Genomic DNA, 72,089 nt, shown 5'->3' on the forward strand with positions numbered 1-72,089 from the left:
TCGACTTACATGTAACTAGCTAACCTTCAAAATAAAAGTCTCTCAAACCATGGTGGTAACCATGGTGGTAACATGGTGGTACCACATGGGATTTCATTGTGAAGTCCGGGAGGAACTGTGACCGGAAGTATCTTTCGCTTTGTAGTTGAAGTGATTTGCCAGGCTAACATCTGTCGTGACTCGTGTATGACATCCCTGCGGTACTCTATTTATAAAACGCGATTAATATTAGATGCGCAGAGAAATGTAATCCTAAACAAGTCATAAGTTAATCATAAAAAAAGGTTGTCCCAACTCCCATCTCTCCGATAAGCCTGTGTTTACAGCACCTCTTGTGGACAGTCGGGACACGGCAGGCTAAAACAGAACTCTGAACAACTATGAAAATCCATTTAAAACATCTTGATCTACGGGCTACTGCAGTGAAGTAGTTGTAATACACCCACTTATTCTCCACTAGATGACCGGGCAGTTTTAAGACGATTACTCTGCAAATGAACAACATATTCGTTAGTGAATGCGTTGTCCACCAATCGTTCCGACTGGGTGTTGTTTCCTCCGGAAGAATGTCGGGCGTACAGCTACACCATTCATGATTTTTGCTCCACTGTAAGTTTGTTTACTCAAAAGACGCATTCTGTTCAGACAAGCTAATTATGAGTATGGCATTTTAACTATCTTTGCGTTAGTGAAGTTAACAGTGCGAGTGAGGACAGTCAGTGTAACGTTAGTAATTGTGTGCACATTTCAGTAACCTTGCCACACTGTGAAACAGGCTAATTTGCGTTACTGATGGACAGACAGAGAGAGAGAGAGAGAACTCTGACACATGAGTTTAGCCTAGCATTACAAAAGAAATGCATATAAGCAAAACATTCCTGTTGTGTGGGACTGGCTTTTCTTTCAAAAACAATTGTTTGTGTGTGTGTGTGTGTGTGTGTGTGTGTGTGTGTGTGTGTGTGTGTGTGTGTGTGTGTGTGTGTCAGGAGTGACAGTTCTAGGGGACATACAATATAATGTCCAGCTGACCTCAGAGAGGACACCATGCTCCCTGCCAGGTTCAGCAGCCAGTTAGCTTTGAACGCCTTGAGGAGGATTCACCATGGGACCTGCCACTCCTACCTCTCTTCCTTCTCTAACTGCTTTGTCCACGAGAAAGGAGAGACTGGCAATTGTCCCCATTCAGACTCCAGTGTGCGGAGAAGAGTGTTTTACAACCAGAGTGCAAACTGTCCATCAGTCAGACTGTGTAAAACAGAACAATGTGGGAGAAGACCGTTCAGTGTATCAGCTGCAGCCATCGTGAATGCGGCACCGGCGCCGGTCCAGCCATACCTCAGACTGATGAGACTGGATAAACCCATTGGTTTGTACATTCATTTCATGTATAATACAAACTGTCTTTCTCTCCTTTTTTTAATCATTGTATTTGAGCATTGTGTCTTTTTTTAAACCCTACACTTTGATATTCTGTGTGTGTCACTGTTCACATAAAGCAAACTAAACATAATTATCTATCTAACATGCTCTGTCTGCAACTTGATGTGAACTGAAACCCTTAAGTCTAGGAACCCAGGAAAATCCCAGGTATTTTGTTGTTCTTAGTAAAAGAGCATCAGTTAAACACCTACAAAAAAATCTCCAAGAACTTAAAAGAGTAATATTATCGAAAACCTAGTTATCGAGAGAGCCTATCACATAACGCTGGTTAATGGTTCTGCAACAACACATTTGTTTTTAGCTTGTATTTTTTATCCTGGGAAAGCCAGTTACGCGCATGTGATCTTTTTCAGCAAACACCCTGATTCACACTTAAACACAGCTCCCCACATTCACACCATCATCTACTCTGGCAGCACTGTGTGTGGAAGCATTTTGGAGTTGAGGAAGAGTGTTTCTCATTCACCTTTCCTGCCCAGGTTTTCCCTGCCACACCACAATTTGAACGGATGACCTTCCTGTCTGACACAAGTTCATTTTCTCTGTTGTATAGCCCTTTCACGAACGTGAAAGCTTCACAGCTTTGCTCAGAAGCGTATTTCTTGTGTCACTCACTTGACTCGGTGCGTGTGTTTGCTGTAGGGACATGGCTGCTCTACCTGCCGTGTACGTGGAGCATCGGTCTGGCTGCCGACCCCGGCTGCCTCCCACATCTGGGCATGCTCACCCTGTTTGGTACGGGGGCTCTGCTGATGAGAGGAGCAGGCTGCACCATCAACGATATGTGGGATGAAGACTTTGACAAGAAGGTACTGCCAAACAGTCAGTCACATTTCCTAACTGAAATGACTCGGATCGGTCAAAGTTAACTGTGGTCTTAATAAGGAAGCATAAAGCATGCTATTTTATGTGTTGCTATGCTATAGCCTGGGTAAACCCAGCCTTGTGACTGATAGCACATAGATAGAGGTCACGTGGAGGCTGGGTTTACCCAGGCTAGCTATGCTATGCCAGCTCTTGTCTTAATTGGCCCAGGAGCTGGGTAGCAGACAGTGTTCTTTCTTCATTTTGTTGATGCTATAGAACAGCAAGACATTGTTATTGTGGTTCAGCATTGAATCTGAATTGGCTGGTGTTCTCTGAATGAGACTGACTGATGGATGCTGGTCTCTGTGCAGGTGTCCAGGACAGCCACCCGCCCCATCGCCTCAGGGGAGATCTCTCAGAGCCAGGCTCTAGTCTTCCTGGGAGGGCAGCTCTCTCTCGCACTTGGGGTTCTGCTGTGTCTCAACTATTACAGGTACCTACTGCAGTTGAGACAAACGACGCCAAAACAGATCATCTCAAAATTGGAAAATAATTCATTTGACAAATATTGTACAGTGAAATATGTATATGTATATACTCTCAAATGTGGAGATTTGACCCAGAATCCTTCAGCAACACTACTCAAAAGCCATATTATATTGGCTTAGCTACCCTTTATTTTTTGCTGGGGACACAAGTGCTAAAAAAAAGTGTGCACTTGGATGTAAATGTAGAGTTTTTTTATTGTAATATACGGTATGCAATGATATGTTCCATTTCCCCTACAAAAATGGCCATCTAAAGCCACTTCTTAACATGCAGTGGAATCCGTATTATAACCTGCTCCTAGCCGGTTGGCCTGCATGTTAAACAACAATTAGCCGGCCTACGCGCACTCCCGCGACTCCGTATCTTATCTACCTCGACCACCGGTATAAGATCCGCTTCCACGCAATCGCACCTCATGTTAAACAGTGGCAGGTCATTATCCGCAGATCTGAGTGGGCGGGTGTGACTCACTTCACTTCACTTCACGTTCACTAGTTTATTAATTAATGAATCGTTCGGGCAATCGCTTATATCAACGTGCAAACTCACGGTTTCCTCAAGTGCTGCAAAAAGGGCTTGAATTGTTTGGCCGTGTGGTCCCAACGCGCTTCAGCTGCAGCCAGGCAGCCAGGTCCATTGCATCAGGAGGGACGCTTACTGCTGCGCTGCTTGCTTGCTCCCATGTCAGAAAAAGCCTAACTTTTGTGGAGAGAAATACATTGAAAACTAGTCAGATATGACTTGAAATGCCACTTGTAAAATAAATCACCCACAGTGATTGACGACAGTCCGACCACTATTTTGACTGGGCGGCTTTATGTAACCTAGGCGAAGCGCTCATTTTTGGCACATTGCCACCCCTCGTTGGAATGGACTCCGTTAAAACGGCACGTTTTTTGAAGTCTCCAGATTTGTCGCTAACGTGATGCAGCCAATTCTATTGTGTGAGGCAGGCAGTGTTGTGTGACTGTGCGTCCACACTGCGGAGAGGATAGGAGCTGACGGACTGATAGGCTATCAAACTTTTGTGGGGAGAAATACATTTAAAACTAGCCAGATATGACTAGTTGCCACTTGTAAAATAAATCACCCACAGTGATTGACGACGGTGCGACCACTATTTTGACTGCCTCATAGCTAAAGCTGTTTCCTATCACATTTCTTGTTTTCGATCCCCCCCCCCCCCCCCCCCCGGCCGCCCACTGGCAGAAAAAACGGCTCATATCCAGTTGTTTCTTAACAAAGACCCCTCATGTTTAGAAAGGCAAAACCTGAAAATATCCTGTTCTCTCTAGCTGGACATGATCCAGAGTTCATGTTTAAAAGGCACTTAAATGTACAGTTGTTCAAGTTTTTCACCGGTTGACCTTGTTTCCTCCTCCCAGCATAGCTCTGGGTGCTGCGTCGTTGTCTCTGGTCGTCACCTATCCGCTGATGAAGAGGATCACTTACTGGCCACAGCTTGTGTTGGGTATATATGATTATGAAGAAAGACGATCCTGCAGTGTTAAGCATCTCAACTAAAGGCTTCTCTACACTACAGTCATTCACATCTTCCATCTTCTGTTTAGGCCTGGCCTTCAACTGGGGAGCACTGCTCGGCTGGTCTGCTGTCACAGGCTCCTGTGACTGGTCCGTCTGCCTCCCACTGTATTTCTCAGGAGTGATGTGGACACTGATATATGACACTATCTATGCACATCAGGTGAAGGGAGGGGTTTTGTCTTCTACTGATCTCCATAGCACTTGTCTGACAGGAATGTTGTCTGGTCTCCTTACATTCATCGTTAAGTTTAAGAGCTGGTGATTCAGGAATTTAAGTTTACAATACTCTTGCACTCACTGTGAGTCACTCTTGATAAGAACAAGCTTAAGTGCACATTCACACCATACACCAATCCCATGCTGAAGCCACACTGAAGCCACGCGATTCCGTTCACACCAGCCGCATGCCACGTCGCGCTGAAGCCACACTAAATCGAACCGATAGAGCAGCTCTGAGCCAGGCCGCGCAGAGGAAAAGAGTGTTTCTGGTGTGACCGGTTTAGCGTGAGCTCAGCTTCAGCTTGGCTTGAGCTTTGCTTCGGCGTATGGTGTGAACAAAGCGTAATACCTTAAATGCAGAAGAGAACAGAGAACTAATGTGAAAATTGTAGATGAATTGCGACTGTGCTCCTTCTTACTCTGTTCTGTTTTGATTGCCAGGACAAAGATGATGATGTCAAGATAGGGGTGAAGTCTACCGCATTGAGGTTCCAGGAGCAAACCAAACCGTGGTTGAGTGGCTTTGTGGCAGCCATGATGTCGGGACTGGTGGTGGCTGGGCTCAATGCTGAACAGACTCTTCCTTACTATGCTGTGCTGTCCACAGTGGCCATTCACCTAACACATCAGGTAGGAAATAGTGACGTTATGAGCAGAGGTTGCATTAGACTTTATCGTTGTCTGTCGTTTTGACAGATGGGGTCATAAAAAAATTATTTCATAATCTATTATTACCTGTGTTAAAATGATAGACACCCTTCAGATTTTTCTGTCATTGTAAAAAAGAAAAAGAAAAAATTGGTAAAAGATGGAAAATATTCGGTTAGTGCGACCACTGATTGTGAGGTGCAGTCTGAATGCCAAATTGTTCAATGCTAATTGATGATTATGATGAGTTTCACTCCACAATGAGATAAATCACAACTTGAAAAAAAGTGACACCTCCTCGGTGGACAAAATAACACTTTTCCAAACGGGATCCCCCAACCCTATAGAGTACCGCAGGGATGACGTATCTTTTGTAGGCTTCACCAGAAATTGCCGCCATGTTGGTTCGTCAGGGGAAAAGTCTGTGGGGTTTTAGAATGAGGATTTCACTTAAATGCATCAAATAAGGTCTGTGGTTAACAACAGTTTATGGGAGCGCGAATTTGGGTTCAATGTTAATCACTTGTATGCCCTTTGAAGCATTTTATAAAAATCATGTTTAAGAAAAACACATTTACCTTCCAAAAGTCATAAAAGTTATTGTGTGTATCGTGTGTGTGTTTAGTATATCACTCTCCCTTCCTGTTAGTGTCTCGCTCGCCCTCGCTCTCTCCATCTCTCTCTCAGTCTCTCTCTCTCATATGTGCCGTTCAGTTGAGACTGCACTGCGCAGAATCCACCTTATTATGTTAGTAGCAATTGACTGATAAATTGCATGTAAAAGGGGCTATGTAACATTTAATTTGATTTACCCATTTATATCAACTAGGCTGTCTTTCAGTGACATAAATCCTGTTATCCTAACCAAACATCCCACTGTGTCAGTCTCTTGCACGTTGTAATGTGATGTTTACTTCCTTCTCTTTTAGATTTACACATTGGACATCAACAAACCAGAGGACTGCTGGAAGAAATTTGTCTCAAACAGGAACCTTGGACTGCTGTTGTTTTTAGGCATTGTTGCTGGCAATTTGTGGAAAGAAAGAAGAGAGACTTTATTGCAAAATGAGGAACTACAAGTACCCAGATAAGTGAGATGAGCTTTTGTACAAATCTTATTTATTACACTTACACATACTACATTGTTATACAGTGTATTTATTACACTTGTGTTGGCATTTGATAAATAAATAATAAATAGAGACCAAACATTTGTGGCATAAGCTGATTTAAACCCACACAATAAAGTGATCGGATATATTAATCTTCAAAAAAATAATCAATCACGAGAAATTTCTTTCCCATTAAACAGCTCAACCCCGTTCCACATTCACTTGGATATTGGCGAGATTAAAATGTATTGCCATCCGCCTCATCAACAAGGCCAGAAATATAGGGGATTTTGCCCCCCCCCCCAATCATACGTCACTTTAAATATATACAATTTAAACCTTACATTTTTGTGATGGTCTTTCTCTATGGTTTTTGTCTTCTGATTGATTGATTCTTACAATAAGTCAAATTCCTCGTATGTAATATGATTACCTATTGTGCCAATAAAAGTGAATCAGAATCTGAATTTTTTTAAAAACTATTAATTGATTAGAACAAAATAATAATTAAAATTCATAATAATTCAGTCACTGCTAATAATAAATGTAATAATCATGATGGAAAACTGGCATGTTTTACGATTCAATTTCATATACGCTAGATGAGTTAGCGTTGTCCAAAATTGTAAGTACATTCATTCCTATAAACTCAAATATTTTTTTTGTCACAATGGCTTGAGCGAAATCACTGATGACAAGAAATCGGCTTGAGCCAGAGAAACTCCGGTGCGTGAGTCGGCATGAGGTTGGTCACACCCCCCAAAAAAGTGTGCCCATGGCACATCGTCTCCAGTCTCCACCGTGGAAATGAGCGCGTGAAGCGCACAGAAATTCTAGCACGAGTTATCATTGTGAGTGTTCAGCGTGAGTTCTTTTAGAACTCAATAAGATGAAAAGCAGAATGATAGTAATATATTAAAAAGTGGAAACAGACCTAAATACGTCACGGACAAAAGTCGCAACCCCGCCATATCTCGTAATTCGACCGCTAAAACGACACACGTAATAAGCATCTGAGTGTTTGTCCAACTGAAGCAAGTGTACAACAGTTTCCTCCACGGTGAGCTAAGCTTTGGGTGCAGGTACCTGTGTATCTGGTAGTCCGCCTTCACTGCTGCTGCCCAGCCCAAAAAGCCCACAAACTGACCTAAATGCAAACCGTGCCACCACACTGAAAACCCAAACGTCATTAACAGAGGGAAGGTTTTGCACCTCAGGAAAACCAGCCGACGCAACCAGGAAGCCGTCGTTGCATTCCATCGACGGGCAAAGTCTGACATGCGGCTCGACATCTCGACGGACAAGAGATCTCCGTCAGATAGCCCGCTCCAGTCTGAGGAGCTCCCCGAGAAACCGTCCAGAAAGCCAAACCCAGCTGCGTTGTTGAGGCATTCACTGATCCTCCAGTGAGAATAATATCGGATCCTGAAAACCGCTGCCAGAGCCCAGAGCCACAGCACGCCACGGAGAACGTCGGACTCGGAGGGATCAGACGCGTGATGCTTCATACAGTAGACAAGACAATACCTAAGCCACTCCAGCAGTAACACCTGCATCACCTTGAGGGAGACCACACCCAGAGGACTGGGTGGAGGGCCGACGCCGATTCCCTCCATTAGAGACACAAATTGGCCGTAGGAGCACAAGGGGCCGCCGAGCAGCGTGGTGAAGTTGAGGACGTAGCTGCTGAGAGGGAGAAGCTTCTTGCGGGGCGAGACGACTCGTTCCTCCTGGAGGTCCAAGGACACCGAGGTGATTCTCTGAGTCAGCAGCATCAAAGAGGAAACGGCCAAAAACAGACTGAAAGTACAGGAGATGTAGGTTAGAGTGTCAGAGTTTGAGGATCCATACACATCCATACAGTATTTGTATCCAGGGCAGAAAAAAAGCTTTGAAAACACGCATTGTTCTTGGTGGAAAATGAATTAAATTGGAACAAATTGAAATCAGGTTTGAGCTAAAACTGTTACTTAAATGTTAATAACATGTCATCCAGAGAAATGTTTGCAAAATGACGTTAAATTTGTATGTCATCGTGTACCTGTACTAAGCGTAGGTTGTGTCCGCCACCCTAATGGTGGATAATGCAATTTTAGAATGAATGAATGAAACTCTTCACATTATAGGCCTATATATCAGACACTGAAAACAAAAGTGTGAAGATACCAGGATAGCTCATGAACCATAATTATAGACAGCCAAGCTGGAAATTCACAGTTGACCTGGGATATTCTTATACAGCATGCAGGTGTTACGATGTCTGATCTTGCTGCAGAGGTTTGAGCTGAGGTGTGAGGTTGGTACCTGATGCTGACAGGCTCATGGAGGTAGTATTCCCTGTACTGTATAAGCAGGTGCCAGAAGGTCTGCCACAGCATCTGGATCCCAAACACCCAAGAGTGGAGACAGCCAGGATCCACAGAGCAGACGAGCAGCATGAAGACAGAGGTGGAGGCAAACAGAAGCACGCTGTAGACACCCATGGTGACAACTGCCAGGACGCATCCTCCAACAGAGACCAACAGGTACCTGTTGATGAGACAAGCACATTCAGGCTGGAGGCTCAGTACCATCCGGAATGAGCAGAACTTCTAAAAGCCGTTATAGCACCCCCCGTTAAAATGCTGCAGTTGAACTACTGCCTGTTTATGTTCAGATTGGACCAACATTATTTAATTCTCAAATGGAATTAGTGAGGTTTTGATAATAAAGACTCTACATGTACAAGTCAAACTGCACCTACTAAACTTAATTTAGCTGTGAAATAAATCCTGAATTTGAGTTCATTGCGAAACGTTCCCGATCTTAGACTTGGGTGTCCAGCACAACATAATGCACTGTAGTTAATTTCTTGGTAGATTGCTATTATGTATTGTATATCAAAACAAAATCCACTGATTCGCAATGAACTGTTGATCATACAGACCTGGATGTCAGGGACAGGTATCCCCGTTTAGCAAGAAAAAAGAATGCCAGTGCGAGAGGAAGTAAAAAACATTGATGCATCAGGGATCCATGGTGCTCCCACAGCCAGTTCATCAAGCCCATGTCTCAACAGAAACAAGCAAAGCCACGGACAAGATGTCTTTGACCATTTGGTGCAGAATGTCCTCTATTAAAGAGGTGAAGTATTTGTTTTCCCGACACACGGACTATCTTTGCCATTCCGCTCGTGGCTGGCATGGAAATAATTCCTTTTGTTTACTATTGTCAGGCATTTGTGATAGGGAAGCCATTTGTGAATCCATATTTGAGTAACTAGCCACCACGAGACAGATCAGTGTTTCCACATTATCATTGCAGTGTAGGAGATTATTTGTTTTAGTTTAAGAACAATCAATCAATTTAATATGTATCTAGCACAAAAGCATAAGCGCTATCTCAAGGTGTTTAACAAATAGAGCAAGTAAAGACCCAGGCTCTTGATTTTAGACCCAACAATTGAAACAATTCTCGCATGCACTGGCTATCTTTTACTGCACACAGGTCATGTAACTGTACACTCAAATCTATCGATCGATCTATCAACCTATATACTGTATATATATATGTGTGTATATATGTAGATAGATATGTGTGTGTATATATATATATGTATATGAGATGAGATACTTCATTGTGAAATGTGCTTCTGCTGTCCTGAACAAGCCTCCCTCCTAAGAGATCTTTGACCTCAGCTGGGCCAGCCTTGAAAGAGTAGAGCATGAATGCTGAATGCTCGTGTAAGTTTATAGCTCTGGTATTCAAATGAACAAACCATTGATAAGAGACTGTGGTAGTTGTATGTATCCCTTTGGCAGAATAATGTCCAGCAGCGTGTTTTGAAAACTGCCTTCACTATAAGAGGGAAGGTTCAAGGTAAAAAGGTCAGCCCTGTTGCACAATAAGTTATGTTATAGTGAACACCAAGGCATTGAGCTTGAGCAGTTTTACAATGAACATGTTTGCAATCACCTACACTCATTCAGTTTCTATAGCCTACCAAATTTATCTTGTATCATTGTTGTAATTTTGACAAAATGTTGCAAAATACACTGAATATGAATTGTATTTGTCTTTTCTTGCTTTGACTCTGGATCACTGGGATTTGACTGTGATCTGTCAATACTTCAGGCTCAAATATAACTCATACACTTTCTGACTTTCTCCTATATTAAACTCCATTCACTCTTTGAAATTGAAAACTTTCATAAATCCAAATGTACGGCTTGCACCGGCAGCAAAACTTTCTCTTAGTTCAGTGTACCAATATCAAATGTAGAAATCATAACAAAAGTAAAAACTTATTTTTTGATTGGTAACATATTGTAATGGAAATGGTAGTTTGTTGCATTCCTCATTGATAAAAGTAATACTGCAACATTATCATTAAATGCCAGTCTTATGTTCTTCATTAGTAAGGAAACGGTAATTAAAGTTAATTAATCACTCAGGCTAGTTAAAGGAGGGGAATGTCCTTCTGTCTGGTCTACAAAGGGGGTGCTGCTATCCCCTCGTCCCTGAGTTTTCCTCCTGCAAACCCAACTGCTACTGTGTATAGTGACTTGTACAGACCTGGAATATAGTTATTAAAAATGAATGAATAAATTAATAATAATAATAATAATACACACCACAACATAAATCATAGCTCTGGATGTTAACAATAGGTTTGTGTGTAAAGTCTGACATTGACATTGTAATTAATAACTTCATTTTCTACATTTAACAGCATTTCTCATCTGTAAATCTCATGCATGCTAATATTTGACACCAAAATTTACAGTTTATGTTTTGATTATTGAAAATGTTTCTGCTATTTATTTATTTATTTATTGTCGGTTGGCTGGGGTGGGCAGTGGGCACATGAGAAAGTTGAGCAGCTGTCTACCGGGGCTCGTCACTGCGTCAGCGCGCATCTCCACTCTGATTGGCCCGCTCTTGTGCAACGGGGGTAGTCGTATAAACTCAGCAGTTTGAAGGAGTTGTTGGCAGAGTCACACTATAGTCTCCTGCACGTCGGATCGCATCACATCAGTCTCGGGGGGGGTAAAAAAAAAATCTACTGAGCAACGGGGTGGGGAACTGGGAAGAGAGAGGGTTTTTCTTTCTGCAAACTTTGTCTTGCGAGTGATTTTTTAAAGATGCAGAGCTGCGCCAAGTCCTGGGGGATCCTCTTCGCCAAGTCGCTGAATCCCCATGCACCTTGCAGGCATCTGTGTGGTGGTGGCAGGAGCCGCATGGTGGGGAAACTTCAGGGCAGGATCCGAAGCAGCGGCGAGGCGGCATCCCTGGTCCGGGGTCTCCGCACCTCTCCGGCGCTCGCCTCCAGACAGATAGAGAGAATACTGCCCAGACATGATGACTTTTCTGAGAGGCACATTGGCCCAGGTGAGCGGGAGAAGAGAGAAATGCTGGATGCTCTCGGGCTTGAGGTAAGATCTGCTAGAGACATTTAGGTAGAAATGTGTGTTTTTAAATCTACTTTGTACGCAGTAGGCTACATGCAAACACTGTTTGAAATACTTGCAAAAATGTGAATATAGCAAATTTGGGGACTTTTATTGATTGTAATGCATAATGTTTCCAGTCGATCGACCAGTTGATTGAAGACACAGTTCCAGCCTCCATCCGTATTGAAAGAAGTATGAAAATGGATGATCCAGTCTGTAAGTTAACTACATTCGCCTACACTTGCTATTATTGCTCATAATGATGTGACATGCGTTATGAGTTGAAAATATTGGTAAAAAGGGCTGCATAGCCAACGTCGGTGCAAACTCAGATTTAACGGTAATAATTTGTCAAATACATAATAGGAATATGCCGTTTGACTCGTGTGTTAAGCTGTTTTGTGTGGTCAAGGTTTCCCCACATAAAAGCTGGGGGTAAATCAAGCCCAGAGAGTGGCTGAAATGTAGGTTGCACTTCTATTGTGTGCCGTGAAGCGCTCTCCGCGTTAAGTCTTCCTTTGAACATATTAGGAGTTGTTTTTGCGAAACTCGGCGAGCGGCACCAATCTCCTGTTGGGAAGCTGCTGCTCATAGGATGGCAACTGGAGTGTAAAGTTTAGCCCTGAGCTCCCGTCCCAAGTCCAGTTTAATCTGGTTACAGCGTTCACATTACATCACAGCTCAATGGACTTCCTAATAAGGTGTTTTGCCTGGATTTTTTTTTTTTATTATATTTTCATTTTTTGAAATTTACCTTTTATGAGGAATGCATGAAAATGCCAACGTTAAACACACAACCCATTTCCGTTTTGTGACGATTTTGCGAGACGTTTGAAACGTTTTGCAATCAGTGATGGGATTTTTTTCTCTCGTCTTGCCTGACAAAGGACGCTCTAGCCGGTCTGATCAGGCGGTCATCAGTTGCAGGATGCAGTGTAATGCAGGGAAGAAAGTAGAGCTGTAAAATGACTGGATATAATAACCGTTATTTAAATACAAAAGAACATTTCACTGAGTACTTTCATTACACTAGTAGGCTATAGAATTTCAAGCTATTTCAAGCTGAATGATCATTGATTGCTGACTTCAACAAAAATCAGCATTTTCGAATATGGTACAAATTCATTGTCTGTGATATTTGTCAAATTGGAGGTGTTGTCCTGGCATTACTTTTCTGACTACACAATTAAAGGAATAGACAAATAGTGCAGACTCACTAATGACACTGCTGCTGCCCCAAAATGGGGTCAGTTGAAAGTAATCCAATTAGTCGTCCAATTTTGTACAGATCAGTGCTGGGAAAAGGAGGTCCGTGGTCCCAAGTAGTGTTTTTTTGGATAAGCCACCTTGCCTGCGAGCCCCTTCCTCGCTCCCTCCTCTGCCTCCATCTGTCAGCGTTCATAAATGCAACAAGCCATGCTGAAGGAGCAAACTGGAGGCAGAGCTGCTTTTTGCTTGTTCAGCTCTGGAGGGCTTCGTTTGCAAAGCCAGCGAGGGATTCTCTCTTCAACAATAGATGTGCTGGATGCCTCTGAATCTGAATCGGGCTTTTTTTTTGTTGCTCTGAAGAACTCTGGGATCCATGGGAAAAACCAGTCCCATGGTCCCAACCTAGTGAAACAAGCACGCACACACACACACACCCACGCTGCACGCACGCACACACACACCCACAGATGGAGAGCTCTGAACCTGTTGATTATCCACTATCTTTTTTAACCCATTGATACCTGATGCAGCATTTGCGTGTATATCCCTCATTTGTGTGCATATCCCTTTAAGACCGCGAACCGCGTTAAGGCGGTTCGCGGTCTTAAAGGGATACACATACAAATGCTGCATCAGGTATCAATGGGTTTCGGTTGATTCAACAACAGTTGCAGAGTTTAATGCGCTCCACGTTGCCTGATACAAGAAGTATAAATACATTGTTTTATTATACTGTCATATATAATAGTGGCGCTACCCTCTCTGGTGTCGTTCTGTTTTGAGTCGTTTGGGCTCTTGGTTCAGACGGGCAGTATTGTCCATTCCTTGGAGTTGCCAGGCAGCTAGGGAAGGCCAGAGGAATCTGGGTGGCTGGGTGTGCGTTGGCAGCGCTCCCTCAGTGGGGAATGAGGCTAAATAACTAGCCACCGCCGGGGAAAAGCCCATTATGTGTCTAGTCATTCTCTTGATGGGAGAAGCACATACTGTAGAAGGATCGTGCCTAGGACATGGATCATGGATGGAAGTGTGTTACATTGTCTGCTGACACTGTATGGGAAATATACAGGAGGAGGCATATCCTCATTCAACAATGTAGTTTAGACAGCAATTGTATTGTTTAAACCCCCCCCCCCCCCCTTATCAGATAGGCCTACGTGGTCGTGGAGTGCCTGGCTGCTAAACATGGCTGCATGTCACGCTCATCTCTTTGACCTTATTCATGGACAGCCGCTTCCCCAGATGAGATGAGAGAGGGTGCCCCGTTCATTTGTCAAATCTTATGGCATCATCATCATCATCATCATCACTCGCTTGTCATTGGTGTCTGTCCCCGCTTGGACAAGCAATTGAACTTTAAATTCTGTATTTGTTATAATTTTCCAAAGACCCAGATCCTCAATTCCTTTTGAAATAAAACCACATCACAATTGCACACTGGTTTACTTTGCAGGTGAGAACGAGGTCCTGGAGACTCTCCAAAAGATTGCATCAAAGAACAAGCTATGGAAGTCCTACATCGGCATGGGCTACTACAGCTGCTCAGTACCGCCGCCCATCCAGAGGAATCTCCTGGAGAACTCAGGCTGGTAAGTGGCCTTAGGCCAGAGAGAGATCTTGCGTTTGGCTATGCGTCTGCATAAATAACCAACGACTGTCGTCGGCCTGCATTTCCGACACCGCTCTTGTAGTGGAATGTAACTCCACGTTAAGTTCCATTTAAAGAAATTCACAATTCTTAAAGATCCCGGTTCTGTACAGATTCCTTTGAGTCGATCAAGTTGTCTAGCAGATTAACATTTTATTGACAGAACTCTGCTAGTCATTACAAACTTTAATTGCAGCTATGCTGCAGAATAGCGTGCCTTTTTAATAGGAGATCTTATGACTGGAGGCGTGAGCTCCCACTTTGGGTTTACAGTGAATTGAGTGACTTCACTCATGTGACATCATATGAGCTTCTCTCCTGTCATGTCATGCTTTCACTCATGTGACATCATATGAGCTTCTCTCCTGTCATGTCATGCTTTTACTCATGTGACATCATATGAGCGTCTCTCCTGTCATGTCATGCTTTCACTCATGTGACATCATATGAGCTTCTCTCCTGTCATGTCATGCTTTCTGCTGTGTACTGACATCATATGAGCTTCTCTCCTGTCATGTCATGCTTTCTGCTGTGAACTGATGCTCCCCGATACAGAATCCATTAAAGTCAGAGATTCGGCTTACTTGAATATATTTAAGGTCTCATGAGAGGAAGAGATGCTACAAGCACAATGGGCAGGGATACAGAAGATAAAGAGATGGTTACAGTGTTTTAAGGTGCAATGACGCATACGGGAGAGCTGACATAAGAGACAAGTTCGTACAGACTAGTGGTGTCAAAATTAATCGCTTAATCGATGCATCGCGATGCGGATGTGTCGCGATGCATCGTTGACAGATAATCGCTGAATCGCTTGTTTAAATTTATGTTGCGATTCAGATTTTAAAGCACTTTCTAAGTAAAAAGGGGAGTTGATATTTATCTGACTGCTTGTATTAATTGATGAAAAAGTAGCCATGTGCAGTAATAATATAGAAAATTGAGGATGTGATAGGTGGAGCTGTATCGAGATGTATCGAGATGTATCGTGATGCGTCGTGGAATCGAATCGTTGACCGATGAATCGTAATCAAATCGTGAGGCCAGTGAAGACTCAAAGCCCTAATACAGACAGAGGCATAGTACACTGAGTACAGTAAGTTGTGCCACAGATTACATTATTACGTCGGGTGAAAACATCAGATAGTGTGGAGAGGCAGTGGTATTGGTTGCTGATGAGAACAGGACATGGTAAACATGATTAGGATTTCTGTGAGGTCATGTGAGATTAAATGTGTGTATGTATATGTATTTAAATTAATAATTGAACGCTTTTAAGGGTGGTAAATACTGAACTATAGTGTGTGTGAGTCTGATTTAAAAATAAAATCTTTAACAGTCTCCTTTCCACATTCTCCAAACTAAGCAGCCTTGCTCATGCATCTCCACTCTGAAAACCCTCAGGGGGAGGAGGTGAACATTTTGAGCAAATTCCTTGGAAAAGCCACAATGTAACCTCCTGTCTCGGGTCCCTGAGACTCGCTCTGTTGTTTCATTGTGTCCCTATTGTCTCCAGGGTGACTCAGTACACGCCCTATCAGCCGGAGGTCTCTCAGGGTCGCCTGGAGTCTCTGCTCAACTACCAGACCATGATCTGCGACATCACCGGCATGGCTGTGGCCAACGCCTCCCTGCTGGACGAGGGCACGGCCGCCGCTGAGGCCATGCAGCTCTGCCACAGGTAGTAGATGCACGTTGACCAGGAAGACTGCCTCAATAACAAGGAGCCACGTGGAAAAGAATCTCTCTCCTTTTTCGAATAAATTATGTTGCAAAATGTTATCTGATCTCATCAATTAGGGGTAATTACCCTGGGGTAATATTCATTGTCCATCTGTCACCCACAGGAAGAACATAAGAAACCAAAAAAGCCTTCACATTTTCAGTGCATAGACGGTTATATTTTAGTTTTAATTAATGCTCTTATCCAGAGATGTTTTTGGGCTCTATCATTACAGGTGATCTAGGTTCAGAGCTAGAGTGCACTGACAACAGATGTTAACAGAATGTTCCTGGGAGCTGGAATGAATATGATTAAGAAGTGCTATGAAAAGGAATGAGAAGAGAGGAAAGATATTTTGGATATATATATATATATATATATATATATATATATATTAGGGATGTCACAGTATATCGTCCCACAATATATCGCGATATCAAAACGTGACAATATGTATCGTTGAGATGAAATCTCATATCGTGAGAAAAAGAAGCTGAACATGGTGTCACTGATCTGCATCTGATTGCATGTTCGCTCTCCTTTTCATTCATTGCTTTGTTTGAACAGACGAGGGACGTTACAGACACGGAGGATGAAAATGGTGAAATTACTCAAATTAGCGTGGAGGATACCCCCTCAACTTACAAATCGATCGCAAAAAAATATTGTTAAAGTATCGTGAACTGAGTGTATCGTGACACCCCTAAAATATATATATATATATATATATATATATATATATATATATATATATATATATATATATATATATATATATCCCCATTTTTCTATGTGGATGAGGTCTGACAGGATGGGATGCTGTTTTCTGGTCACTAATCACGATCTGCGTCTACTCCCCACAGACAGAACAAAAGAAGGACCTTCTACATTGACCCACGTTGCCATCCCCAGACCATTGCTGTGGTGCAGACCAGAGCCAAGTATGTACTGAACATCCATGATAATACACACGCAAATCAATGAATGCATGAACTCCCTTGTGCATCCAAGTTATATGAAAAACCTTTGAGGAAAAGCAAAAGACAAAGTTGATTTACCGCATAAAACGCAGCAGAATGATACTGAAGCAATATCTTTCAGCTACATTGGGGTGAAGACGGTGCTGAAGCTGCCTCACGAGATGGACTTCAGTGGGAAGGATGTGAGCGGTGTCCTCTTCCAGTACCCAGACACTGACGGCAGGGTGGAGGACTTCACCGCTCTGGTGGACCGTGCTCACAAGGGAGGGGTAAGAGAGCTTTTCCCACCAGGCAATTTCACAAGTTGACTGCTCCAAACGGCAGGGGGAGAAATGTGACTCTCCAATACCCAGAAATCACGTGTCTGTTAGTAAACTGCACACAACACGATCATGTGTCTGTTAGTAAACTGCACACAACACGCCCAATTTTTACCAACCTGGTCAGTTTGTCATCGCTTTATTTACCTTATGTAGCCCCGCCCCCTTGACCCGGTTGTGTTACGACTTCCTGTTCAAAACGCCGGCTCTTTGACCTGGTCAGACCTAGTCTGACTCACTGGAAACCGTTGGAAATGAGAACGGGCTGCAATTTCGCATTGAGTGGCAGATGATTCTAGGCCGATAACGGAACGAGCACAATATAAGTACTGTACTGCTACAGGAAGTGTCGATGCAATCGGAAGTAATTGGCTGACCCCCGTGTTCAAACGAATACCAAAACAAACCAAAGGGGTTGAGAGGCAAAAGATTTAGAGTCCAGCTTTCTCTGGACAGAGACTTTCACAGCGAGCTATGACACTGTGCTCTGACCTCTCTGATGAACACGCACACGTTTATCAAAGGAAAAGTGAAGAAATGTAAGCAAATTAAATGAATCTAATTCCTAGTCTTTGTTTTAATGACTAATAAAGTGGGAGTATTGAGCACTGATTTGGTTCTCATCATGGCTCACCTCATCTCTCCTTCCCTGTCCAGGCGCTGGCCTGCTGTGCCACAGATCTGCTGGCCCTCTGCGTGCTGCGTCCCCCTGGGGAGTTTGGGGTCGATGTCGCCATCGGCAGCTCGCAGAGGTTCGGGGTGCCGCTGTGTTACGGCGGCCCCCACGCAGCTTTCTTCTCCGTTAAAGAGAACCTGGTCCGGATGATACCTGGCAGAATGGTCGGAGTCACCAGGTGAGAGACATTAGTCGTGGCTCAATATTGCTTAAAATGAATGTATTTTCTGTAGGGATGTCGCAATATATCGTCCCACAATATATCGCAATATCAAAACGTGACAATATGTATCGTTGAGATGAAATCTCATATCGTGAGAAAAAGAAGCTGAACATGGTGGCACTGATCTGCATCTGATTGCATGCTCGCTCTCCTTTTCATTGCTTTGTTTGAACAGACGAGGGATGTTACAGACACGGAGGATGAAAATGGTGAAATTACTCAAATTAGCGTGGAGGATGCCCCCTCAACTTACAAATCAATCACAAAAGAATATTGTTAAAATATCGTATCGTTATCCTGAACCCAATATTGTGTATCGTATCGTATTGTGAACTGAGTATCGTGACACCCCTAATTTTCTGTGTAGAAAATGCACCATGCACACCCAGTGACAGGACTTCAGATTACAGTCAGGGGGTACCTTGGAAGCTTCCTTGAGGAACCCCTTCATAAATGGTTCTTGAACTGTGACAGTACCTCCTATGAAAAAAAATCTGTATTATCTCCCTTGGATCTTATAAACACCACTGACTGTGTTGTATACCATTTGTGGGATCTCCTCCCTTCCAATAGTCCTACTGTGATAGGCTCAATTTGAGTGTAGGACCTTTCATCAACAAGTGTGCCCAAAAAGTAACGCCATGTATTTGTGTTTGTAGGGATGCAGCAGGTAAGGAAGTGTACCGGCTCGCTCTGCAGACCAGAGAGCAGCACATCCGCCGAGACAAAGCCACCAGCAACATCTGCACTGCCCAGGTACGACGATACAAACTGAAAGATTCAAAACTGTGATGAGAGACAAGGAAAACCCCAAGAGACTCATAAAGACATTTCACCCAAAAGAAATGTCTCTCATTTCATTCACAAATGGCTTCAATACTCTCTTACTCAACTCTTACTCAACTGTTCCTTCCAGGCTCTGCTGGCTAACATGGCAGCCATGTATGCAGTGTACCATGGTCCACAGGGCCTCAAACACATTGCTGTGAGGACTCACAATGCTGCTCTGATCCTGGCTGAAGGTAAATTACTCTTGACCAGCTGCGGTAATGGGGCTGGAATTGTTTTCACCTTGTGAGCCTGTGTGTGTCATCATGGCAAAATGTGGGTCTGGAGACACCTATAAAAGTGGGAACTAGCACAGAAGCAGTTTTAAGTACTTTGCCAGGTGTTTGTCTGTCTATGGATGGGCAGATTTTGTCACCACGATAGCAACAAAACAGTGCAAGATGCAGTCACGAAACTTTACAGGTGTGGAGTTGACATCAAAATAATGAAGCCCCCCCCCCACACACACACATTGCCCCCCCTAAACTGCCACCAGCCTCCCCATAAAGGCATTCTCATTCTTTCCGGTGGGTGACGAGTTGAACAAATGCGTAACCATCCCCCCCCACCCCACTGTGTGTGTCAGGGCTGAAGAGGGCAGGCCACAGGCTGCACAGCGAGATGTTCTTCGACACGCTGAAGGTCCACTGTAGTGTGGCAGTCAAGGACATCCTGGAGAGGGCTGTGCAGAGGCAGATCAACCTGCGATTCTACACCGAAGGAGTGGTGAGATCCCCACTCTTCTAAATTTTCAAAGGATCAAACGATTCATGGACTGCTATTTCTAGACTGACATAGACTTGTGGTGTTGTTTTTAATGGTTTCTCAAATTATTGGTCCAAATATCATCATAAATGTGGCTCTGTTGATGCTTAATCATAGTCTGCAGACTGCAGCAGAGAGATGAGAAACTTCCCTGCATTGTCTTTCAAAACCTTACAGACTTTTACTGTTTGACATTGTTCTTCTACCCGCCTGTTCTTCTCTCCACAGTTGGGCGTCTCTCTGGATGAGACTGTGACTGAGAGGGACCTGGATGATCTGCTTTGGGTCTTTGGCTGTGAATCTTCAGCTGTATGTTGGATGCATTTTGTACTATCCACCCCCCCCCCCCCCTTTCCTTTCATAAGTTCAATTAACATCTCATCTCTTCCTTTCATAAGTTCAATTAACATCTCATCTCTTCCTTTCATAAGTTCAATTAACATCTCATCTCGTTTGTTTGTTTTTTAATTTCCAGGAGCTGATCGCTGAGAAGATGGGTGAGCGGGTGAAGGGGATCATGGCAGGTCCTTTCAAGAGGACGAGCAAGTACCTCAGCCACCAGGTCTTCAACAGGTTGGTACAGCTCAATGAATTTGCATTCCCATAGCACAATATACTGTAGCAATGAGAACATATTATGGCACAGTTGTGATTGTTATGCCCTCTATATCGACCATCTTTTTTTTAACCATTTTTGTGTATCATATTCACACTTTCCATACTGATTGTCTGATAATAAGCCCTGCTAGACTTGCTTAGCATGCCACTATATTGCCATACTGGGCATACTGGCATAGGAGCATGTTAGCCCTCAGCTAAACCTGCCTGGTTGTTCCCTCTCTCCAGCTACCACTCGGAGACCAACATTGTGCGATACATGAAGCGCCTGGAGAACAAGGACATCTCCCTGGTGCACAGCATGATCCCCCTGGTTAGTCTTCACCTGAAGTCAGAGACACAAAGCACAGCGTCCCACTTTGATATGGTTTCATGTCATGTGCCTCGAGTTCTGTGGTGGTGATGTTCTTTTCCTCCTCAGGGCTCCTGCACCATGAAGCTGAATAGTTCTTCGGAACTCATGGTGAGTTGATCAGCCTGTCTCACTAGTGCTCACAGATTACTTTCGTTATCGATTGATCTGTTGATTGTTTTCTCAATTCATCGATTAGCTGGTCTATAAAATGTCACACAATGGTGAAAAATGGCAATCACTTTTTTCCCCAAGGCCCAGGATGACATCCTCAAATGTCTTATTTTGTGCTGACAATCAGTCCACAACCCAAAGATAATCTATTTAGTGTCATAGAAGACTAAAGACACCAGAAAATATTCACATTTAAGAAGCTGGAACAAGATCAGATTGTAAAAATGTCGATCGACTAATTGTTGGAGCTCTAAAATCAGATACTGTCAGTTAGGTTTTTTTTTAAATAAAGTTGCCTACTGTATTTTTTTTTTTTTAATCCATAGTGTTATGTTCTCATCTCCTTTTAGCCCATCACCTGGAAGGAGTTTGCCAACATCCACCCCTTTGTACCTCTGGACCAGGCGGAGGGCTACCAGCAGCTGTTCAGGCAGCTGGAGAGGGACCTGTGTGAGGTGACAGGCTACGACAAGATCTCCTTCCAGCCCAACAGGTAAGGCCCATCTTTGTCACATCTTCATTATCTGCCTGGTGGTATTGATGGAACTGGTTCATCTGGTGGCTCTCGTCCTGCATGTGTGGTTTTAAGCTTTTCTTGCTCTTAGTTCCAGGCCATTACCATCCTGTTCCAAGCTGTTTATAGAAGCAGCAAATGTTAATTATTTCACAAATAAGACATTTCTGACCAAGCATTTGTATTTGTATTTGTATTTATTTAGCACATATTAAAATAATCGGCATACAAAGACACCATCAAATGCAATTTAAATAAAAGAAAACATGCAAGGAGATTCCAAAAAGCCCTCAAGGGGCTTGACAAAGCGGCATCCCCCAAAATATCTTAAAGGCACAAAAAAGCATAGCTTAAAAAACATAAATAAGAACACGCGCACACACACACACACACACACACACACCCACACACACCCACACACACCCACACGCATGAAGACATAATAATAAATTGTGGGTTAGAAATGTAGTTTTGCACATTCCATGAATAATTTTACGTTTATCCCACAAATTAAAATCACTACTCTAGAGAGTAATGATTATTTCAATGGAGGACGCCTGTTAAACATTTATTTCAGTGTAGGTGTACCTGTGTGTGGACCACATAACAGGGCCCAAGACACGTTTGTCAAAGTTTACAACATTTTTATGTAATTTTCTGTTCATATTCAGTGGTAAAAAATAGATCGTATCATCTGTTTTTGTGAATCCATGCTTGTCTTCTGCAGTTTAGTAAAAAGAGGAAAATATTTCAAATCAGGTGCCAACCGTTGGAGTAATGACGAGGCAAAATATATTAAACAGAAAAGATTGAAACTTGAAACCTGGTCAGAGCACCTGGCATCATCAAACATTTTAACTTTCCTTCCTGTGTCCAAAACTTAAATCAGGCCGTCGTAGGCAAACATAAGGAATTGAATCTGATACTTTTATTTTGGTAATCTCTTTGGATTTCAGCTGATGGCGCAGGCCACTTCTGCTGATTATCGCCACTTAGCTTTATCAGCAGCCACGTGCTTATGAATAGCATAAGTGTGTGTGTGTGTGTGTGTGTGTGGGTGGTACATGACCCTCTGTTTGCCTTGCTTTACAGTGGTGCTCAGGGAGAATACGCCGGCCTGGCAGCTATTAAAGCCTACCTGAACTCAAAGGGAGAGAGCCAGAGAACAGTAAGTGCGCTGCTGCTCAGAGAGAACAGTGTGCTGCTGCTCAGAGAGAGGATTATCTCTTTTGACAACTCAGGCTTTTGGCTGATTTTCTCGCCAAAGCGATTTTAAAGTGAGTGCAGCCATAGAATAAGCTTCAATCCCCCAGATTAACGACATAAGAAAATTATACAGAGGAAAATGAGTCAGAGCCCTAGTGCCACATTCACTGATCCTCTGCAACTCACAGAGGCTATTTACACCTGGCATTTTCTGTCATCAGATTGCAATCAGATTGTGCTTGACCACTTGAAAGTACAGGTGTAAACACCCCCCAAGACACATTGAAGACGGATTGCAAATCTGATCGGCCAAACCACCTGTGGAGCTGGTCCTGTGGAGCTGGTCAGGGACACATTGTGTACACATTGAACACGAGTGCAATGTGTCCTCTCAATCTGGATACAGCAACTGTATGCGGATTTGAGAGGACACCCATTTTGGGTGATCAGATTGCAATCAGATTGAAATCTGATCACCCAAAACGCATGTTAACGCCAGGTGTAAATTAAATCAGGCTATAATGTGGTCAAGCACTATCTAATTGCAATCTGATGACAGAAAATACATGTTAATGCCAGGTGTAAATGGCCTCACAGTAAGTGCAACAGGGTGTAAATAAGCTTTAAATGCCTGGAAGTGAGGGATGAAAGAGTCAGTCATAATTCCCTACAATCCCCCCAATATTTCCATAAGTAAACCTGATGCCCTGATGCCCGCGCTCTGTCCAGAAACTTCTCAAGTACATTTTGACTTGGGTTTGTGAGAAAACCCCAAAAGTAAGCATGGCTTCATGGTCAGACTCTTTGTTTAACTTGCCCCTCAGTCGCTTGAAAATATAAAATTGGGGGAAGCAAAAATTAGAGTTTCTTTTTCAGAAATCTACAAGCTCTCTGTCGTTACGACCACAGCTACAGGACTGATATCTCAGTGTGATTTATCACCAGTCATTTCTTTGCCTGATAGCGCTAACTGAAGACCTGCTGGCATAGGGTTAATGAACACTATCATTAGCACATAAGCCGCAGACAGAGCATGAGCTGTATCAGACAGCCTTCCTGACAGTTCATTTTATTATTCTTAGGCCGGAACAGGTCGTTTTGATATGACAGATTAATAGCGCGTCAAGAATCCTGCTTAGAAGTTCCTCCAGTGTCTCAATGTGCTGATTGGCAGGAGTTTAAGGGCAAGGTAACCTAGGAGGACAGCCCCCTGAGATAACACCCGCTGCCTCAAGTATTTTTTAATGACTCCCTCATAAGCACATCTCAGATAGTGGCCTGATACCTTGAAACAGTCAAGGTCCAAACTGACAGTCCTTTGTACAAATAAGGGACGGAAAACACTGTGTTCTCACTACGGGGTTACCTGCTTTCAAGATTCCATATTTGGTGGTTTTAAGACTTTGAGAACTGCAAGTCACTGGTGTGTCACACTGTTTTCCCAGTCAGTCATTAGTCAAAGTTACCCAATCCACAGGTCTTACTGCCCCAGTGTCCTTGTGTGACTAAAGTTGCAAAATGCCAGTAGGGGTCACCCTAATAAGGGATAAAATCAATTTGATGACCTGCGTTTAGGTTACATCGAGGTCTGTGGAGGCACAGATCAGAAGTGAACCTAAAGGGTTCTGTCCCCACACAGACGAAGCCGTTTTGAAACTGAAAAGCACAGATGGTCATTATTTATTCTTTAAATGTGGTTGTGAGTGATTTAGGCTCAAATAGCATTTAATCACACCTTTCTAACACCAGAAAGGCCTCATGACCAGGGTTGTGGATTTGCAAAATCAGCCAAGGAAAGTTCAAATTATATTGACCACCTTCACTTGACAGCTTTGGTCTTCTCTTAGACACCTACGCCATTGGCTTTTCTGGTGTTAATGCAATGATGTTGTGCTATTGTTTAATAGTAAGCGGTTACTTACTGGTATGTAAATATATTTTCTTTTACTTAATATATAAAAAGCCAGCAGAAGACATTTATTTTAGAAGTGTGCTCCCAACTTCTCTTTTTGTTACTCAACAGGCCAGGTTAGGGTCACACAACTTTGTCTACTTCTGATCTGGTGACATGTCTCTCTGCTCCTCCAGGTCTGTTTGATCCCAAAGTCGGCCCACGGCACAAACCCAGCCAGCGCTCAGATGGCCGGCATGAAGGTGCAGGTGGTGGAGGTGGACAAGGATGGCAACATCGACCTGCCTCACCTTAAGACCCTGGTGAGAGCTGGCCTGTGTTCAGAGAGGCGTGTAAAGAGAGAGATATGCCAATGTTCATGCTAGGTGCTGCTGGGTGAGAGTCAGCTGAAAGTCAAAGACCTGCACCGTCAGCTGCTTTTTCATGATCCGAGTCCCTTCTGTCATGCTCGGGCCCACGGAACCTACTCCAACCCTACAATATTATTCTACCAAATATCCATCAAAATATCATTGGAAATATCAGAGATCTTGGAACCTCAAATTGACGTACGAGTATTTGTGAAACCAGTGTCGGATAGATCAACAAAGTTGAAAGCCTCACTGTGGTTTTTGCCTGTTCACAAACTTTGTCCCAGCTGCTAACCGCCTGAAGCCCAATGTCCACCAGATGCGGAACGCCCGGAGCACAGGATTATAAAGGAAGCGATGCGTTTGATTGAGTTGCATGCCGTCAATAAAGTGCATTTTCACGCTTGTCAGCTGCAATCAGATCCGGAAAAAATAGACCATGTACGGAAAAAGCACCCAGTGGACATCGCAGCGAGGATTCACATGAGTCTTCTTCGGCATTAGACTCTCCGACAGTGAGCAAATCAAAGAAAAACATTGGCTGTGTATCTACCCAGGCTGCTGATTGGCTGCCTGTTACCGTACGCTGGCTTTACACAAATTGATCAAATCCATGTGATATTGTTATTGTCTCCAAACCATCTGTCCTCTCATCCATGTCCTCCTCCCGTAGGTGGAGAAGCACAAGGCCAGCCTGGCGGCCATGATGATCACCTACCCCTCTACCTTTGGTGTGTTTGAGGAGAACATCAGAGACGTGTGTGATCTGATCCACGAGAACGGTGGCCAGGTCTACCTGGACGGTGCCAACATGAACGCCCAGGTGAGAGAAACCGCTGTACTGCTGGGTTGGTTGATTTATAAAGGCAAGTCAGGTATATTTTTTTGAAACTTGTGGAAGAGTTTTAGTTTCCACAGCGGGGAATTGCCTGTAATTACTTGTGGAACTAATGACTAATAGAATTAGTGTTTATTCTGCAGTGGAAGCCAAAAGAGATCGACCTTTGAATGTCTGTGATTCAAGATTAACTTTATTGTCCCATGAAGTGGAAAAGTTCACCCATGCTGCAGCCATAAGACAAAGCAGTTCCACATACAACTAACATACAGTACAAAGATGTTGGTCAATAAAAGCACACCGCAAAGTTCCTAGAAGCACCTATAGACATTAAAGGCAAGGCGAGTAAGGAAAAGTTTTTTGAAACTTACAAAGGACTTGACTTCCCACACGGGGACTCGCTTAAAATGACTCGTCAAACTACAGGCTAATAGGATGAATAAGGGTTAAAAATAGATATGCATTATTCTGCAGTGTAAGCCAAAAGAGATTGACCTTTGTCTGTAATATGCAGATGACGGTCTTTACGTCAGCGCTGCCTCCACCAATTAGCAGGCAGCCTGTGGACCCCACCCCCCTCTGCCTTCCTTAAGATGCAAACCCCTTTCTCAAGCCCCGCCCTCTACTGATAGTAGCCACTAATGTGCCTCTTGCCTCTATAGTTCAATTAGATGGATCAAAGTAAAGGGGAGTTCACTGAAATCAACATTACTTGTTTTTACTAAAATCATTTTTACTAAAATCTCCCAGAGTTATTTCCTCAATATACCACACACACACACACACACACACACAGACACACAGAACTATATTCTCAAAAGTATTGATTGACATGCATGCATTATCCCCATACATTAAACCAGAAACTAAATCTGAACTACTCTGTAAAGTGGGAAGTTTAGTAGTTTATATCTCCAGGTCATAATATCTACTCATGCTTCAATTACCTTTTTTCCTCTCCATGGTAGTTACCGTAATTACAACAGCTATATTTCCACCAGGTAAATGTTGCCGGTTAGTTTGTCTCCTCCTCCACTCTGGTAGATGAGCTGACGTCATCGTCTCACTCTGTCCTTAGGTGGGTCTGTGTCGACCTGGAGATTACGGCTCTGACGTGTCTCACCTCAACCTCCACAAGACCTTCTGCATCCCTCATGGTGGAGGAGGACCAGGCATGGGGCCCATCGGAGTGTAAGTCCGTGTATAGACTATGGCCAAGTGCATCACAGGAGAAAATAAAAGCAAATGTGTAGGGCTGCAACTAACGATTGTTTTCAGTATTGATAATTCTTTCGATTAATCGTTTAGTGGTGTTTAGTCTATAAAATAATGACAAATGCATCAATCTCATATTTCCAGAGGTCAGAGTGATTCATAGAATTGCTTACTTACATGTGTGTGTGACGTGTGTGTGTATTCACACACCTGCACGTTTCTACAGGCAGATCAAGTCCAATGTGTCCGATTTGCTTTGAGACTAAACGTAGTGTTCTCCCTTCATCAGGAAGGCCCACCTGGCCCCGTTCCTGCCCAACCACCCGGTGGTTCCCATGCAGTCGGTGGACAGCGGCAGCTCCCTGGGCACCATCAGCGCCGCACCCTGGGGCTCCAGCGCCATCCTGCCCATCTCCTGGGCCTACATCAAGGTCAGCAGATCTCTGTGGTATTGGTGGCTGCTGATGTCTTGGTGTCAAGAGAAGGCGTCATAGTCAGGATCTTTCTGAAGATGCGCTCATGTTCCCTCCGTGACGCCTTCGACATAATATTGAACTCCTCTAGTACGATTCCAAAACAAAATAACACCAAGAAATGGGTGAATGAATGACAATCCTGGAAGTTGATTTGCCATCTGAGGACGCATTGGATGGTGACTTGGCTGATAAGTGAATGGGGAAGCCCCAAGGTTCATTGCGAGTGACACATCGCATGCAAAAAGTGTTAGTCTGTTCACCTTATGCAGCCCCGCCCACTTGACCCATTATATCATGACTTCCTGTTCAAAACGCCGGCTGTTTTACCTGCTCAAACTAGTCTGACTCACCTGGTCAAACCTAGTTTGACTCACATTATGAGTCAGACTAGGTTTAGGAGTCACAGGAAGTGTAATCGTAAGTCCTGATTTGTATTTACACTTCCTGTTAGTTTCTCGAGCCAGACGGTCTCTTCTGAATAAGGTGGATACTAGACTAGGGAATCAGTTGGGAAAATCAACAGCTTTGCATCTTAATTGATTGCTTTTTTTTTAAAGCTTAAGATGACTCCTGCAATAATAAACATCAGTCAATATTAACATGCTTGACACTTAACATCCCCCCTGTTCATGTGTGGCGTTGTGTAGATGATGGGATCCAAAGGACTGGTTCATGCTACAGAGGTCGCCATCCTCAATGCCAACTACATGGCCAAGAGGCTGGAGGGACACTACAAGGTCCTCTTCAGGGGCAGGAAAGGTGAGGCATTGAAAGCAGCCGTGTGTCCTCCAGATTGATTGAATCAATCAACTCCTGTCGGAACTAAAATGTTGTCCCCAATGTTTGTTTGGGTCTCAGGTTTTGTGGCACACGAGTTTATTCTGGATGTGAGGCCGTTCAAGAAGACGGCTAATATTGAGGCAGTTGACGTGGCGAAGAGGCTGCAGGACTATGGTGAGCTGAATATCCACATTACTCTTGAATTATAATACAGAATATACTGGGCGTCGCCTTGATAGGAGGCATATATGAGGGGCATATATAGTACTGTGAGATAATATCTTTGTGGGTTTGTGGGTGGGTGGGCTCTGTGGGGAGGGGGATTATGTTTTGAGTGAATCTGCTTGTGTATGCGTTTGTATATGTTTTCTTTTTTGTAGATGTTTGTGGTTTTGTGTGTTTTTCTTTCTTTATCTAATTTCTATTTAATTAATAAAAAAAATTATAAAAAGAAGAATGTACCGCATGTCACCCTCATTACTCTAATTATAATACAGAATACCGTACTGTGTGTTAAGGGCTTGGAGCCAGAGGGGCGCAAGTAGATTTTGGCAGACTTTACAGGAGAGCCACAACAAAAATGGTTGTAAACATCTTTTGTTGATGAGGAGGATGTCATCACATGAATGACCAAAGAGATACTTGCACTACTAAATAAATATCCTCAAGAGCTTTTATTTAATATACACATCTCTTTCATTCAAAATTCCAATTATGTTCTTCTGGCTGCTAGTCATCCCTCACAGTACCAAGAGTGTATAGGATTTTAGCGTGGTTGGATCCCAGTGTGATTGAGACCCATAACTCTGGCAGTGTTAGTACCATGCTCTTAATACTGAGCTATATGGGACCATGCAGGTTTAATGTCCACAACAAAAGAAAGTTGACTGGGACTTCTGTCCTGGGCCTCCAGGTTTCCACGCCCCCACCATGTCGTGGCCCGTGTCCGGAACCCTGATGATTGAACCCACCGAATCGGAGGACAAGGCCGAAATGGACCGGTTCTGTGACGCGCTAATGGCAATCAGACAGGAGATTGCAGACATCGAGGAGGGCAGGATGGACTCGCGCATCAACCCGCTCAAGGTACACCGCTGGCTCCGTTCATGTTTTATTGTGTGGGGTAATAACTGATAAAGAGATGTGACATGTGCTACCATCTAAGGTTCTCGTGTGTGTGTGTGTGTGTGTGTGTGTGTGTGTGTGTGTAGATGTCCCCTCACTCCCTGGCATGCATCTCCTCCTCCACCTGGGACAGACCCTACTCCAGAGAGTACGCTGCGTTCCCCTTGGTGAGTGTCCTCATCTGATTTCACCACACTCCACCCTACAAAAGCAACTTCTCTGCAGGTCATCTTATGGTCTTCATGGACCTCTAGTGGTGAGCAGTGGGAATTGCAACATCAATGGATTTTAATTCCTCTACTACCCTGACTAGGCGGGGGAATCAGTTGTCTGACGTCACACAACAATGGCCGCAACCATGGCTAACGTCGGGCTATGCTAGGCTAGGCTGGTGGATGGAATGTTTAGATACATTTCCAAAGTATGAAGTGCCATAAAATAAAATGTTTGCAGTTTGCCTTTGTGCACTGGAATGCTTTGAAGGTGTGGGGTGGGACTTTTCCACTGGGAAACGTCCACGTCCCACTTGTTGGGAATGCAGCATTAGAGAAGGAGTTTTAAGACAATTGAGAAGATTATTACTATTTATTTGAAGGTTGTTCTCACTCTGTTCCTCCCTTTCCGACTTGCAGCCCTTCATAAGGCCCGAGACCAAATTCTGGCCGAGCATCTCCAGGATCGATGACATCTACGGCGACCAGCACCTGGTGTGCACCTGCCCCCCCATGGAGGTCTACGAGTCTCCATACGAGGAGAGCAGAGCCTCCTCATAGGCTCCGTCTGTCTAGCACTTAAGGGGGTTTTCCCCTTCTCGAACTATTCCATTGAGCCCAAAAGGTGCAGCTTTTGCTCTCCCGGGTAGCAAAATAAACGCACCCTGTGACACGGAGGTCTTTCCATTATATTATATTACCGGTATATCAACCACATCACCGCACCTCCGAATTACTCTGAAAATCCTTCAAAGAGCTGAGCGTTGTTAAGTTCTCACCTCCATCTCCTCATGAATGCCCTCGGTGCCTCTATTCCATGTTGTATAAAATAACTGCCTTGACTTTCCCCCCTTCTTTTCTCTTGCATACCAGAATGGACTGACAAAAACGTAGGTGTCAAGTTGTCTTGTAGGCTTTTGTTAATATTTGCATCCAGTGTTTTAATGTGTGTTGTGACATTCATCAGCCAAATAGATGAGGCTAGTCTTCATGTAATTTTTTTTAATGAATTGTTTTCTAATCTTGTCTGTTTAGGAAAAAAATGGCTGGATTAAACATTTTTGTCTTTAAGTCTTTTGAGTGCTTTGTGTGAAGGCAGGTAAGATGCACTACTGGGAAACGGTAGGAGGGGAAGATTCTTCATATGTATATATATTGTACATACTGTATACATACAAATTGACAGAATGCTCTACTGGGGACGGGGAACAGTCTGACCTATAAGATCAGTATCCTTGAAGATTCACTCAGTATTTTATCTCTAGTAATACTGCAGTGGAATACTGTAAGAAGGCAAAGTTGGAAGTATGTCTAACCCTAACCACATTTAAAATGTTAGAGAAATTAGGGTATTTTAAGAAAAACTATTATGGGAGATGTGACCGGTAATCACAGTGACGGGTGCTGAAAACACTGCAATGGCTGAAGATGGGGTTTTAACACTTGTGGGTCAACATAAAAAATCACCTAAACCTGTATCATATCTCACACCCTCCAACCATCAGGTAGTGTGTGCATTAACAGATTGAACAAGATTGTATCTTATCTTTCTGTCCCTTCACATCAGGTGCTGCCGGGCTTGGAAGGTCCAAGAAGCTCATGTTAAAAAAAACAAGCGAATAGTAAACATGTTGTCCCCCACCACTGATGCAGATCCACCCTTGGGTCAGTCCCCGATCATTGTCAATTCCGACCCCTAGTGGCACAAAGTCAACATTACAGTGTGACTAACGGATGGCCGGACGGGCGGATACTGATCCATAGTCCCCCCTTTGGTGGGGGACAGAAATAAATCCGGTCTCACTTGGAAAGACAGAACTTGCCGTTGTCTCTGTCTCAACCTTTGGTTTGTCGACTTTCGGCTGAACGTTGGGGTCCGATGCAGCTTCCATGGCATCGCTGGCTTTCCTGCTCTCAACAAGACGGTCAACGATGACGACAAACAGTCCTGATAAGATGACGCAGGCGCCTGACAGGTAGAAGGCAGCGCTGTAGCCGTGTGTCTGGTCCACCAGCCAGCCTGCATCAAGGAGACAATATAAACATATAGCAGCTGCAGACGTAACCATTCATTCAGTGAACTCGCAGTGAGACATTTCTGCTGTTTCAATGTAACTTTCACTCATTCTGTGATGAAAAAACACAACACCCTTAAGTTCATCATTAGCCTACATCATTCTAAAATATAAAAACCAGCCTGTAAAAATGGCAACCAAGGATTGAAGTTGCCAATTATCCTTAAAAAAAGAAAGAAGCACTTTTGTACATTTTTGTACTTTGATATTCTGTACTGTCAATCACTTGTGAGAGAATAGGTGTTAATTTTTCAAATGCTGGCATCTCATTTTGGAACAAAACAGATTTGAGTTCACACCATTTCTAATGAGAAGAAACTGAAAAAGATGCATGAAAACAATGCAGTGTGGATCATCTAATGACTGCCAGAGATGATTGACTAGTGTATGGTTGACCAACTAAAATTGACCCCCCCCCCCCAGCCTTTAGGGCGAAACGTTTGCCAACCGCATTTTTGTTTTTGTGCAAGAATAGAGAGCCAAGGCCATATCAGTGAGTGTGGATCTCATTTTGCGCAACCTAAAGTAAAGGTAAAGTCCCAACGATTGTCACACACCTGAGTGTGCAAAATTTGTTCTCCGCATTTGACCCATCCTCTGGGGGAGCGGTGAGCAGCAGCAGCGCCGCGCTCAGGAATCATTTGGTGATCTAACCCCCCAATTCCAACCCTTTGATGCTGAGTGCCAAGCAGGGAGGCAATGGGTCCCATTTTCTTTATAGTCTTTGGTATGACTCGGCCGGGGATCGAACTCACAACCTCCCAGTCTCAGGGCGGACACTCAAACCACAAGGCCACTGAGCTGGTGGCCACCTCTGTCCCCCCCCCCCCCCCCCCCCATCATATAGGCTAGCTTTCTCACCAGCGGACGGCACTCCCACAAAACTGCCAGCGCTCCTGAAGAGCATGAAGAGCCCCAGGCCGCTGTCGAACCCCTCGAGGCCGACGATGTCCACGATGGCGGTGATGTGGACGGCCGCCACGCAGCCCACCAGGAGGCCGTAGAGCGAAGAGAAGACCAGCAGGGGGCAGTAGGTTTGGCTGATGGGCAGTAGGAGGAGCACCACCCCCAGCAAGGTCACGACCATGCTCAGCAGCTGGAGGTTCCTCAACAGCCTCATGTTGGCCAGCCAGCCGCACATCAGCCTTCCCACCAGGTCGGCCATAGCCAGGACAGAGAGGATGGAGGCTGCCCAGTACTCCTCCTCCATACCCAGGCTTTTGGCCAAGGGCACTATAAAGAGAGGCGGGATGAAAACCCCTGTCACTGTGAAGATGGCGAACAGGACGTAGAATACAAATTCAGGTTTTCTCAGCAACGAGCACTGGAAGATCACCTTCCTTTTTGGTGCTTCTTTGCTGTCCAGACTGTCTTTGGTTTCTCGGATTGTGCTTTGGGCCGTCTGGAGGGGTCGCATGAGCTGAAGGCCTCCGATGATGAGCAAGGCACCCTGCCAGGTGTAGGAGTCAATAAGCCACTGGAAGAAGGGGCTAAACGCCATGGAGAAGACACACTCCCCTGAGCTGGCCACGGAATAGGCGATGGGACGCCACCGGAGGAAGTAGTGGCTGACCATGCTGTTTGCAGCGATCCAGGAGAATGAAATGCCTATTCCTGCAAACAGAAGAGGGAGACCTTCAAAGTTGCGTCACTAAAAATGATTTCTGAGCGTGGCTTCCTGAGGTTCTGAGGAGTAGCCCAAAACTGTTGGAGCTACCTGGCAGGAGGCCCATCCCGAGGTACAGCCAGGGCAGACTGAGGTCCAGAGATGCCAGCACCATTCCCGACGTGGTCAGGAGGCCTCCGACCACGATGACCGCTCTCTGAGAAAAGCGCAAGCTCAACGCACTAGCCACTGGAGCTGGGGCGAAAACCAAACATGGCACTGTGAAACAAACGTTTCATTACAAAAAAGCATTTTGAATTTCATGCGAACACATCTCTTACCTCCCAAGTGAAACACGGCTATAACGATGGAGGCGACCCAGGAGGTCGTGCTGACGAGGACGCCAAAGTGACTTTGGATCTCCAGCAAGAAGAGGCCGTAGTTCTTGACGACAGCGGTGGTCAGGCCCATGATGAGGAAGGCGGAGGCGACCACCACCCAACCATACCCCCCGTCAGGGGGACCCGCCTTGCTGGACCTCATCTTCAGCTGCTCCGTTGGCTCTTCCCCAGCCTGCATCCAACAGCTGTTAGGTGTGCAGTGCAAGATGGACACACACCACTCTGGCAATACACCTCCTCCAGGGGAATATAATTGATATAGATAAATGCAGACACACAGGCAGACACATCAAGGATTTCTACCCTTTGCTCTGGCCTTCAGAGAACTCAGCATGACAATGACCCTGAGACAGGAATGCCTTGCTGATAAGCACGGGCAGCCTCTCAGTTTGACTGCACCATATTCACCCCTCCTCTCTCCCTCCTCCTTTCATGCCTTACAGTATAAGAATCCATGTCAACTGTCAGACTTCACTGAATATTTGGACTCTGTACATATTTATGATGGTACATTGAGATTTCAGTCCTTTGGCAAAGTAATGTATGGCTTTAAATATACTTTCATAAGACATCTTTCTGGCTCATGGGTTCATTCAATTTAGTTTATATTAGCTGCTATAATCATCATATAGTGGGATGAAGAGTGGTGAAATTCCATTCATAATGGTCATGGAAATGAGCATGCAAAACACATGGAGAGGCATGGACTATGGAAAATAGCCTACTAGTGCACTTTTGATAGCAGCTGTGAGAAAATGTTGTCCAACAGGGTGCACAGCACTGGATCGAGGAAACATTCTTTGTATTTTTCTACAAAAAAAGGTACAGGAGTTGTACCTTTTGTCAATGGGGCTTCACACATGAAACTATTCGATTGAAGAAGGCCTTTATCTGGGTAGAGGGCAGCTCTGAGATAATACAGCATCAGACATTTGACATAATAGCTGGTAAAACTGGTTTTATAGCAGGTTATGTAGCCTACTTGATTTTTTTTTAACATATTTACTCCCAAAAGATTCCTTTGAAAACTACAAGCGAATAGTAAACATGTCCCTCACCGGTGATGTAGTTCCACCCTTGGGTCAGGCCCATTCATTGTCAATGCCGCCCCCTAGCGGCACAAAGTCAACATTACAGGGTGACTAACTGGCCCTGAATGTGGTTAATTCAATTATCATGTAAAAGAAAAGGTCAGATATAACCTATTTACTCATTAAGAATTTGACATCTTGCGGTGTTACTTCCTGTACCTGCTCTGAAATCGCTTTTCCTTGCTCTCCTGTCACTTAGTTCTTCTCTGAGGCAGAAGCTCCTTTGCTTTCACCTGCTGATGGCTGACCTTTTCCTGCAGCTGTCCTGTCAGCTTCAGGAAACCTCTATATATAGGCGCAGTTGGACGGCCACGCCCACAAATACAGTAGCCTATCATGTAAAACACCGACTGACTCCCAAACTGTGGTCTGGGGTCCACAGTCATACCCAGCTGTCAGTGCGACTGCTTCTGAAGAAGACGAGAGTTGACTCGTCGAAACTGTCAAGGTAAATAAATAACATCTATAAACCTATGTCTGAACACAAGAAAACAAAAAACGTCTATGTAAAAATGAAGACATGATGAACATCATTGAACTATGTGGTCTGGGGTCCTCGACAAATAAATGGAATAGTCTCATGTCACTCCAAAGAAATGTGGACCATGAGAAAGTGTGAGGAGTGTTGTTTTGAACATGCATACTTGACAAGTTTCACTCTCTCCACTGCCATCATCCCTCGACACTAAATCATGTCAAAAAAGGACCAAATGCATTTGTAAAAGATAAAATATATATTCTGAGGTGCTAAAATGTTTTAGATATAGGCTACTTGCAGATATTGTTCTTAGAGAAAATGTATTTCCAGTGTACAAAATACATTTTTGAATGAATGCGATTTACATGTATTTATTAGCACATCTAAAATAATAACTGCAAAGAATATATATGTACTGTATGTATATGGTATGTGTGTATATATGTATATATATATATATATTTAATTAAACTTGTTAGTCTTGAAATTATATTTTTTGCCTGCACCCCTTCAGGGAGGTCAGAAACAGGATCAGGGAAATAGCAACTTGCTCAGTGACACTTCAGCAGAGTGGAATGACACCACCTTGAGGCCTGAACAGAACATTGCTTGTCTTTGTTGTTTTTAGTCATTAAATAAAAGTGTTGGCTCAAAATCTTTGGACAGATAAGCTACAGAAGTGTTGAATAAAATCGATCCTTTTAATTTCCCACACGACTGTTCTCACAATGAAAAAAATGAAAAAACAATACTGGATTCTTAAATCACCTCTGTATGTACTTCATTTACACTGACTGCATGCTGGCAGCTCAAATATAGTTTGTACTATATTTTAATTTTATAAAATTATAAAATCTTCTGGACATTATGTACACAAACATATGTATATACACATACATAAAAAAAAAAAACTCAGCAGTATTAGTCCATTATGACGATGGCGAGAGCTAGCCCTGCTAGCTGTTTGTATGGACACACACACACTCTCACACATACACACGGAGACCTTGTTTGACACAAACGGTTTGTATGGAGAGACACACACACACACACACACACACACACACACACACACACACACACACACACAGTTTGACACAAACGGTTTGTATGGACACACACACACACACACCTTGTTTGACACAAACGGTTTGTATGGACACACACACACACAGTTTGTATGGACAAACACACACACACACACACCTTGTTTGACACAAACGGTGTGTATGGACACACACACACACACACACACCTTGTTTGACACAAACGGTTTGTATGGACACACACACACACACACCTTGTTTGACACAAACGGTTTGTATGGACACACATACACACACACACACACACACAGTTTGTATGGACAAACACAAACACACACACACACACGGAGACATTGCTGACACAGTTGTCTCTAGCTTTAGCCCTGGCAGTAGACAGTTCAGAGTCTCTACAAACTCTTGAAGCCTTTTTTTTCTTTTCTTAATTGATCCAGGAAGTTTGACTGAGCACCTACGCTCTTTGTCAGCAACGCCCGGATTCACACAATTACACGCATCCAAACCAATGTCTTCTACTATTGGCCACGGAGCAGCTCCACTACTAGTAAAAGTGGGCATTGAATGCCTTGCTCAAAGGCACCTCGGCGGTAGTTGTTTAGCCGGTTCCCGGATCGGAACCGCCACTCTTCCGGTCACAAGCCGCTTGCTTGTCTGAGCTGGGGGACTGTTGCCACAGCCACAGGCACACAGAGAAGAACCCTTGATTTGGTTTGTGTCCCTTTGCCACAAACAGCCAAGTGAACGCAGGCTATAAAAGTGTGTCTGTGGAAGAGGAGGGGGGCACTTTGGCTGCGTTCTCTTCACAGCTCCTTGCTGTCCCTGAACAGGTCCACGCGCAGGTCTTCACAGCTCCTTGCTGTCCCTGAACAGGTCCACGCGCAGGTCTTCACAGCTCCTTGCTGTCCCTGAACAGGTCCACGCGCAGGTCTTCACAGCTCCTTGCTGTCCCTGAACAGGTCCACGCGCAGGTCTTCACAGCTCCTTGCTGTCCCTGAACAGGTCCACGCGCAGGTCTTCACAGCTCCTTGCTGTCCCTGAACAGGTCCACGCGCAGGGCCAGCTCGTTGAAAGAGGGACGTGAGCCGGGGTCGTCGTCCCAACACTCCTGCATGATCTCGTGCATCTGGGAGGAAAACTGTGGTTACTAACATGACTGTAGTATTGGGCTGGTAAAGTATTCACACTAAAGGGCTTTTCACACTACACTTAGCCGGGGTTAAGTGAGTATCTTTAGCCTGGTCCCGTACCTCTGTAGGACAGCCCAGGGGCTGAGGCAGCCTGCTGCCTGACTTGAGGAGCTCAATGAGATGGTAGACGATCAGCTGGCCCTGCTTGTCATTCCCCATCATGGCCATGAAAACCTGGAGGAGGAGGAGAGAGGAAAGCTGGTCATGTGTGACATACTGTTAGCATGAACTAGTATCCATTCTATGTGGGAAGTACAATGAAAATTGCTTGGATCAAAGTTGCTAATATTGTCCGATAATAAAAATGGCTTCCAACTAAGCAGGTAAATGTGCTTGGTGTCTAAACTACTTAACGATATGATGTGATATAATTATGATATGACGATCAAGGCGCAAAAACAATGTAACATGTACCAACTCGACACAGAAATGTAATTCTCAGCAAATCAAAAACTGTCCGAAATATGTCATTAATTACGCATTTGTTGTAGTCTTCCTCTTTGCTAATAAATCCATTATTTTCGCACATTAAGAAAACGCTATTTTCTTAATACTCAAAACACCTAGTCTTAGCGAACAACAATGAACTTAAACGGACAAAAGAAGGAAAGAGAATGACGTGTGTGTGTGTGTGTGTGTGACTCACAGCAGGGGGGCTGCAGTTCTTGTCGCTGTGAGTGAACAGCTCATAGAGGACCACTCCAAAGCTCCAGACGTCTGACGCCACAGAGAACTTGCTCTCAGTCAACGACTCGGGGGCATACCTACACAACAACAACAACGACGACGACAACAGCAAACAAACATACTCAATTCAGTACCAGGGCAGGTATCACGGATTTGATTTCACAATTAAAGCAAAAACAAACGAAAACAACACTAGGTATCCACCCAGTGATTGCTGGGCCTTTCTGCTGTATGGTTAATGTTAATGTTTTTTTTGTTTTTTTTTACAGCAGGCACAGTTTAGCGGGCATGAAGCCACACCTCCAGACATGAAGCCACACCTCCAGGCATGAAGCCACACCTCCAGGCATCCACACTAACTGTTAAACATCAGGGCAATGCATGGCACTGTGCCAACTGCCCAGAGACGAGAGAGAAAGTGACATGATGAAACATTTTCAGCACTGTGCTACATTTACTACAGAGAGAGAAAAGGCCTCATCGAAAAATGCAGAGGTCTGAAAAAGTGACTAAAGGAGATATGAATTTGCCCATTCAATTCTGGCCGTCGGGCGTAAGAGCACATAAGTGGGACGTCTCACCAGAATATGGGGCTCTCTCCTGGCTCCTTGACCATGTAGTACTCCTTGTCCTGAGGGAGAACTTTGGTGAGGCCAAAGTCCCCGATCTTCACCCTCAGCTCACTCTCCACAAGGACGTTTCTCGTTGCCAGGTCTCTGTGGATGTACCGCTTGCTCGACAGGTACTCCATTCCCTGTAGAAACACAGGAAATGAAGATACTGTTATTAAACTTTGCTCCAGCGGTTTTTCATCAGTAACACAACTTGATGATTGTGGCGGCACATTCCTAGGGTGACTTGGATGAACTTCAGACACCACTCAAAGCTACCAAACCTGCCAACGGAACAAACGAGCACATAGAGCACATTGTACCTTGCAGATCTGAGCGGTGTAGTGCCCAAGCTTCTTGTGGTCGATCCTGTCCTTGTTTTTCATCAGATAGTCTCGCAGGCTTCCAAAGGGCAGATACTCCATGATCAGACGGAGATTACGTCGGCCTGAAAGGAATGCAAAAAACAAGCGAGTCACGCTCTGGACCCAGGAACTTCTCTCACTGATTACATCACAGTCACACCACTCATTTAATTTGTATTTATTTGAATGGGGACAGATAACAGATACACGTACATGTAACGTTTACCGAAACATCAAACAACAAAGAACTTAAAAAAAACTTTTTATTTTATTTTATTTAAACCCGCATTTGTTTTAACCTTTTGGTCCGAGTGAAATGTTATCCCATCTCTCCCGTTTCTAAATATATCTGAACCGTTTGGTTTGAACAAGTAAAACTATTTTTATAAGCATTTTCCTAAAATGTCTATGGGAAAATAAATGGCGGATGAAAATCTCTGGTACAGTGCTGAAGCAGGAAGTGACGTTCCACTTTGGCTCTCTATAATAGTGGTCAACTACACAGTACCTGCGCTGTAGCACACGCCTTTGTACTTGACGATGTTCTCGTGCTGCAGAGACCTGAGGATGTCAATCTCCCGCTCAAAGTCGCGGATGTGCTCGGCGGTGCTGTGCTGGAGCTTCTTCACCGCCACCACCTCGCCCGTGTTGTCCTGCAGAGGGTCGTACCGACACATCTCCACACTGCCAAAGTTTCCCTGATGGACGAGAGCAACAGAATGAGACGATGTTACGCTCAATGTTGTTTGATTCTTTTTTTAAATGTCTGTAAGTAAATCGCCAGCAAATAGCTGCCAAGATGACTAGATAGATTGACAAAATAACATTTTGGGCCAAGGCCGCCGCTGAGTTATGAGGAGCAATGTTGAGCAAACAGGCTGGATTGAAAATTTGAGAATGATTCTCAAGACTTACCTCCGTCTTTCAAATTAACAATGATAACGTTATGGGACAGACACTTCGCATAGTTACTAAACACCACAAAACCACTGCCTCAAAAATGACCAGAGGACGAAGTTGAAGGCAAATGAGTGGTCCTACTCCTTGTTAGGTGATTGAACACTTTCTGTATTTTTCCCTACTGGTCTGTTACCTACTGGTCTGTTACCTTGCCCAACTGCTGCAGGAATATGAGGTGCCTCTCTTCAAACTGGGCCGGCTCTTGGCTCTCCAGGCCCCCGGTCACACAGCCGGAGCCCACCATTCTGTTCGGCACGATGTCACTCTCCACGATCAACTCGTAGTCTGAGGACACAAAAAGACTGTTGTGACAGCTCAGAATGTGACAGCTCAGAAACTAAAATGAACTAAAACGACACCAATCGATGAAGAGATTTAAAGCCACTTTTTTTGGTTGTTTAAACTTTTGAGACAAGCTGAAAAAAGGTTCCCTCAAGTCATTCTGGCCTCGGTCATAAAAACCTAAAATGCTCGTTTCTCTCCTGTTCCGTTTTGAAAGCAACTGTAGGTTTGGTGATGATTGTTTGTTGCTGTATTGTACATTCCTAAACCTAAGTCAAATCACAAAAAGGCAAACGGATTCACGCAACACCACTAAACTTGATAGAAAGTTTGGCGGAGGTATGAACTTGACCAGGTTCCCTCTCATTTTTGACATGTTTTTGGAGATGGATATCATGACGAATAGGCTGAAAACATTTCAGATTCCACCCTGGTGTGACTAGATCCCCCCCCCCGTCTGTCACAGTGGCTAGTTAGCTAGCTGCTTGTCTCACTGAGTGAGAGGTGTACACACTAACCTGGTGTGAAGAGGCTGTGGAGGTCAGGTGAGAGGTGTACACACTAACCTGGTGTGAAGAGGCTGTGGAGGTCAGGTGAGAGGTGTACACACTAACCTGGTGTGAAGAGGCTGTGGAGGTCAGGTGAGAGGTGTACACACTAACCTGGTGTGAAGAGGCTGTGGAGGTCAGGTGAGAGGTGGACACACTAACCTGGTGTGAAGAGGCTGTGGAGGTCAGGTGAGAGGTGTACACACTAACCTGGTGTGAAGAGGCTGTGGAGGTCAGGTGAGAGGTGTACACACTAACCTGGTGTGAAGAGGCTGTGGAGGTCAGGTGAGAGGTGTACACACTAACCTGGTGTGAAGAGGCTGTGGAGGTCAGGTGAGAGGTGGACACACTAACCTGGTGTGAAGAGGCTGTGGAGGTCAGGTGAGAGGTGGACACACTAACCTGGTGTGAAGAGGCTGTGGAGGTCAGGTGAGAGGTGTACACACTAACCTGGTGTGAAGAGGCTGTGGAGGTCACGGATCACGGCGCGAAATGTGGGCCTGAATGTCGGCTCGTAGTCCATGCAGCTGGTAATCAGATTGGCGAGTTCGGTCCATTTTGGGGCGGGCAGCTGATGGCGGTCCACGTAAAACATACATTTCTGTGACACAGGGAAAAAAAGACAAAGTGTTGGACGAGGTCGCTGAGGAACAAGAGTGTATTTTCTCTTTCACTTTCCTTGTCCATCTAAGCCTCTCTAGGGATTCAAACTAGCAACTTTCCGGTTAGAAGCCCGCCTCTCAAACCTCTAGGCTGCCTCACCTTAGAGTTGTCCAGCATCGCTAAGGGTTTCTCCCCTCCGCTGCAGATCTCCCACAGTGTGGTGCCAAAGCTCCACTTGTCTCCAGCCAGGCTCAGGTTGGCGGGGTCCTCGATGCACTCGGGGGGCACCCAGGGGATCCGCTCGATCAGGACTGATTACAAACAAAACAAGGCAACCCGCTGTGATTGGAGTGATTTGGTGATTTATGGCAAAATTAGGGTTTTGTATTCACTACATCGTCACCCAACTACAATCTTTGCTGCACTATACCTTGTATGTTTATTTTGCATTTAGCAATAACATTCACTCACTGAGACCTACACCCCCCGAAACCTGTGTATTCATCCTCTGTATTCAACCGAACTACACAATAAAAAGCCATACCATGGCCATACCATGGATACATTAATGACAAAGATAATACAGTGTACCTTTGTTAAATGGGCAACTATTGCCCCCTTCTGACGAAAGATGGGTATTGCTGCCATGCTGTTGAGCAGAGGCAGGACGGTAACTCACTCTCTTTGGGCAGCACGGTGATGCTGATGCCAGGGTCGCTGAGTTTAATGAAGGGCGGGTTCCCGGTCGTCCGATCCTCCTCCCTGATCAGGAGGATGTTTTTGGCACAGACGTTCCCATGGGCAAGGTTCTTCTCCTCCTACAGATACAGAAAGGGAGAGGATCAGTCTGTAATGCACGCATGTGGCTGAAAACGATGTGCAGTGTTCTAGGGAAGGATCCTGTTCACAGCACTGCTCAGTTATACAAGAAGTCGTACCAGGAAGTTCATGGCCCAGGCCAGCTGCTTAGCCACCTCCAGCTTCCACAGGATGTTTATGGAGTTCTTCTTCTTCTTCAGGTAGGTGTCCAGCGAGCCGAACTTCACGTACTCCTGCACCATGATGTCTGAAAGCATTGTTCAGTTGGGGTTCAACACAATCCGTGGAGCTAGGGATTACAACCAAAGTCTTCACTGACAAATGCAGTGACATCACTGGTCCACAACTTCACTCAAATCAACTATCAATAACTGTCAAGCTAAATTAATGACCTTCAGAACGGTTTAGTTTTCGGATGTGTGAGATCATGTGCAAAATAAATCAGCATTGTTTTTTTTGGGTGAAATTCCCCTTTAAGTAACATATCAACTTCACATACTCCTGCACCATCATGTCTGCCACATAATCTAAGGCAGAGGTTCCCAAACTTTTCCGTCCAAGTACCACTACGTACCGAACCAAATTTCCCAGGGACCACTTCCACTGCGTATACCGACCCCCACCACCCGCCATGAAATAAAATAAGCTGATTTAACCATGCAATAGCAGCAGAAGGGGGTTGTGTGTGCTGTGTGACAGTGGAGAAGGGGGTTGTGTGTGCTGTGTGACAGCGACATCAAAGTACGTTTTTTCCAGTTGAGAGAGTAGCCTGTTAAGCCTAAATTAGCCTATCGACATTAATAATAGGTCCAACTGAGCATGACTCATTGCAGGAAATTGAGTACGCTGGAGATGAATTGATGTCCTCGATTTGCTGACCGGTGACGTTTGTTGCCATTTTTATGGCCTTTTGGTCTGTATACAGTAGCTAATTTCTCCATTCATGACAACGTATGGGGGGGGGGGGGGGGGGGATTTTTATATAACTCACCCATACAAGAACAGGCCGATGTATGGAAGTCTATGGGAAAATGACCCTACTTCTCACTTGATTTATTATTACCTCAGTAAAAATGTTCCTAATGAGTTTATCGCTAGTTTCAAGTCTTCTTCAATACAGCTTGATGTTCATTTTGTAAAATAAAAGATGATTAAAAAAACACTATGCTTTGGGGCGAGACCGACAGAGTGCTTGTCCAGTGATCGTGCAGCTCGACGATCACAGACCAAATAGCAGGTCTGGTGCGCTGCTAAAAAAAGACAATGGGCCCTTTCTCAATATGGGTTCTTCTGTTCTTGCGTCCCTGTGAAACATCATCAGTCACGGCCAAAGTACTGTTCCAATTCCAATACAGAGTTCACTTGTGAACTTTGTACTGCAACAGTATTTGGGCTGCGACTGATGACGTTGCACAGGAACACTAGAACCCATATTGAGAAAGGGCCCAAAAGAAGATGGCGATGTCAAAATGCCAAATTCCAGCCTTCAAAAATGGGAGACCACAAAACAATGGGTGACATCACGGTGGCTACGTCCATATTTTCATAGTCTATTTTGAAATGTTAAAACCTTTTTTTATTTGGTGTTCAGGCTACTTTTTTTTTTTTTACAATACATTCAGGTGGTGTCTCATCATAGACGCGTGGTCAATGGGTCAGCATGAGGGAAATCCTCCTGTTCTCCCCATTCAGCAGAGTTAGCATATAGCTGCTAGCCCAGCCCAGGCAGACAGGATCGGGGATTCAACCCCCGCAGTAAACGCACATTTGAACAGACCTTTATGTACCTGCTCTTGAATCCCCAATCCTGTAGTGTAGAGCTGCAGCACCTTCCGCTGGTGAGTCAGCCCATTGATATATATATATGAAGGGGGGTTTCCCCCACCGTCCTACTGACACAACGATACCAGAAGTAAGGTTTTGTGGGCGTTCCTACACAGACCGACTGTATCTATTGGAGAATGTAAGAATCACTTTAGTTCTACAACAATAAGTAAAAAAAAAAATTCATTTCCATCTAATTTTTTGTCAAAGCCATAATTGAGGCACTGGAGACGGGCTCGGAGCCACAGGTGGCCTCCTGCTGTTCTACAAAACCCATCAGTTAAAAATAACCGCTATTCATTTCCATCTCATTTTTTGTCAAAGCCACATGGAGCCAGTGGAGCGGGGCACTGCAGGGTGCCCACCCCTGTTAATAAGCTTTTGTCATGATGGTGTCATGATGTCAGGAGTCGACTGTGCTTCCTAACAATCTGAAGCAGCCTCTGCCCCCCTGCGGCTCAGAGCACTGATTAAAGCATGGGCCATGGTGGGCTATTCTTAGCAGGATTACAATAGCCTGCTGAAGAAACCCTATTACCTGCCATGCTCTCGCATCACCTCATAAGACTTTCCCTATTCACCTTATGTTCAGACCTTACAGTGTCTCTATTCACCTTATGTTTCAGATCTTACAGTGGGCCAAATTCTTCCGGAATTCCGGAATTCTTCCTTAACACTTCCGGCGGTCACGGCGCAAAATAAGAGTTGTTTTTGGAGCGGACAGTGAAGGGGATAAAATAAAGAACGTAGCCTACTACTTTGAGCCGGTACACAGCAAGCAAGCGAGTATCCACTGTTAGCCAGGTCAGATAACGTTATCGTCGACAATGACGAGCACTTTCTTGTAAAACATACCTGGACTCCAACAAAGAAAGCTTCAGATAGTTTTCTCTCCTCCGAGTTGCGCTCGAGCCACTAACGTCAATAAGACCGCAGACGTTAACGTAATTCGCTGGAATGCGAGACTTAACGAGCCATTTGCCATTTGCTTTTATTTGGTATGTTACAATACAATTGGCTAAATTATTAGTTAATTCAGAGTTAGATGATATTGGAGCAGCCGCCATTTTATTTTATTTTATTTTTAGCCGGAAGTTTTGATACGGCCACACAACCGGGTCAAATGGGCGTGGCTACATAAGGTGAATAGAACATGGTGACTGGAGTATGTGTGTGTGTGTGTGTGTGCGCACACACATCTGAAGGGCTAGTTCTCACCATCCCCTCTTCCCCTGTCACTATGAGGAAATGCACGTGGACTGTGTGTATTACTGGTATGTGTTTGTGTCTCTAAGGCCATGTTTAGGTTCACTTACTCTCTTCTCCGCAGACACACACACCGTAGGTAAGCACCAGATGCTTATGGGACAACTGGCTCATCATGCTGGCAGCTTCAAAGAAAGACTGTAGGGAAGGAGAGAAGATTAATTATAATTATTAAATTTGTATATATATATATATATATAATTTTTAAGAATTATTTATTATTTTTTGATGGCATGAATGATTGGGAAACCTCACCCCAAAACTGACACAGCAATCAAACACTATTTCTCCCCCCCCCCCCCCCCCCCCCCCCATTTTCTCCCCAATTGTACTTGGCCAATTTTCCCCCCACTGCTGCCCTGGTCGCTGCTCCACCCTCTGCCGATCTGGGGAGAGCCGTAGACTAGCACCATGCTTCCTCCAAGACATGTGCAGTTCAAACACTATTTGAGGAGGACTAACAGCTACAGGTGCACAGAAAAACACCATCAAACTTCACATAAAACAAGTCATGACCCCAACCACAATTTGCTCCAGTGGAGGCAGGAAAAACAGGAAGTGTGTCCATTTTGGGGGGGAAATAGTTGGTGGAAATGTATTGACATCCAATCACGACACCCAAAATAAATCCAAAACAAACATTGACTTGGCGGGCTGTTAATTTACCTGGGCAGCCCGCCCAAATATGATCACCGTATGTGAACCCTAAAAATACTTCTACACAATGGCTGGTTAGTTGCCAACGTGGCTGCTGGTAAAGTAGCAAAGCACAGAAGCATCACTGGTAAAGTAGCAAAGCACAGAAGCATCACTGCCTGAATTTAAACGCATTTGGCTGTTGTTCATTTCTCAGTCTGATAACAGTGTCAGCAGTAAAGCCCAGTTTACACGACAACGCTCCCTGCATAAAATGGCACATTTTTGTTGCATTTTGTCTTTCCGTTTCCATGACAACGGTGTTATTGGGGCCTGAAATGGCAAAGAAGGGATACCAGGCTCCAGATTATTTGATAATGCCACCCTTACTGTCGCCATGAAACGTGGCAAAATTCTTGTGAAGACTACGACGACATGGCCCCACTTCACACAGGAACTGAAGAGAACTAAGAACTGAAAGCAAAGGGGATCCAACTAGCCTATCAATATAGCCTTAATGGCACAATGGTGCATTCAACAAACTATCGTGACATCAGAGTTGCTCAAAATACATAATGGGCGATAAGTGCCCACTATTAACGTTAGTTCGTGCATAATATTAATTGTTTCCGTGGTGTTGAGTTGCAAAGTTACACCGTCCACCTGCTGGCTTGGCATGCATACTACAGCGTTTTCAATCGTAGCTCGTATAAACGCGGGAACCAAAGGCCAGAACGCAACGGCAGTTTAATGCAGAGACCGCTGTCGTCTCAACGTGGCCTAAATCAGACATTTATTGTATGATGAAGATGTTGTTCTTTACTTCCTTTAACCAACAATGTCTTTTATTTGGTGCATTTGATTAATATCCAATTCTTTGCAGATGCAATGTCCCCTTTAGGAAAGAATAAAGTTGAACTTGTCCAATGATAAAGCAACAGATTTTTTTTTACAGACCTCAGAATAATTCCTGTGGGCCTGGTCCAGGACCTTCATGACGACGTCCGTTTGGTGCAGGAGCCCATAGTCTCCCAGCTCCTTGCGGACTCCTTTGAAGAGCTTGGTAAATGTCCCCTGACCTAGACTCTCCATCTGAAAGGACAACAAAAACACATGTCAACTTCTGTGTTGGCAGAATAAACACCATGGATCATACCTGTCAACATTTGGGCTTTGAAAATAAGGGAGATGTTCTTAAGGGAGATTTTCCATGACCCCCACCTGACCATCATTATTATCGGTTCCAGAGATCTACCAACTAGCATGGAACCTTGAAAAATACATGGTTGTTGCCCAACCTACTTCTGGTCAGGAATGGATAAATATTCTCTCCAGTGTCTAAATATAGATATTCAGCTTCTCCCCCCCCCCCCCCCCCCTCCCCTCTTTTTTTGTTGGCGTCTGATCAGGCACAGACCAGGACAACAAAATGGCCCTGGACTTATTTTTTCCGGTGAAGTTTAAGAATCCATTTGCTCGGGACCGCTTGCAACCCTCTAAAGGAGCCCTGGTGTTACCCAGATCCCACGTTCAGAACCACTGGTCTTGAGCATGCAACGCTTACAAATTCCAGATCTTCTTTCCTGATCTTGTGGAACACCATTTGGCTGACGTTGTGTCGATGTAACGATGGAGACAGAGGCACTTCGGAGGCCTTGTTGCTCCTGCACACCAGAAGGCAGGACTTTTCTGTTGGTGAAAACAAAATGATACAATTGATACAGTCTCAAAGCAAAAATCAGTTTTTGGAAACTGCCATTTAAGTCAGCAGGATATTAGCAAGAAAATAAATTCATACTGTGATTTATTTTGTCGCATACTGCTGCAATAGTGACATGAATTGTAAAACATGTAAAGACGATTGTTCTATAATCATGTGTGTGTGTCTGTTTCATTATGTGGAAAATATGCTGATGTACTTTCGACTTCATTTGTTAGCCTTTTTTTTTTTTTATGGATTTTCATTTCACACAATCTGTGCCAACATCTACTCAGCTCAGAAAATCATGCAGGATCAGTCTAAATTCTGGTAGTTTTACCTTTGGATTTGGGTGGGCAGCACTTGTGGAATTGGAAAGTGACACCATCAGAACGTACGGTTTCCTTCTGGTAGCAGCTGAGCAGTTCCTGTAGACTGCTGAAGTTCCTTTTGGTTCCACTGAGGTTGAATTCCCCGCTGGACGACCTGGTTATCTGGCAGTGCTTGTACTCCACAGCATCGTACACCTAGCAGACACACAGTGAAAATGGAGTCAAGTCTCAGTCATGTGGAGTAATATATCAATGCCAACACTTTGACTTTGACCCTGACACCAGTCCAGGCGGTATCGATTCTACGAAGATACCACTAAACAATAAGACAGCATGAAATCCCACATAAATCCACTAATTATACAAGCAGTCATTGATAGTACTTCTGCAGCAGGAGCAGAAACTTTGAAGCGTAGAGTAGGATGCACCCCTACCCTCTCATGCTACAAACTGACACCTCGTGCTACACTGACAGACACACGTGTCATGTATAGAAGTGGCTGCACCGCTTAAAAACACAGGGGTAGGGTACAGAGCACATGCCTGTGCCATCATGGATCACGATATTCTGGTAAAATGTAAGTCAGCCTTAATCTGTATGTAATGTAAATTAAGCTTTTCCAAGGATTTGCATGAAGATAATCGAGGTTTAAAAGAAATTTCAGGGTGACTAACTTTCTCTTCTTTACTCCATATAGTCAGATCACATGTGTGCAACAGGGAAAATCAGAAAATACAGGTGTGCACATTACATACCCCAACAGGGAAAGTGAGAAAATACTTGTTGAAGTCCTTGGGGCTACATCGCAAAATGTACAATCCCGGTTTGTTCCCAGACTTATGTAGTCGGTTGATGGCAAACTCCATTCTACAAAATAAAACACACAGCACAAAACACATGAGTGCTTTACAGCCAATGCTGCTTATCTGATCTGTAATAATACTCATCTCACTGGTTACTCAGCAGCAACATTTACAGCAAACAAGAGGTGTGGTAAAGATAATATATTTAAAGTGCACCACATTAACATATTGACTCCCTGTCCATATAATATATGTTGCGATTGTTTTTATGTGCTTTCATTGTGTTTGAATGCCATGCATATTCATTGGGGTGTATTCTGTGTTTTTTATTGTGTTTTTATGATGCATTTCAATTGTAAGCCCCGTCTGTAAACCACATTTCAAGACAATAAAGTTTTAAAGATTTGAACCGAGTTGACTTTGGCAGATGGCGAGCAACGAGGGGCCTGTCTCACAATGTTTGGAGAGTTGCTACCAACAGTTACAGAGGACATACACACATTGGAAGAGTGACAACAAATAAAATCAATAATTGCAATATTACCGCCTCCGTGCTTGGCAATCAATGAAATTACCCCCCACCTTTATAGTGTAACTTGAGGACCCCCACCACCACACAAAAAATAGATTTTCTTTTGTCTTGTTGCAGAGGAAGAAGCAATAACTTTAAAGCTTGAATTAAACATTACATGTGTTGTCGCTCTTCCAACATGTTGGTTTGTCCCTAGCAAACATTGTTATCCACACACCAGACCTTCTGGGACAGGCTTCTTATTAATCGGGGGCCCTGTTCTAACATTTATAACTTGCAGGAAAGAATCAAAAGAAGGAGGAGGGGAACTGGAATCCATCAGCCACACACACAAAAAAGTTAATTTCCTGCCTTGACACCAACCTCATCAATATAAAAACCAGAAGCTTCATGACTACTTTTGAGCCCGTGGTCATAGCAATTCATACGAATAACCCCCCCAAAAAAATGGCCGTATTTCTTCTGGACTGTACTCACGAGATGGGGCCGTGGCAATGAGACGTGATGGCCTCCACCAGCCTGGGAGATGCCACCTCCTTACAGAGGTAATGGTGGGCGTCTGTAGTGAGCCGGTAGTAGCCATCGATGAGGGACACAAAGGACAGGGCTTCAGCCAGGCTGGGGAACTCCAGCTCCTGAGATGGAAGAAGAACAACAGAACACGGGATTCAGTCGCACATAAACATAGTGCCAACTTCCACCGTTCTCCACCTATCTCCCAATTGTGAACGTAAACAAACACCATATTAAATTCCTCTTGTTGCATAAGCCAACAGGTTGGGAAGTTACCTTAAGTTGACGTTAAGTTTCTTTTCCTAAGTTACAACAGTACAGATTGAGATTCACATTAAGCTAAGTATTACCAGATTCTTGCCATCTTGCTTGTTGATGGTGACCACCCGGCTCTCCACAGCGCCCTCCTTGCTGGCCTGTTTGATGCTAACGTCGGTAACATCGTGGAAGTCACACAAGGACTGCAGATCCTGGTGCAAACATCATCATTGATACAAGAATTGAGTTGCAAGACTTTACATTCTGCTTGATCCAAATCTCGTGAAAATCACTTGTGACAAGCTTTGCAGTGATTTTACTGAAGAATCTCTCCACCATTTCTCTCTCTATATGTGTGTGTGTGTGTGTGTGTGTGTGTGTGTGTGTGTGTGTGTGTGTGTGTGTGTGTGTGTGTGTGTGTGTGTGTGTATGCGGTGCGCTCAGCCAGCGCTGCAACATGTGAGTGTGTGTGTGTGTGAGAGAGAGAGCTGCCCCACCCCGCACAGCGCACACACACCAGTACCGATAGCAGAACAGCTAACATTGGAGCTTATTTATACATATATTTGACCCGGGGGCCCGTTTGTTGACGGGTTTGGGTCCACCATCCCTAATCCTGATACTGACCTGCTCATTGTCTTTGTGCCGATCGCGGCACCACTGGATGCCGGAGTCTGCCGCCACCAGGATGGTGAGCTGCCCGCTGGCGGGCTCCCTGACCTGGAAGGTCTCTGTGTAGAAGGCCTTCTCCAGGGTCTCCATGCTGATGAGGTACTTGAGCTTGAGGTCGCGCGCCGTGGCCCGGCACTGACTGAACTGCTGGATGAAGCGCTTGAAGCGGAATCGGATGCGCTTGCGCGTCAAGAAGTTGCAGTCCTGGATCTGAGCCCGCATGTCCTTCGGCAAGAAGGACTTGTAGCTGGAGGTGAGCGAGAGAGAACCGTCATTGAGTTTGGTTAGGAAACATCTGTTTTGTGTGTGGTCAAATATCTGTGAGGCCAATAAAGGAATACCTTACTCATAACATTGCAAAATAGAATTCTGCGTCAGATCGCTGCCGTAGCTATGCCGTAGCTATGCCGTAGCTACACCGTAGCGTGAGTATTTGTGATTCTGCATTGGTGACTATAGCCACTTCTTAACATGCAGTGGAATCCGTATTATAACCAGCTCCTAGCCGGTTGGCCTGCATGTTAAACAACAATTAGCCGGCCTACGCGCACTCCCGCGAGTCCGTATCATATTCATCTCGGTCGCCGGTGTAACATCCGCATAATAGGAAAAGCGGCTGCTGTTAAACACTGGCAGCTCATAATCCCGATCATGTCTGAGTGGGCGGGTGGTGGCACTTCATGTTCACTAGTTTATTAATTAATTGTTTGGTAGAGCATATAGGGATCCCAACGCGCTTCAGCTATGCAGGCAGGCAGGTCCGTGCATCACACCGAGGAGAGGAGAGAGCTTACTGCTGCGCTGCTGATCCATGTCAGAAAAAGTGAGACATAGGCCTAGCCTAACTTTTGTGGGGAGAAATACATTGAAAACTAGTCAGATATGACTTTAATGCCACTTGTAAAATAAATCACCCACAGTGATTGACGACGGTCCGACCACTATTTTGACTGGGCGGCTTTATGTAACAAAGGCGGAAGCGCTCATTTTTGGCAAACTGCCACCCCTCGCGGTCGGAATGGACCCTCGAGTTAAAACGGCACTGAAACACTAGACGCCAGCGTTTTGTCAACACGGAAGTAATAACAGAACTGGGTGGGTGGCCGCCGGTTGGAGAGATGTGCGATAAACGATCCGTTTCCCGTTTCGCCACGTGTGTCGCACAGGGTTTCCCATCGGTCCGAGCACTACCCCACCATGTACTGTTATCGTTTGACTATTGGGGTGTCATATAATGCCATATGGGATGGCATGACACGGAAATAAAAAAATATTCATTCAATCACATTATTATTCAACAGAAGATGTCGTAGTTTTGATGTTCTCTGAAGCTCATGTTCTTGTTAAGGGTCAGAAGGATTACACGGTGGCCATCAGGGACAAAGACCAAAGTATGCATGCAGTATAACCAAGGCATTAAACAGTCGCCGTTTATGTCAGCCCTTACTTACAACTTTAGAAAGAGCGAGGAATCAGATGAAACTTGGCCATTGCTTTTTTTAGTAGTACCTCATAGTGTGATAGATGTCCAACGGCGACATGTGACTCTCTTTGGCTGTCCTCGTCATGTCCAACACGGCCATGCCGAGGCATTCCTCCTGGGCCTCGTGGGAGTTGGAGATCTTCACCAAGCCGTTTACAAAGTCACTCCTCCACTGCACAGAGACAACAGTGACAAAGAAGTTATTATCATCATTGTAGACCAACTCCCTGATCAGGTGTCAAGATTTGCCTGTGGGTTCACTTGTTTGTGTGTTTTTGTGTATACTAACTTGCGTTCACGTGTGTGAATATATGCCTTCCGATGTGTGCTGTCTCTCTGTGTGTGTACATGTTACTCTGTGTATATATTATACATGCGATGCATAATAGTTTAGGCACAAACATGTAACGTGCTCTCAATTAAATTAAGGCAACGTTGTGTTTTTGATTCTGTGTTAGATCAGTTATACTCCAGCTGGTGAATGCAGGAACGTTTTCAGAGAAGTGTTTCTCTTTGCCGGTCACGATAAACTCTCTCTATCACAAACAACCGAAGCATAGCCCTGGATTCGCCTGAGAAGAAGTCAACGTGTCCTTAACAAAGAAAAACAACTGAGCTGTTGATGGGTTAGAGCACTTTGTAATTTCTGAAAACACCCTCCCAGGGCTGGAGGGGCTGGAGGCCAAACATTCTAACACAGTGGTTCTCAAACTTTTTTGGCTTCAGTACCCCATTTCCCTGATTTCTGAATCCAGGTACCCCCTGTACCTGACTCCAACATTATGCTTAGACAATTGCAAGAGAAAACTATAGTATATAATGCAATGAATGATAACCCACCTTTTGAAGCATATAACATTACAAAATACGGTAAGAAATTGAGTTGTAATTAGTGCCTCCTGAGCGGATTTATTTTCATGATTTATTCTTACATTTTTCCATTTTCCCCTTTCTCTCAAGTACCCCCTGTAGTACCTTAATGTACCCCTAGGCCTAGGGGTATGCGTACCCCAGTTTGGGAACCACTGTTCTAGTAAAACTAAATGACATGTGAGTTCACGTGACCGGCTGGTTTACCAAGCTAGTTTGTCGGGTGAAGGCAAGGAGAACGAATCCGGCACAATGATTGGTCAAACTCTGCTTTTCGGCAGGCTAGGCACTGCTGCCTATAGCTGCTACCTCTTGCTGTTAAGACTTGAGTACTACACGTACACAAGTGAACTCAAAGGCGTCACCAGCTTTTTACATGATACCACGCTGTGAATGATACCGCCACACTTTTTTCTGACGCCCAATTTTTCTGTTTTCCGATGTCCAATCCACAAAGCTATTACAAAATGCATTTTTGTTAAACCGTGAGTCAGTATATTTAATATAGGGACATAGGTATATACCGGTATGCCGAAGTCTTTACCTGAGAGAAGAGGTATGCCATGACAAAGTCATCGAGGACAGGACTTTCTGACCCCTTGGTGACCCCATATCGATAAGCCCGGGACGCCCCACCACTGTACCAGCCAGGGAAGTAATACCTGTGGTATCCAGTAAGAAAGGAAATGCAGTGATGAGTTGAGGACATTTCATTGTCTCCTCCAGAGATGTGATATGGGAGAAAAATACCCAGAGAAACAGTGTAGATGTAGAATAATATGGGCTACCTTATTCTAAAAAAGACATCTTCAGAGGCCACTTCATCAAGCTGGAACATGTGGTTGGGTGAGAACCACAGGCCGTCTCGCTCTCGGAAAAGACCAAAGAGGCTGTAGTAGAGAGGCGATATGCCTAAGGCAGACAAGAGGATGAAAGGACATTAAAGCTTCTTTCTGTTGCATGCTTTCTGTTGCAAAATTAAGTGATAAAAAATCAATGTGATAAATGATGAAAATGTTTGTAAATTGGAAAGACAAGACTGAAAATGTATGGTGTGAATATAAAAACAGTGATCTCATCACAGTGTTTTTTCAATTCACATTCATTTTCATCACCTCTAAATGTATCCTTTATTTTGTGACTTACACCTTCTTATAAATGATAAATGGCATTGTTGAATGTGATAAATGATGGATTCACAGCGTTATCATCGCATTGAATTTGATCATTTATCACAGCGATTTTTTACCATTTGATTTTTTTAAACTGTCACCCATCATACCTTCTAAACAGAACAGAATGATATGTTATTAGCTTGTTCCAAACCCATTTCTCTTATAATGAAGTACAGCATTCCTACAGGTAGAATGATCATTTAGGCACAACTAAGAGGAAGACATACGGTACACAGTAATAAACCATGCCTCAGGACACACATTAGAAATCTATTTGTTTCCAGTACTGACACAGTTGAACAAAAGGTCAATAAAGATTGGCTAAAATGTCAAGTCGTGTTTTGTTTATCATCAAACAAACATGCCGGCTGGTCTAGTCCCCCCCCCCCCCCCCCCCATTGGCCTTCTCTGTGTAATAGTAGCATTACAGTGTGTGCTTTTATTGACTCTTAAAATGTGCTAAATCCACCAAGCAAAGCAAGGCAACCGTATTTTTTGCTTATCCTTAGGAAGAATAAATGAAAGGTAGACAGACTGGAAATAAAGCGTGATGTTATGCTCGCTTTTTACAATGAGCGACCCAACGATTTTTCTGCAGATGGGTTTCACTGTGGCCTCTTGATAATCTTATCTTGGGACCTATGCAAGACAAGTTACAGCAAAAACTGATGAAATGGGGGGGGGGGGTGCGGGTGCTTTCCACAGTGTTGAAGAGCTCCTGTACTCACTGCACGCCATGGCTGCCTTCATACACAGCTCCTCGGCAACATAGTTCCCAGGCGCGTAGCTGAGAGGGCTGCAGTCGGCTGCTCCCTGGCTGCTGCTGGAGTAGAAATGAAGCCGGAGGACACTGCCGGCTGGCCTGGACTCCCGATGGGCAGTCCCATTCTGGTGCACCGGGGGGCAGGTGGGACTCGTAGTGTCCATGGCAGGCATACAGGCCATCAACAATGTAGTGCCTTTAATCAATTCAAAACACGTCGTCAGCAGGACAAAACGATAATTTGTTTTTAGTCAACTGTGGTCAATTCAATGTTATGATCAGCATTAGGGTAGACACTTATTTGATGTCACAGTGTGATGTTCGGTCTAACGACCTTCATCAGATTCTTCTTGTTAAGAAGGATCTGATGAAGGTCATTGGACCGAAACGTTATTCTTTCCGTTAAATAAACCTCTACTTGCAAGTGGAGACAGTGTGCGGGAGTTCTCTTTTCTTTGGATTGTGGTAAAATAGATTAAAATAGATTAAGTATAATGGAGGAGTTTTAGAGTAAACTCCACTTTATTTCATTAATATTCGAACTCGACCTTGGTTCCTCCCCCTTGCTGTTTAAATACTGTGTTCTGTTCACCGTTTGCTCTGGGAGTCTGCTGTAAACAAGAAATGCTTAACAGAGCTCCCACGTGTGATTCAGAATAAATCAGAAACAAGAGAAGCAATAGTGTTATTTATTTAGTAGGTTACCTAATTTAGGTAAGATATTATATTGCTCCTACATTTACCATCTACCTTTTCCCCCTCTTGTCTGCCATTTTATTTTTACTGTCTTGTTTAATGCTTGTAACGAAGGTCCAGAAGGAAGCATTTCATTGCCATTTCTGTGCTGTGCACATAATGACAAATACATACTGTATAGCCTCCACATGAAATTACTGCTATCTAGTAGGGCTGTGAATCTTCACTGGCCTCACGATTCGATTACGATTCATCATCTGTCAACGATTCGATTCGATTCCACGATGCATCACGATGCATCTCGATACAGCTCCAACAGTATTGCAGCTCCAAGTATCAAATCCTCAATTTTCTGTATTATTACTGCACATGACTACTTTTTCATCAATTAATACAAGCAGTCAGATAAATATCAAGTCCCTTTTTTTACTTAGAAAGTGCTTTAAAATCTGAATGTCAACAGAAATGTAAACAAACGATTCAACGATTCATCTGTCAACGATTCGATTCACACGTCCGCATCGCGATGCATGGATTATACGATTAATTTTGACACCCCTACTATCTAGCTTAAATGAAAGTCTTGCATAAAGCTGCCGTACAGAGGAGACCACTGTCTGGACACAAGTTATAAAATCTGAAAATAGAACTCCCAAATTGTGCTCCTCTCCGTGGGGAGTTGTGCGGTACAGTCTGGAAGCACTGGGGGCAATCTATCACTTATCACTGTCAGCCATGGCTTGACAGTGATAAGTGATAGAAGATTGCCCTGCTGTAGCATTTTTAAAAACATATTTTTAATTGGAAAGAATAGAAAAACCCCATTTAGAACACTAAATGAGCAAGACATATTTTTATTCAGTGTTCATAAATAGAAATCCCTTAGCCCAGACAGGAGCTATTCTGTCCTAATCTCTTTGTTTAGGAGTGGCATGTGAAACTGCAGTGCTGACATTAGTCAGTGTAATGCTTCCTTTAATATTTCCTTTCTCACGAGCAAATATGCTGACTTTGTGCCAAATTCCTAGGGTCTACTTCACCTTTTTGACATTTTGACAAACAGTCCACCAAGCACAATTTCAACTTTTTTAAATTTGCTTGTACTGATCATTAAAGCCAAGACTTTATTTTTATTTTTATGAGACGCTAAAAGATGACATTTATTGGAGTAAGTCCAGCTTGGTGAAATGACGAGTGAAGCTAAACAATTGGTAGATCATACGTATTGTAAGTCTTGTATTTTGGACCTGGCCAGTGAGCAAAGAAAGATTAAACTCACAAATTCTGGGGTGCAGTTCGGTGTAACGCAGGGGTTTTCAAAGTCTGAGACTGTGAGCCTCCCCTCAGACGCTGACACTTGGACAAAGCCCCCCTCCCTCCATCATGATTATGTTATTTGATCCCATTGCCCTCAACAATTGAGCCAAGATAGCCTGAGATTGCTGTTGACATACTCAACATGACATCAAATACAGAAAAAAGGTCTGTCTGAAGGCATGCATTTGTTTCTGACTCTGGGAATGTGGGAAAAACAGTAAAATCCCCCCCCTGCCTGTATCTCTGAACTATCTCTTTAACCAAATCACATACATTTAGGCTATTCTATGCCATGGGACCTCCTTTTGAAAACGTATGTCATATTTTTTCCACTACCATTCACTGAGCTGAAACTGTTTCAAGCCCCGCCCTGGGGAGGCCTGCCTCCCACTTTGAAAACCCCCGGTGTAACGTCTTCTCCCACATAAAGTGAAAAAGAGGAAATGGCAACTATTGTCACTAGAGGGTTGAATCAATTCTGCTTCTGCAATATTAAAAATAAGAACAATTGTCTACCCTTACTTTGAATATCTGGTTGCACATTAGGCCTGCACGATATGAGGAAAATCTGCAATGTGCGATAACATTGTTCAATATAGCGATGACGATACGACTTGCGATAAATAAACTAATATTAAAGTACCGGTATGCATTTTAGCTATACAGCTCCTATGTCTTTCTGCTTTAATAATGCTAACATAGACCCCAAACATAGCCTATGCCCACTGAATAAAGAAATGAAATACACACTGACTCGCACTGTTGCAAGGGAAAGGTGTACGCTGGATTTACAACACCATACAAAATGATCAGATGCTGAGTGGGAATGCCTGACGCATGTAAATAAAACCACTTTGGTTATTCATTGCGTTTCAGGCAATCTTTGCGATGTGTTTATTGCGCATGTTCATATTGTGATGACGATGAAAATACAATTAATTGTGCAGCCCTATGCACATGGACAACTTTTTCAGATTTTAAGTATTATAGGAGCATGCAGATACAGTAAAAAGGTAGTACTGCCAAGTTACAGGGGGGGGAATCCTACATTTTCAACTTCGTATGCACTCATCCTCACACAGTAGCATAGCCATGGATGCATTTTCTGCCTCTAGAACATTTACTATCAGACGAACATTAGACCACTTTTATGTTTTGTTGAAACACTCATCAGAAAAAGTACATCGTAAACCAGGAGTTCATATGAGTAAGTTCATATGAGAGTCGTGGGTTTAACAACTTTAGCACAATCTAACCTCACTATGGACCATTCAAAAAAATATAGCTGCATGTGAAGCAATTAACGTTACAATTGAATTGTGCGTGTGTGACGTTAATACATTGCTTTGCTGTTTATGTGACCCTAAACTGGACATTTTATAGAAGACCGTTTTAGAATTGACGAAATTAAGTTACAGACACAGTAGGAAAAGTAATCATCACCGGACCTCTGAGGAAAAGTATGACATGACTGTCTATCTTCCAAAATATTGTAATATTGTAAACTAACCGCTATGCAAAAAGATGACAGACACGTCATGGAAAGATGAGTGGCCACTGGCCACAAAGAGCCTCGTTGTCATTTCAAGTTGCATGTTCTCGAATAGATCCAGTCAAACAATCAGCAACTAAGCCAGCAGTAACGTTACAAACTTTACCAAGGCCGAGATCTTGCTGGCTAATGTTAGCCCTCACACACACACACCATATATGACCGTTATGCAAAGACATTTAGCTTCTTCGCTAACTAACAGTGTATGTTGTTACATGTACGTGTTAAAACATTAACTGGATAAAGCTGTCAAGAAATTAATTCAGTGAAAACAACTTACTTTTGGTCGACTAGCCAAACCTGCAGCTAGCTTCTGCAAGCTTGCTAGGCCAGCGCTGCAGCCAGGACGACCAAGGCGTTTGACAGCTACGGCCAGGTAACGTTAACGTTACTCCTGCGTCAATCCACTTTTATTGGCAACTTATCTCTTAGTGTTTTTATTTCCATTCAACACTCAGCTTGCTAACCTGCTACATGTCGATGCTACATACCTCTGGCTAGACTACCAATCTCTCAGTCCGTAGCATACTTTGCTATTCCCTGCAGCAACTTGCTAGACGTCTCGTCTGTCTTATCAATCTCTAGCTAGTAGCTAGTAACTTGCTATTGCTTGCTAGCTAAAAACACATTGTGCGCGGTTGGAACTTTTTTCAAAAGACAAACCATTGATGATCAGATGACGTCTAGCTGTACAGCATTGTTTAGCCGTGATTGCACGACGAGAGTAACGCAAATGACAACTTGCCAGCTGTAACGCAACTCTGACAGGGCTAGTGTCTAGTCTGCCAACAGCAACTGCTGTGCTACTGCTACACATAACACCCTGCCTCCCCTGTGCCTCGCCCACCATGCAAATGCTGCATTCAGGTGCTGGTCGAAACCTCGTAATTATGACCACAGTGCGCATGACCGACCCAATTATTTGATATCTAAATTTTTCTAGATAGCCGAGTTGCTGAGATGATGGAAAGCTTCATAGAAGCTGTATCAACAACTGAGGTGGGTGCATATTATGATGTATTTTTTCCGTGATATGTTATTGTTTGCCTTTATTATAGTATACCTCTTGATTTCTAAAAACAAAACAAGAGTAGGCTATTCAAAAAAGACGAGAAAATGCAATCCTTATGTTCACAGTATTTTATGGTGTTACTTAAGGTCAACCTCATTTAGCATAACCATATCTAGTATATAACTATAACCCCTGTTTTTGTATCTGTCGTTATATCGCTTTATGCTTATTTTATCAGCACCTCCAGTCTTTTTAATGTGTTCTTCCTTGCATTTGTTCCTCGTTGTGAAGCACTTTGTAACTTTGGTTTGCTCTACAATCCGTGTATGGATTTCTATAAATAAAGATTATTATTACGATTATAGGCAATTATTATATAGCCTAACCAATAGCCTGACAAGTTAAAAGGTAGGTTACTTCTTATGGATCATATAAAGCAAAAATAGCAGAAATAACATGATGAAGTTACTTGAACGTGTTAACATAAATGAGAAAACCCGAACAGACGGCAAAAGGTCCGGATTTTTGAATTAGGTAATTAGGGACATTAAATGGGCAAAATGGCTAATTAGTGGACAAAATGAGTGAACACAGAATCAGCACCATGGAGAGCTCCGTTCATGAGCTACTGATGGAGCTCACCTCAGCGGAGTCAGAATCACCCCAGGCAATAAAAGTCCAGTGGAGGGAGGAGAGGCTGCATGCCAACTCTGTGAGAGAGGCCTGACTAAACGGCCAGTGATTGTGTGCTCCAACGGGTGTCAGAACTATACGATTAGTCTTAAATCACTATTCATTTCACAATAGACTAAAGGGGCGGTATCTGGAGTCACACTTGAGAGGAAAATACCAAACAAGTTCTATTTACAACCCCGGTCGTGGAAATAATAATTTATTAGGAGCACTTGAAGGCAGCATCTGCACAGTCAGTCAGCAGTTGTCAAATCCCTCAGTCAACAAACAGCCGCTCCCACCAAACTACAGCCAATCACCTAGCTGCAGACAGTGGTTGCAGGACAGTCATTTTTGCGGAGTTGTTAAATTTAAACCACCCAACTCCATTCATATGCAACCAGGAAATATTAACATACTAGTTTATATTAATTTCCATAGCTCTTACTCTCTTTACCTGGCATTTAGCTTTTACGTGGTCACAAATGCAAACATTATTTTTGGTTGCACAAGATGCATCGGTGAGGAGGGATAGAGACTGAATGGTCTGAAAGTCTTCTTAAGCCCAGAGTGCACCGGGCAGGAGGTTTGATGTTTTATTACAGAAAGTGTATCAAAGCCATGAGCAAAATACAGTCATACAATCTGTCATCGTGATACTTATTGTTGAAAATGCAGTGAAAATAAATGATTGCCATTTTTGCTGGGGACCCCCTGGAACCTCCTTACAGAAGACCCCCGGGGGTCGCCGGACCCCATGGTTAGAACCACCGGTGTAGATGATAGACAGGCAGACAGATGGAGAAAGAAAGAAAGAAAGAAAGAAAGAAAGAAAGAAAGAAAGAAAGAAAGAAAGAAAGAAAGAAAGAAAGAAAGAAAGAAAGAAAGAAAGAAAGAAAGAAAGAACATGTCCCTCTGGTTGTCAATAGCAACAACTGCTCCAAGGCAAACAATCATCCCCCCCCTCCCCCCCCCCCCCCCACACACACACACACTGACACACACACACACACACACACACACACACACACACACACACACACACACACACACACACACACACACACACACACACACACACACACACACACACACACACACACACACACACACACTTTAATCAGTCCATGGATGAGAAAGAACCTTGCAGCATTCATGATGCACACACACACACACACACACGCACGCACACACACACACACACACACACACACACACACACACACACACCCACACACACATACACACAGAGACACAAAAATACAAACACACGCACGCTCGCGCACGTGCGCACACATACACACACACACACACACACACACACACACACACACACACACACACACACACACACACACACACACACACACACACACACACACACACACACAGAAAAACAAAACAAGCAAGGCGTGGGAACTGTATTTTGTTTATGCAGGTGCCCCTTTGATGTCCGTGTGGCAGGTTTGTGTTGTCGTGGAAGAAAATGAGCTGAACCAATCATATCGATCATGTCATGTGACTTGCGACAAGTCAAGACCTTCCCGCCAGGGCAGAATTCACCCTCCACAACGAGGCGCGCGCACACAGTCTCTTTTGTTTTCGGGGCAGCTCACGGTAAACTCAGCTCGCCGCTCACCAAACCTTTGGAAACCGAGACTACAATGAAGGAGAAGTCTCGGCGAACAGGTTGAATTAGGAGCTTGATTTAGTGGGAGAGTATTACCCCGTACTGAGCACTCACCTCACCTCGCCACAGCAACGGTGTTTATTGGGACTTCATCAAAGATACAAAACTACCTGATCAGCGCCATTGCCAGTGTCATGACAGACGGAGCATGAAGCAAGAGGTGAGGAAAACAGGTTGGAGTGAGGACTCCCCCTAACTTCAGGTATTTATCACTTAAATAATTTCTCACCCAATCCAGTGCGATTCCCCTGATGCCATATCGTTCCAGTTTAGTGAGTAGAATATCGTGGTTGATGGTATCAAATGCCTTTTTGAGGTCAATAAATATCCCTATAAAGTGCAGTTTCTGGTCAATGGAGTTTGTTATATCTTCTATTGATTCCATCAATGCGTGTGAAGTTGATCTGCTTCTGAATCCATATTGGCTGTCACTAAGTAAATTGTATTTATTGATACATTTGTCTATTGTTGAGTTTTTCAAGAACTTTGGAGAATTGTGGAAGTAGTGAAACAGGTCTATAATTTGTGAAGTTGTGTCTGTCTCCAGTCTTTTATACAGCGGTATTAGGCTACTTTAGCGATTTTCATTTTGTTAATTTGCCAGTTTGAAGGGAAAGGTTGCAGATGTATGATAGTGGCTTAGAAATAACCTTAATGGTCTTTTTTACTAGTGTCATATCTATGTCATCACAGTTGGTAGACACTGTTATTACATTTATTAACAATATCTATAATCTCTTCCTCATCTACAGCTCCAACAAACATAGAATTTGGATTTCTGTCAATAAGACACCCATCATTTTCAATTCTTGTCCCTGTATCACATATTTCTTTAGCCAGATTAGGCCCAATATTTACAAAAAAATGAATAAACTTATTTGCCACATCATCCATGTTATAATATACTCCATAGCCTATTCCTTTAATATTATTTTTGCTATTATTTAATACTTTACTATAATATTGCCTCCTACATTTCCTTATTATATTAGGTTATTTTTATATTTTTTATATTTATTTTCAGCCTCAATTGTTCGCATGGTCTTCGGGTCAATCTGACCCGTTTTAGAATTTCAACATCAAGGAAAAGTATGTTAAAATATTTTTTTCTCTATGAAACTTCTTCTGCTTGGCTCATTTACTGTACTAAACATGTGATATGAAAATGGTACATTTCATGCATTTGCTACCCCCCCCCTGCATCAACATATAACACCCATGGTCTTCGGGTCAATTTGACCCGGCCATTGAAAGTGGAGGCTAAAAGGGGTCAGAAGTGAAATTTAGACAATTTCTTTCTTTGAAAATGTTAGACATATTGGTATTTTCTAGTAAACATTGCATCCTGACACACACACACACACACACACACACACACACACACACACACACACACACACACACACACACACACACACCACACACACACAATGAAAGTTCACTCAGAGTTGACAGTATGTTTTGATACTATTTTGCTATTTTTAGCTACAGGTCACCTCTCTTGCACCTGTGTGGGGTGTCCACCCGCTATGCCGACCACCCGCAATGCCGACCTTAGGTTTAGGCGTGGGGGGTGGGAGAGGTTAGGTTTTGGGTTAGGGTCTGGGGGAGGTTAGGTTTAGGCATGGGGGGAGGTTAGGTTTGGCGTGGGGGCTGGGAGAGGTTAGCTCCAGCCGGTCCACCGACACGCTGCACGCCGCCTCGCTCATGAGCTGGTTCTGCTTGTGGGCTATCGGCATTGCGGCCTGTCGGCACTGCGGCCTGTCGGCACATAGACCCTGTGTGGGCGGAATTTTCTCTGAGAAACCCCAGGAAAGAGTTGTTGAGATAAGCATTTTTTGTTGCAAGTAAGTGGTGCTAAGGCGAATTGCAAGAAGTTTTATTTGTTGCCAGTAGGTGGTGCTATGCCAAATTGCCTGGAATTCAGCTCCCTGCACTGGCGCCGGAACAAGGGGGACATGGGGACATTTTGTCCCCCTTAAAATTTGGTCCCCCTAAAAAAAAAAAAAAAAAAAATTTTTTTTTTTTTTTTTTTTTTTTTTTAAATCTGAGGGGGCAACTGCCCCTGACGCTTAGAGCCCACTTTACACTGTTTACACAGCCTGTGATGCTTGTTAAAGCCGTGATCATTGTGGGATTATTACACCTGAGACAGACAGACCCAGGGATCAAGTTACAGAGAGCCCACTTTACACTGTTTACACAGCCTGTGACACTTGTTAAAGCCATGATCATTGTGGGATTATTACACCTGAGAGACAGACAGACCTGGACTCTGTACTGCACTCACTGTCATTGGCTGCTGCTATAATCGTATACGGTTATTGTTATTTTATTTTTGTGTTGAGATGACAAGTTTTGCACTGTGTTTCGAAGTGATAATAATAATAATAATAATAATAATAAGTTCAGTGTTTCTGCCTGTGTTGCTGTCTGTTGTAGTGTAATTATAAAATTACCTAAAGGGAGAGCAGGTCACCAAGTGAGTGAGAAAAGGAAAAATACTGAATAATTACATTACTACAGTATAATCCTAATGTTAATTTAAAATGAGATATTCATCTAAATATGGCTAAAAATCATCCAAACGTCCATAAAAACGTAAATTTTTCGTCGTTTTCGCCGGAAAAAAAAAAAAAAAAAAAAAAAAAAAAATTGTGTCCCCCTTATTGCAAACTCGTTCCGGCGCCACTGGCTCCCTGCACTCCGTTGGGTCCCCCTAAGCGCACTCCCCGAGTTTGAAGTTGATCGGACGAGGGGTTCTCAAGATAAAACACTTGTTGTGTTGCCAGTAGGTGGCGCTATGCCGAATTGCACGAAAACAGGTCATTGTTCTCCGTCACGTACTCCTTAGTACACTCCTAAAGTTTGAAGTAGATCCGACCAACGGTTCTGGAGATCCGGGAGGAACACACAAGGAACACACGCACTGTGTTGCCAGTAGGTGGCGCTATACCGAATTGCATGAAAACAGGTCACTGTACTCCATCACGTACTCCTTAGTACACTCAAAGAGCATGGAAGGAAAGAGACGACACTCCGGCCATTTTTGGAAACAGAATGCGCCTCGCAGTGGTCAGCTGCGGTAGCGCGGGCCCCTATAATCAGCCTCTCTAAACAGTAACTCAACGGGAGAACACTCTAAATTTCGTGGATTCACATCTTTTCTGGGCGTACTGTAAATCTTGATTGAAGTGGTGTAGTGCAGGGATGTAAAACAACAACCATATTGTGGAAACTAAGCAAAATTTTTCGTTTTTTTCTTTTAGTTTTTTCAAGATAAATAGTAAATGCAAAGGACCCAAGGTTAAAACCACGGCAACGCACTTCTGACGGAGTGGACGACAGCCGCATTAGATCCGACCAACGGTTCTCGAGATCCGGGAGGAACACACAAGGAACACACGCACGCACAGGAACACACGTACGCACAGACGCACAGACAGACGCACTGACAGCGACAATCTCATAATCTCCTCGCGGAGATAATAAATAAACTTGAGTAGCTCTTTATTAAAATGAAGAACAAACTATGATTAGTAGGATTTTTGGGGTTTATAACGACTTTAGAATGGTTGAACATGAGCCGGGTCAAATTGACCCGAACGCCATCGGTGTGACTAAAAGACGAAGACCACACGAGGGTTAAAGGAACACTCCGCCCATTTTCAACCAGCTTTGTATCATTAGAACATCAGTAGTATATCAGAAAACTGTAAACGGTTTTGAAGTCTGTCATTTCATTTTACAGTTATTGAGTGTTAAAGTGTGGACCAGTGACATCACTGGTCCACACTAACTCAAATTAATAACTCATTAACTCAAATCAACTCTCAATAACTGTCAAACTATTCATCATTCATCTAGTTTGACAGTTATTGAGAGTTGATTTGAGTTAATGAGTTATTAATTTGAGTTAGTGTGGACCAGTGATGTCACTGGTCCACACTTTAACCCTCAATAACTGTCAAATTAAATGACAGACTTCAAAACCGTTTACAGTTTTCTCATATACTACTGATGTTCTAATGATACAACGCTGGTTGAAAATGGGCGGAGTGTTCCTTTAATAAAATCTCTGTACAGAGTATTTTTCTTTTTGCAGGCATTCTCTAACCCTTTAGTGATCCAAGGTTGATCTATATTTTTTGTTTTCTATTATACTGTAATATAGGACAATTTTTTTATCATATAATAGTTTGTATTTAAAAATGCTTCATAAGCACAGTCAAATATCATTCTCTTTATATAACAGTTCCCAATTTTGTACTAGCAGATCATTCCTAAATGAGTTCATGGATTCCTCCGTCCTTACTCTTCTGTATTGTATGTTGTTGGTGTCATGCAACTGATGTCATAAACTGCAAAAACAGGAAGGTGGTCGCTGATATCATTGATTAATAAACCACTCACTGTTTTGTTTTCTATGTCATTGGTGTATATGTTGTCAATTAAGGTGGCGCAATAGGATGTAATCCTACTTGGTTTGGTGATTGTCGGATGTAAGGCCATGCTGTATATTGCATTTATGAATTAATCAGTTGCTCTGTGCTTGTTCGGATTCAGCAGATCAATATTCATATCCCCACAAATGCACAAAGCAGATTTCTAAAGTTAAGCATTCTAATAAGTTGTCAACCACAGTTGTCATGCATTCAATAATATAATTCAGATTAGTGTCCACATACACAGCCACTCCACCTCCGCCCTTATGACGCCTGCATATGTAATTAAATTCATATCCAGGTGGTTCAAAGTCCATTCCTTTGTCTGGGTGGATCCAGGTTTCCGATATGGCAATGATGTCAAATGGTTTTGTAAAGTGACCTAAATATTCCTTGATGCCGTTGAAGTTTGCATACAGACTTCTACTATTGAAATGGATTATTGATGGTTTGTTATCAGCCTTGATGGTATGGTTGTACTGAACGTCTGTGTAATAACAGCAGTTATCACTTATACTGGAAAATAAATTATTGTCCGGGTCAATATCATTTTCCATGTCCTGAGAATTATGGTCAGTATATTGAAATGTTTTCAGTTATCATTATAATAATGATAATAATAATAAAACTTCAATTAATAACCCCGGATTTTATTTGCTTCGGCCTATAGGCTGTTTAGGAACTGCATCTATTGGGTGTTCAGTGTTTCCCTGAAAATCTTTCAGGCCTGGAGGGATTTAACGTACCCCGACCGCAACGGTGGGGGCCGTCGCTGGTGACGCTAAACTTTTAGCTAACCTGTTCGCATCTATGTTGGCAATGGCATCCCAAGTATCATCATACTATTATGGGATGCAATAGGAACAGTTGTATTATGGGATGTGCGTTTCCCAGGCAACGACAAACTTTGACAGACACGTTTTGGCACAATGCTCCTAAAAGCAAAATGCTTATTGTTTTGAATGATTTGGCTTTTTATTCAAGCCAGTGTAAATGCAGACACATCAAATACACACAAACTTTCACACAAACAACAGACACACATGTAAATGCAGACACATCAAATACACACAAACTCTCACACACACAACAACAGACACACATGTAAATGCAGACACATCAAATACACACAAACTCTCTCTCTCACACACACAACAGACACACATGTAAATGCAGACACATTAAATACACACAAACTCTCACACACACAACAACAGACACACATGTAAATGCAGACACATCAAATACACACAAACTCTCTCTCTCACACACACACACACACACACACACACAACAACAGACACACATGTAAATGCAGACACATCAAATACACACAAACTCTCACACACACACAACAGACACACATGTAAATGTAGACACATCAAATACACAAACTCTCACACACACAACAACAGACACACATGTAAATGCAGACACATCAAATACACACAAACTCTCACACACAACAATAGACACACATGTAAATGCAGACACATCAAATACACACAAACTCTCACACACACAACAGACACACATGTAAATGCAGACACATCAAATACACACAAACTCTAACACACACAACAACAGACACACAGGTAAATGCAGACACATCAAATACACACAAACTCTCTCACACTCACACACATTTTAAATACTTTATTTGGTTCCACAAATTACATTTCATAAGCAGGGAAACAAATATATCAGGGTCAATTAGTACTGAGCACTTATGGATACACATAGCACCTCCTTCTCCACACTGCTAGACTGCCAATAATTGCTGAGACAGAGCAATATTTGACAGTTTGTTTGGCTCTTGCCCTTGTCACCTCAGCAATCTGCAGGCCTCTCATGGTGCATTTATGTACATGTCCCAGGCTTCCAAATATAAGCACACTGTATCTACAGGTATAACCTAGGCTCGTGATGGTCTCGAGTAGTGGTTGGTATTTTATATATTTTTCTTGGAATGCCTGGTCCATGTACAGGTCAAAGACACAGCCTACCTCTAGCATCAGCACCTGCTTATGGCTGGTGTCAACAAAAACAGCGTCGGGTGTATTGGGGATATTAGCAAAGACATCACAGGCAGACCCAAACCACTCTGGTACCACTCTACTGTGCTTATACAGTACTGCACTAGCAGGCATGATGTTATGGACTGCATCAGACACAATATTTACAATACGGTCATGGCGAGCTATGTACAGTTGTTTGTATGCATGACATCCATTCGTTATGTGTGCTGTGGATTCTAGATGGTGCTGTGAATCTGGATGGTTCAAACAACAGACACACATGTAAATGCAGACACATCAAATACACACAAACTCTCACACACACAACAACAGACACACATGTAAATGCACACACATCAAATACACACAAACTCTCTCTCACACACACAACAACAGACACACATGTAAATGCACACACATCAAATACACACAAACTCTCTCACACACACAACAACAGACACACATGTAAATGCAGACACATCAAATACACAAACTCTCACACACACACAACAACAGACACATGTAAATGCAGACACATCAAATACACACAAACTCTCTCACACACACAACAACAGACACACATGTAAATGCAGACACATCAAATACACAAACTCTCACACACACACAACAGACACACATGTAAATGCAGACACATCAAATACACACAAACTCTCACACACAACAACAGACACACATGTAAATGCAGACACATCAAATACACACAAACTCTCACACACAACAACAGACACACATGTAAATGCAGACACATCAAATACACAAACTCTCACACACACACAACAACAGACACATGTAAATGCAGACACATCAAATACACACAAACTCTCACACACACAACAACAGACACACATGTAAATGCAGACACATCAAATACACACAAACTCTCTTACTTTTACACACACACACACACACACACACACGCACGCACGCACGCACGCACGCACACACACACACACAACAGACACACATGTAAATGCAGGCACATCAAATACACACAAACTCTCACACACAACAACAGACACACATGTAAATGCAGACCATTGACCTATATATAAATGGACCAACATAGCTCATTGACTTTGACACAGCAAAATGAAGCTCACTTCCGGATATTGTTTGATTTCGTTTGATTGGTTGAATGAATGAATGCTACACGGAAGTACGAGGAGAGGGGGCGGCTGCCCCTAGCAGCTGCCGGGGGAGTTTCCGAATTTGCTCTGTCTCCCTTATCGCCGTAATGCATTATGGGTAGTCAGCTACTTTGGCTAATGTAGCCGCTAACGCTACTTACTTTACATTGCAGTAAAACGGCACTGAATGACCAAATTGATTTAACTTTTAACCATTTCGAGTAACACTGTTTCCATACGGACCCCCAGCGTTGGTTAGTTGTTTATAACGTGACTCTATTTAAAACCTTATAACTTACTCCGGTTTCTGTGCTGAATCCAATGGTCTAAATTCTTACTACTACTACTACTACTCCAACCTTCATCGCGTCATTGTTCTCCTCCCGCCCCAGCTTCATGCGTCCCTGAACACGCATATCTTTGACATCATGTAGTTTGTAGTCTATAGCAAATTATTTATTTAATTATTTATTGTGCAAGTTAGTAGCCTACTTAATTAACCTGTATACAGTGTGGCATAATTGTGCTTTAAGTAAAACAGTTGTCTAATGGTAAAGTAAAGTCGAAATGAATTATGCAAAGGACAAATAATATGAAAACGAATAAGCAAGAATATGAAAATGGATTAAAAAATGCACATTTTAAATTGCATTTTGCAAATCAGCATCAGTATTTCATTTGTCAATTTAATTAATTTAATTTAAATGGCTCATTTATAAGCATTTTTATTAATAAGGTTTATAAATAGTTTTATCAAACAGCTCATTTAAAAGCATTTTTTTCTTCTAGAAGCCGTCTGGAAGGTGAATATGTAGCCTACAGTAACCTAAGTAAATTACTGAGAATTAGCCTACTGCTTGGATTTATAAAGCTTTTCATAATGCAGGAGACAGAGGGAAAAAGCACATTAGATTGTGCACAGAAGAAATCCATGCAGTCAGCAGAGAAATCCTTATCCAAAGCAAAAGATTCCCACCAGGAATCAAAGAACAGACACCGATTTGGGCACTGGGTGGGCAGACAAGACAATCAAATGCCATCTTGAAAACATCCCTGAATGAACGATGAAGGACTTTTACGCATCGGAGGCGCCATGAAACCATGCGTAAAAGCTCTCTCTCTCTCTCTCTCTCTCTCTCTCTCTCTCTCTCTGCTTCCTTCTGCTGTCCTCTTCCCCCGTTACGTCTAGCTTGACACAACACAGCCCGTCCAATGTACCCGTCTGTAAACGGTGCAGCTGAGCTGATAAATGCCGACTTGTTCAACGAGCAACAGGTTAGCGGATGTGATAGATAACTTCATTAGGCTACATTCCCAAAACGAGTGTTATTTTGTGACGAGCAAACTTTTAACGTCGGAGTTCGACAAGGAAATGCGATGCGAGGAGGGACGCGCTGCGCTGCAGTCATGCAGTGGAGAGTACTATCCAGGCAGCGTCAAGCCAGCGTAAACACAGCTGCTCACGTTCTAGACCGGATATTGCTCCCAGAATTATTTTACAGCGGGAGCCTCACAAAAATAAGGTGGATAGACGGCACGATTAAAACCTCTGCATTGGAACAATTTAGAAGCAATTTATGAGACAGACTACTGTTGTTTATGCGACATAACGTCAGCCATGTGTTTCCTTGGAAATTATGCGATCGTGCACTCTGCAGCAATCGGCTTTTGATTGACAGGCAGCTGCATGTCTTCCCCCAACGGCGTTCAGGCACAGAAAGTCTTAAAGGAACTGCACACCGGAGGGTTCCGGCCCACTTTCACCAGTGACTAACATTATTATCATAAAGTAACGCTATTTTCTGATAATTTGCTCAACTATTACTTGTACCTGATGCCTTGCGGCACATTGCTGCCTCTACCGGTCGGAAGTATTACTGTTCTTATTATCCGATGTTTGTCGTCAATTTTCCTCGAAATGGGGCTATCATTTGGAAAACGGAGCACGTTAGAGCATGAAAAAGACTTGAAATTGTTTTTTCAGACCATACACTAATTTGGAAAGTGTTTATTTAAGACGTAGACCGAGAGACAACAACAGA

General features: G+C 43.5%; 5 protein-coding genes across 6 annotated transcripts; 2 read left to right on the top strand and 3 right to left on the bottom strand.

Annotated features, from left to right (window-relative positions):
* Positions 1 to 996: 996 nt before the first annotated feature.
* On the top strand, positions 997 to 6,299 carry coq2 (coenzyme Q2 4-hydroxybenzoate polyprenyltransferase; the record flags this gene model as incomplete). The annotated part of the gene is made up of 7 exons (XM_083644684.1): positions 997 to 1,366; positions 2,083 to 2,249; positions 2,619 to 2,740; positions 4,182 to 4,267; positions 4,368 to 4,501; positions 5,002 to 5,190; positions 6,138 to 6,299. The coding sequence occupies exons 1-7, from the start codon at positions 1,045 to 1,047 to the stop codon at positions 6,297 to 6,299; spliced, it is 1,182 nt and encodes a 393-aa protein (XP_083500810.1). The 5' UTR covers positions 997 to 1,044.
* Positions 6,300 to 7,070: 771 nt separating this feature from the next.
* On the bottom strand, positions 7,071 to 8,893 carry mboat4 (membrane bound O-acyltransferase domain containing 4; the record flags this gene model as incomplete). The annotated part of the gene is made up of 3 exons (XM_083644685.1): positions 7,071 to 7,153; positions 7,255 to 8,120; positions 8,625 to 8,893. 3 exons carry the CDS (start codon positions 8,891 to 8,893, stop codon positions 7,071 to 7,073), a joined length of 1,218 nt encoding a protein of 405 aa, XP_083500811.1.
* Positions 8,894 to 11,443: 2,550 nt separating this feature from the next.
* On the top strand, positions 11,444 to 30,454 carry gldc (glycine dehydrogenase (decarboxylating); the record flags this gene model as incomplete). The annotated part of the gene is made up of 24 exons (XM_083644686.1): positions 11,444 to 11,690; positions 14,412 to 14,547; positions 16,123 to 16,287; positions 17,193 to 17,270; positions 17,431 to 17,578; positions 18,287 to 18,483; positions 19,188 to 19,284; positions 19,445 to 19,550; positions 19,943 to 20,082; positions 20,350 to 20,430; positions 20,597 to 20,694; positions 20,968 to 21,052; positions 21,161 to 21,202; positions 21,616 to 21,758; positions 22,872 to 22,947; positions 25,074 to 25,199; positions 25,921 to 26,070; positions 27,164 to 27,276; positions 27,590 to 27,731; positions 28,424 to 28,535; positions 28,635 to 28,730; positions 29,470 to 29,642; positions 29,768 to 29,848; positions 30,314 to 30,454. 24 exons carry the CDS (start codon positions 11,444 to 11,446, stop codon positions 30,452 to 30,454), a joined length of 2,973 nt encoding a protein of 990 aa, XP_083500812.1.
* A 1,105-nt stretch (positions 30,455 to 31,559) lies between these two features.
* LOC310783782 (monocarboxylate transporter 13) lies at positions 31,560 to 34,117 on the bottom strand (the record flags this gene model as incomplete). Its single annotated transcript, XM_083644687.1, has 5 exons — positions 31,560 to 31,589; positions 31,717 to 31,913; positions 32,830 to 33,582; positions 33,686 to 33,829; positions 33,916 to 34,117. The coding sequence occupies 5 exons, from the start codon at positions 34,115 to 34,117 to the stop codon at positions 31,560 to 31,562; spliced, it is 1,326 nt and encodes a 441-aa protein (XP_083500813.1).
* A 2,143-nt stretch (positions 34,118 to 36,260) lies between these two features.
* Positions 36,261 to 59,777, bottom strand: jak2b (Janus kinase 2b). Of its 2 annotated transcripts, XR_014553092.1 has the most exons (25): positions 59,343 to 59,777; positions 55,463 to 55,693; positions 54,348 to 54,471; positions 54,104 to 54,221; positions 52,716 to 52,861; positions 51,162 to 51,453; positions 50,627 to 50,746; positions 50,241 to 50,398; positions 49,184 to 49,295; positions 48,436 to 48,622; positions 47,961 to 48,085; positions 47,354 to 47,488; positions 45,811 to 45,898; positions 42,790 to 42,917; positions 42,531 to 42,669; positions 42,011 to 42,162; positions 41,699 to 41,849; positions 40,567 to 40,703; positions 39,967 to 40,156; positions 39,417 to 39,541; positions 39,064 to 39,236; positions 38,442 to 38,559; positions 37,856 to 37,969; positions 36,894 to 37,731; positions 36,261 to 36,844 (listed from the first exon to the last, which is right to left on the bottom strand). XR_014553092.1 is itself a non-coding variant. In XM_083644360.1 (24 exons), exons 2-24 carry the CDS (start codon positions 55,677 to 55,679, stop codon positions 37,624 to 37,626), a joined length of 3,357 nt encoding a protein of 1,118 aa, XP_083500486.1. In that variant the 5' UTR covers positions 55,680 to 55,693; positions 59,343 to 59,777; the 3' UTR covers positions 36,261 to 37,623. The 2 variants fall into 2 exon arrangements, 1 of the variants encoding a protein (XP_083500486.1); XM_083644360.1 differs by having other exon boundaries at positions 36,261 to 37,731.
* Positions 59,778 to 72,089: the final 12,312 nt, after the last annotated feature.

This window comes from Poromitra crassiceps (genome assembly GCF_964638095.1).
Source record: "Poromitra crassiceps genome assembly, chromosome: 10".
Classification (NCBI taxonomy): Eukaryota; Metazoa; Chordata; class Actinopteri; order Beryciformes; family Melamphaidae; genus Poromitra; species Poromitra crassiceps.

Coding starts and splice junctions, on each gene's coding strand:
- jak2b (XM_083644360.1), bottom strand. CDS start 55,679: ATGGCCTGTATGCCTGCCATGGACACTACGAGTCCCACCTGCCCCCCG. Junction 45,899..47,353: donor CCCACAGGAATTATTCTGAG/GTCTGTAAAAAA, acceptor CCTTCCCTACAG/TCTTTCTTTGAAGCTGCCAG. Junction 42,670..42,789: donor CCTGGGCCATGAACTTCCTG/GTACGACTTCTT, acceptor CTGTATCTGTAG/GAGGAGAAGAACCTTGCCCA.